General features: G+C 33.6%; 9 protein-coding genes, 1 long non-coding RNA gene and 1 pseudogene across 13 annotated transcripts in view; 9 read left to right on the top strand and 2 right to left on the bottom strand.

Moving 5' to 3' along the window:
* The first annotated feature begins 3,071 nt into the window (after window positions 1–3,071).
* LOC112099818 (putative disease resistance protein RGA4) lies at window positions 3,072–11,109 on the top strand. Its single transcript, XM_024187299.1, has 5 exons — window positions 3,072–7,469; window positions 7,582–7,648; window positions 8,695–8,951; window positions 9,871–10,683; window positions 11,089–11,109. The coding sequence occupies exon 1, from the start codon at window positions 3,072–3,074 to the stop codon at window positions 7,446–7,448; it is 4,377 nt and encodes a 1,458-aa protein (XP_024043067.1). The 3' UTR covers window positions 7,449–7,469; window positions 7,582–7,648; window positions 8,695–8,951; window positions 9,871–10,683; window positions 11,089–11,109.
* Window positions 11,110–11,149: 40 nt separating this feature from the next.
* Window positions 11,150–13,225, top strand: LOC112100123. The gene is made up of 3 exons (XR_002906441.1): window positions 11,150–11,281; window positions 12,136–12,601; window positions 12,690–13,225. It is a non-coding gene; the product is annotated as an uncharacterized LOC112100123 (long non-coding RNA).
* A 1,094-nt stretch (window positions 13,226–14,319) lies between these two features.
* LOC18047679 (60S ribosomal protein L5) lies at window positions 14,320–17,396 on the top strand. The gene is made up of 9 exons (XM_024189190.1): window positions 14,320–14,421; window positions 14,676–14,745; window positions 14,838–14,929; window positions 15,271–15,397; window positions 15,503–15,582; window positions 15,692–15,808; window positions 16,070–16,204; window positions 16,335–16,504; window positions 17,073–17,396. Exons 1-9 carry the CDS (start codon window positions 14,419–14,421, stop codon window positions 17,167–17,169), a joined length of 891 nt encoding a protein of 296 aa, XP_024044958.1. The 5' UTR covers window positions 14,320–14,418; the 3' UTR covers window positions 17,170–17,396.
* A 3,014-nt stretch (window positions 17,397–20,410) lies between these two features.
* Window positions 20,411–21,118, top strand: LOC18047680. Its single transcript, XM_006442129.2, has 2 exons — window positions 20,411–20,646; window positions 20,758–21,118. Exons 1-2 carry the CDS (start codon window positions 20,489–20,491, stop codon window positions 20,990–20,992), a joined length of 393 nt encoding a protein of 130 aa, XP_006442192.1. The 5' UTR covers window positions 20,411–20,488; the 3' UTR covers window positions 20,993–21,118.
* Window positions 21,119–21,820: 702 nt separating this feature from the next.
* Window positions 21,821–25,482, bottom strand: LOC18047681 (pentatricopeptide repeat-containing protein At3g53170). Its single transcript, XM_006442130.2, has 5 exons — window positions 25,326–25,482; window positions 24,520–24,935; window positions 22,987–24,082; window positions 22,501–22,680; window positions 21,821–22,219 (listed from the first exon to the last, which is right to left on the bottom strand). Exons 2-4 carry the CDS (start codon window positions 24,814–24,816, stop codon window positions 22,658–22,660), a joined length of 1,416 nt encoding a protein of 471 aa, XP_006442193.1. The 5' UTR covers window positions 24,817–24,935; window positions 25,326–25,482; the 3' UTR covers window positions 21,821–22,219; window positions 22,501–22,657.
* Window positions 25,483–26,444: 962 nt separating this feature from the next.
* LOC18047682 lies at window positions 26,445–31,044 on the top strand. 4 transcript variants are annotated; one of them, XM_006442132.2, is made up of 8 exons: window positions 26,445–26,555; window positions 27,076–27,145; window positions 27,489–27,648; window positions 28,112–28,193; window positions 28,775–28,991; window positions 29,231–29,295; window positions 29,967–30,231; window positions 30,641–31,044. In XM_006442132.2, the coding sequence occupies exons 1-7, from the start codon at window positions 26,463–26,465 to the stop codon at window positions 30,219–30,221; spliced, it is 942 nt and encodes a 313-aa protein (XP_006442195.1). In that variant the 5' UTR covers window positions 26,445–26,462; the 3' UTR covers window positions 30,222–30,231; window positions 30,641–31,044. The 4 variants fall into 4 exon arrangements, with proteins under 4 accessions (XP_006442195.1, XP_024044560.1, XP_024044559.1 ...); XM_024188792.1 differs by having other exon boundaries at window positions 30,022–30,231; XM_024188791.1 differs by lacking the exon at window positions 30,641–31,044 and having other exon boundaries at window positions 30,022–30,481.
* Window positions 31,045–32,901: 1,857 nt separating this feature from the next.
* Window positions 32,902–38,619, top strand: LOC18047683 (mitogen-activated protein kinase homolog MMK1). The gene is made up of 6 exons (XM_006442133.2): window positions 32,902–33,295; window positions 33,987–34,116; window positions 35,566–35,703; window positions 36,530–36,862; window positions 37,610–37,790; window positions 38,173–38,619. The coding sequence occupies exons 1-6, from the start codon at window positions 33,057–33,059 to the stop codon at window positions 38,346–38,348; spliced, it is 1,197 nt and encodes a 398-aa protein (XP_006442196.1). The 5' UTR covers window positions 32,902–33,056; the 3' UTR covers window positions 38,349–38,619.
* Window positions 38,620–39,734: 1,115 nt separating this feature from the next.
* On the bottom strand, window positions 39,735–44,666 carry LOC18047277 (protein FAM133). The gene is made up of 5 exons (XM_006442134.2): window positions 44,352–44,666; window positions 43,216–43,317; window positions 41,882–42,023; window positions 41,737–41,783; window positions 39,735–40,121 (listed from the first exon to the last, which is right to left on the bottom strand). Exons 1-5 carry the CDS (start codon window positions 44,436–44,438, stop codon window positions 39,900–39,902), a joined length of 600 nt encoding a protein of 199 aa, XP_006442197.1. The 5' UTR covers window positions 44,439–44,666; the 3' UTR covers window positions 39,735–39,899.
* Window positions 44,667–48,472: 3,806 nt separating this feature from the next.
* LOC18047278 (disease resistance-like protein DSC1) lies at window positions 48,473–56,747 on the top strand. Its single transcript, XM_006442135.2, has 5 exons — window positions 48,473–48,963; window positions 49,388–50,483; window positions 54,436–54,747; window positions 54,863–56,080; window positions 56,160–56,747. Exons 1-5 carry the CDS (start codon window positions 48,473–48,475, stop codon window positions 56,745–56,747), a joined length of 3,705 nt encoding a protein of 1,234 aa, XP_006442198.2.
* Window positions 56,748–59,200: 2,453 nt separating this feature from the next.
* LOC18047281 lies at window positions 59,201–60,390 on the top strand (annotated as a pseudogene).
* Window positions 60,391–64,275: 3,885 nt separating this feature from the next.
* Window positions 64,276–69,847, top strand: part of LOC18047282 (ankyrin repeat-containing protein NPR4) — an 8,144-nt gene continuing 2,572 nt past the window's right edge. Inside the window, exons 1-5 of the mRNA XM_024187300.1 lie at window positions 64,276–64,948; window positions 65,431–65,984; window positions 67,053–67,139; window positions 67,245–67,331; window positions 67,841–68,428. Of these exons, the coding sequence (XP_024043068.1) occupies window positions 64,276–64,948; window positions 65,431–65,984; window positions 67,053–67,139; window positions 67,245–67,331; window positions 67,841–68,428 (1,989 nt within the window). The remainder of the gene's footprint in view (window positions 64,949–65,430; window positions 65,985–67,052; window positions 67,140–67,244; window positions 67,332–67,840; window positions 68,429–69,847) is intronic.

The raw sequence follows: 69,847 nt of genomic DNA on the forward strand, positions 1-69,847 counted from the left end.
CACTTCTCCCGCCCCAACTTGAACTATATTAAATTAATAATTTCATTTAATGCATATGATAATATTTTTTTTAAAATTCATTAAGGCCCAATGAAAATATAAATTAATAATTAATTAAATATAAAAATTAATAACTACTAAAATATAAATTTATAACATTAAATAATGTTGTTTTTCTTACAACTTCAATCATCTAAATTAAACTCTTTGCAAATATATGCATATAGAGTTGTTTGCTTTTTTTTTTTATATATATTCCTAAATTGAATTCAATCTCCTCTCTTAATTTTTTTTTTTTTTTGGTAGAGCATGCACCACATTTAGTGTATATATAACTTTTTTTTTCATGTTTTAGAAAGTAGTTATTTAAGATTATTATTGCTTGAAAGACCTCTTTTGTAGAAACATTTGGTAAAACACAATTATCATATGAATCGTAATTGTCATCAGTAGAGTTATCCAATATCCTTTTAATAATCTGGTTGAATCAGTGAGTGATTCCATCACTACATCTATGCTATTATGTATAGTAGTTATCGGAGGAGATATTGTTGACATGAGGAAGTATGATATGTGTTTATATATAAGTAAAAATATTGATAAAACTCTTCCTAAAAACAAAATAACAAAATTCTGTTTCTAAATTAATAAATATTCATTGATCAATAAATTAATAAATTATTAAAATTTATAAATAAATAAATTCTCTAAAATAATATTTTTTTCTTAGACCTAGCAAGTAGCAATATTATTTTATAGAGGTTTTATTTTAGTAATAACAATACTATAATAATAATTATTATTATTATCATTATATATAATAATTAGTTATAATATTTACTATTATGATAGTTATCATTATATTTTTATTATAATTGTTAATTATCACTATCATTATTATTAGTTCTTTTACTATTTATTATTATCGTTATCGTAGTAGTAAGATATTATGTCGCTATTATTATTACTATTAATTTTTTAAAAAGGGCAAATTTCAAATTTTAAAAACTATGAGAAGAATTTCATTATTTCCATTAGTTTCATTCTCATATATATAGATACACACACATAAAGAAATACGATCAATTATTCACATTTTCCTATTCCACAAATAAATACTGTAAATTATTTTTTTTTTAAAAAAAATATGAAAACGGTGTGGGTCCTAGCATAAGCCTTCTAACCAACCTGCTCCCTGTCGAAAAAAAAGAAAAGGACATTCAACCTCCCAACGTTTAGGAAAAGGGACAAAAAACCCCTCAACGTTTTAAAAATGACTTATAACCCCCTTTCCGTTAATAAACACCGTTTGTTTTAACAGTAAATTTATTTTTAATTTTTAATTACTATTATACGCTTATAATAAATATAAATTAATATATTGATTTGAGACATGTCACAATTAATATTTTTTTAAAACTAAAAATTGAGATATAATTACATTTTTGCTAAAATTATTTAGTATAAATTATACATTTCTAATGATTAAACCTTTCATATGTGATTATTACCAATAAAACGAAATTTGATTAAACCCTTTTTCTTTGAGGAATCAAAACCATATTATTATTGTTAGAAATGTATAATTTATAGTAAATAATTTTGACAAAAAAATAATTGTATCTCAATTTTAAGCTTTTAAAAAATTATTAATTGTGATATATCTTAAATTAATATATTACTTTTTTATTATAAAAGTATAATAGTAATTAAAAATTAAAAATAAATTTATTATTAAAACAAGCGGTGTTTATTAACGAAAAGAAAATTATAAGTTTTTTTTAAAATATAAAAAAAAATTTTATTCTTTTTCTTAAACGTTGGGGTTGAATGTCCTTTTTCCTCGAAATAAAGAAAAGAAAGAAAAAGTCAACTTTTAGGAAAATGTTTTTATTAAGAAAAAAACAAAACAGAACGTAGAAATAGGAGCAAGCAGGCCGCAGGTCAAAACCTTGGGGGTACCACCATACAACTTCTAACCTCCCTGCGGGCTTGTCCTTTACTGGGGCGGTGACATGTCACATGAAAAATAAAATTATCTTTTTGTATTTTTGTATTATTCTTTTTCTCCGCTCGTTCATAAGTAGTGGATGTGAAAGAAAATTTTATAAAGGACTGCCGCACTATTTCAGCATGCCGTATTGAATAACAATAAATCTCATAAGCGAAATTAATGAAGAATCTTATGATCCTATTTATTTTAGAATCTGCTTTTCTGTTATATGTCTTCTTTTTTGCCCCCCCGCCCCTCCCCTCTTTTTTTTTGCCAGTCCCAACGATTTTGAAATATTAACTGATTCCCACTGGTGGAGATAACGTTCATTAATGGTATTAGATTCGGAGCAGACTGCAGACTCAATAACCCTTTTTTTTTTAAAAAAAAAATCTGGAGATTAACAACTTTATTAATTATTCTTCGTACATAAATTTTTAGACTGGATAAGATTTATTTCAATGGAATCAGCTTTTCATTGAAGAAAATAAAGATTGACGGACGAGGGGGCGGAGGCCAACCAATTTTTGGCATCGGGTTCAACAACTTTATTCTTTATGCAGAAACTTTTAGCCGTCTGATTAATTTTATCATACATAGATATTCGGTCGTTGGATTAGATCTATTTCCATTGCGTCAGACATAATTTAGCTTTTAATTAATGAGAATAGAGAGTGTGACGCCGGGACCACCAATTTTCTTTCCTGACTTTTGTCTAAAAATTATTGTGAAGTGCTTATCTTAACCGTTGACCTGAATCTAATCAGAGGGCTAAAAATTTGTGACTAGGGAAACAAACAGGCACCCAAAGTTCCATTTAAGATCAATCAGAAAGAGAGTGACTGAGCATAATCACAGAGAGAAAAACCTTGCTGATTTTCTCTACTTAATTTTCCTTAATACCTTTCCTTGTAAACCCCCCCCCCCCCCCCCCCCCCCCCCCCCCCCAAAAAAAAATAACAACCAAAAATAAAAAAGACACGCAAAAACAAGCACATTTTTCTGTAGAAATTTTCTGCCAACATTTTTTCATAGTCATTTTCTGTCAATTCTTGTCGTCCTTCCCAAAAAAAAAAAAATGTCGATCGTTGGAGAAACCATTCTAACTGTCACCATTGAGATGTTGGTTGAAAAGTTGATATCAGATGTGATTCAGCTGTTCGCACGCCAAGAACAGATCCAAGCCGCTCTTAAGGATTGGAAGAAGAAACTGGGGATGATCAGGGCGGTGCTCGACGACGCCGTTGAGCAGCAGACAACGAAGCAGTCAGTGAAGACGTGGCTGGGCGGACTTGAGAGCTTAGCTTATGACGTGGAAGACAAATTGGATGAGTTTGCAGCTGAGGCTTTGCGGAGGAAGTTCGTTTTCGAACCCGCCGATCTCGTTCAACCTCGTGCAGGTTACTTGCGGAAGCTCATTCCTACCTGCTGCACTAAATTCAGTCCGCAAAATGTGAGGTTCGATTCCAAGATGGCGGCGAGGATAGAGGAGATTACTAGCAGATTCCAGGACATCGTAGCGCAGAAAGACCTGCTGGATTTGAAAGAAAATTCAGGACGAAAGTCCAACAAATTAAGCAGTCGTCCAGAGACCACCAGTTTGGTGATTGAAGCCGAAGTACAGGGCAGAGAAGAAGAGAAGAAAGCAATAGTGGAGCTGTTATTGAAAGATGATTTAAGTTCTGCTGGTAGATTCTCCGTTATTCCTATTGTAGGCATGGGAGGGCTGGGAAAGACAGCTCTGGCCCAACTTGTCTACAATGACCCAACGGTGGAAAGCCATTTTGACTTCAAAGCTTGGGTATGTGTCTCAGAAGATTTCGATGCTGTCAGAGTGACAAGAGCCATTCTCAAGTCGATTCATGCGAAGCCTGACGCTGATGATAATCTGAATTTTCTTCAAGTTAAACTCAGGGATGGACTTTCGGGAAAGAAATTTTTTCTTGTTCTGGACGATATGTGGAATGAGAATTACAGTGACTGGACCAACCTAAGACTTCCATTTGTAGCCGGCGCAGCGGGAAACAAGATTATTGTTACAACTCGCAGTCAAAATATAGCTTCCATGATGGGGACTGGTTCTACTGGTTTCAAATTGAAGAAGCTGACAAATCAAGACTGCCTGCGTGTGTTTGCTCAACACTCCTTGGGGACAACAGGTTTCAGCCAGCACCAACAGTTGCAAGAAATCGGTGAGGAAATAGCGAAGAAGTGCTGTGGTTTGCCTCTCGCTGCGAAAACTCTCGGCGGCCTCTTGCGCGGCAAAAACAGCCCTCATGACTGGCTAAAGGTGCTGAATAACAAGATCTGGGATCTATCTGAGGAAGGAGATGATATTATGCGAGCTCTTAAAGTAAGTTACCATTATCTTCCTGCACATTTAAAGCGATGCTTCACGCATTGTTTCTTGTTTCCAAAGGACTATGAATTTGATGAGTGGGAGATAGTCTTGCTCTGGATGGCTGAGAGTTTGTTGCCACCAGATACGAGTGAGGCGAAGATGGAGGAGTCAGGCCACTATTATTTTCAAGAGCTGCTGGCAAGGTCGTTCTTCGAACAATCAACCGCGGATACATCAAAATTTGTCATGCATGACCTCCTTAATGATCTTGCACAATGGGCTGCAGGACAAACGTATTTTAGAATGGAGGATACGTTGGATGGTAATAAGCGACAGATGTTTTCCAAAAATCTTCGTCATTTTTCGTACAACCTCGGCAAGGACAATTATATTAAAAGGTTTGAGTTCCTCCCTGTTGCTGAAAATTTACGAACCTTTTTATTGATGAAGTTGACGTATGGCCATTATTTTGTGTCTGAAAATATTGTCCATATGTTGCTAAAGCTACCACGTTTAAGGGTTTTATCTTTCCGTGGGTGTTGCATCTTCGAGATACCAAATTCAATTGGTGATTTGAAGCTTTTACAGCAGCTTGACCTATCGGAAACTAGAATTGAAACCTTGCCTGAATCTGTAAATAAACTTTTTCATTTACATACACTTCTCTTACGAAAGTGTTATCGCATGAAAAAGTTGTGTGCGGATATGGGAAATTTAACCAAGCTGCGTCATCTCAATAATTCAGATGTAGATTTTTTAGAGGAAATGCCTCTAGGAATTGGTAAGTTGACTTGTCTCCAAACACTATGTAATTTTGCTGTTGGGGAAAACACTGGCTCTCGACTAGGAGAGTTGAAGCCTTTGGACAGTCTTTCGGGTCAGCTTAAAATATCAAGATTGGAGAACTTAAGAGATGTTGGTGACGCTGAGGCTGAGTTAAGCAGCAAAGGGAATCTTAATCTGTTAGTTCTGGAATGGGGAAGCTATAGTGGCAATTCAAGGGAGCCGGACATTGAAACACGCGTGCTTGACCTGCTGATACCTCATAAAAATTTGGAAGAGCTCACTGTCAGAGGGTATGGTGGTACCACATTTCCAATTTGGTTAGGTGATTCAATGTTCTCAAACTTGGTGCTCCTTAGATTTGAAAATTGCAACATGTGCACGTCCTTGCCATCAATCGGACAGCTACCAGCTCTAAAACATCTTTTTATAAGTCAAATAGGTGGAGTGAAGAGTGTGGGCATAGAGTTCTACGGAAACAATTGCTCAGTGTTTTTTCCATCTCTGGAGACTCTTTCTTTTGAGGGTATGCAAGAATGGGAAGAATGGATTCCCTATGGATTTGGTCAAGAGGTTGAAGCTTTTCCTTGGCTCCGAGAGCTCTCTATTGTAAGATGTTCTAAGTTAGTCGGAAGATTGCCAGAATGTCTTCCTTCATTGGAGAGGCTTGTCATTCAAGAATGTGAACAATTGCTAGTGATGGTTCCAAGCATTTCAACTCTCTGCAAATTTGAAATTGGATGTAAAAAAGTGGTGTGGAGAAGAAGTGCAATGGTTCTCAGCCCACAGAATTCACAGGTTACAAATGATATGTCAAATCGAGTGTTCCTAAGAGGGATACTCCAGGAAGAGTTACCAAATTTAGAAGAAGTGTCAATTAAAAACAACGAAGAGCTAACATGCTTATGGCGGGCAGGACATGGATTACTGCAAGACATTGGTTCCCTTCACCAATTGAAGATTGCGCGTTGTCCCCAACTTGTTTCCTTGGTGGAGGAGGAAGAAAAAGGCCAACAACAGCAAGGGTTGCCATGCAGACTTCAGGTTCTGGAATTAAGCAGCTGCCCAAGACTGGTGAAGCTACCACAAGCATTACTCAGCTTTAGTTCACTTCGGGACTTGAAGATCTCAGACTGTGATTCAATGGAAGCTTTACCGGATGCGTTGATGCACAAAGGTAAAGCACCGCTTGAAAAGTTAATCATTTCTGGTTGTCATACTCTGTCATACATCGCCAGGGCCCAGCTACCTCCTAGTCTTAAGAAGCTGTGGGTCTACTATTGCAACAGTCTTAGGACTTTGGTAGATGAAGATCAAATTTTAGACATCAATAGTTGCGGTGGGTACACCTCTGTTCTTGAGCAGTTACAGATTATTCATTGTCCATCTCTGACATCCTTATGGTCAAAAAGCGAACTACCCGCCACGCTTGAAAATATTTATGTTGATCGTTGCTCGAAGCTTGCTTTCTTGTCACTGAGAGGCAATCTATCTAAGGCTCTTAAGCACCTTTATATTGTTAGTTGCTCAAACCTGGAGTCAATAGCAGAAGGGTTGGACGACAACACATCTCTTGAAACTATGGAAATTTTTATTTGTCAAAATCTGAAAGTTTTACCCGATAACTTGCACAAGGCCCGCCATCTTCGACTATTGAGGATAAATGAATGTCCAAATCTTGTTTCCTTTCCAGAAGAAGGGCTGGCGCCTTTTAGTAAACTGACTATGCTTGAGATATTTAATTGTGAGAAACTGAAGGCCCTCCCCAACGGCCTGCGCAATCTCACATCTCTTCAATACTTATTAATACAAGATTGTCCAAGCATAGGATCTTTCACTGCGAATTGCTTTCCCACCAACCTTACTTCAGTTCGTATTGACTATGAGAAGATTTATAAATCATTGATATTGGAGCGTGGCCTGGGATTGCACAGATTCACCTCTCTTAGACAACTCACGCTATTTGGAGGAGAATGTTGCAGCGTGGTGTCATTTCCACTGGAGAAAGATACAGGAAAGGCACTCCCTGCCTCTCTAAAGCATCTGTCAATTTGGAATTTTCCTAATTTGGAACGCATATCCTCAATTGAAAACCTCACTTCACTTGAATCTCTTCAGCTCTGTTGTTGTCCAAAGCTCCAGGAGTTTCCAGACAATGGCCTGCCTACCTCACTTTTGAGACTAGAAATCTATGGATGTCCGTTGATTGAAGAAAGGTTCGAGAAGGATAAAGGACAATATTGGTCCTTGATAGCCGAAATACCTTGTGTCCGGATAGATTGCCATTATGTGATAGATCCCAAAGCACAGAGACAACTGTATCCTGTTTAAATTCACGAAATCCAATCCCAGGTATGTGTAGTTAATAAATATCCAACCAATTACAATTACGTTTTAATTATATTTCTCTCTTTTTAAAAAATTAAATCTCATGGATTCTTCTTCTTCTTGATGTTCTGATCAGGATCCAAACAGCTGATTACACAATTCCCCACTCATCTGCTCGTTTCTTTCTATATCAGCTTATCAAGGTAATTTTTTATTTTTCTCTTTTCATGGTGAGAAATACTTTTATTTATTATTCTTATTTTGTTTCTTTTCTTGACAATTGACATAGCTGAGCTACATCTAAGTCCTTTTCCTTTCTGATGCTGACCACTAATGGTTGGAAGTCAACTATTGCATAGTAAGATGATTTGAAACTTCTTTTAAAACTTCTCTGTCATCTAGCTTAGAGAACTTGACTGTCCACCAAGAGTCTGGAGTCACCAGTTGCATCTCAAGTTGTTTTGGTATTTTGTTATTTTTAATGAGGAAATACTTTGCTAGAACTTTCAGATTGAACATTGCAGGTAGGATTATTATTCAAGTCGTGACCTTCGAGAACTTGTTGCAGTTGAGTTTTTTTTTTTTGGGGGGGGGGGGGGGGGGGGGTAATGACAAAAATTATTAATGTTTAGGAACAACTCTTTAGGGGAGAAGCATATATATCTGGCTGGCAATTTTGGCATATTCAACTCTTGATAGTAGAATGGATGTATGAAGGGTTGACTTCAGTGACCGCAATTAATTATGTCATTGTACGGTTAAATGGATTGCATTATGGAAAGCAGAGATGCCTTAGAAAATGACATGGCCTTTGTCATGCTTAATCTGTGCCTTTGCAGCTATTGTATTATCTTGGTTAACCTGTGCTTTTTTAATTCTTGTACTATGATGCCTGGTCCTAAGCGATATTGATGGAAATGACATCCAGCTTGAAGTTTATGTAAATCTTTCAAAATAAATTCTGAATACCCTTGGACTTGGTGTGTACAAAGTCAAAGAATCCATTTAGCTGGTCCTACAAGTTTTAGACTTTGCAGGGAGGCATCAGATTTATAAATATGTAACAAAAAAGGTGTAAATACATAAAAAGACATTAAAAAAAAAAGTGTATAGAATTATTAGCTATGCTGAGATAAATTCCCGGTAATTACCTTTCTAGTATTACTTTTTTTCTTGTTGTTTCTTTGAGATATTTCAAGAAATATACAATAGATGCAAACATATAACTTCTTGAAATTTGTAATTATAGGATTCTGTTGACTGGTTGGTTCTATACCTCTTTGTGGGAATGGGCGAAACATCTTCATACCTTTACCAAGATCAGTTAGTGCTGAGGTTTTGGCTATTACTGGAGCTGGCGCGCGACTGCATAATCAAGATGCATCAAACCTTCCACTGTTGTATGATTTTGAAGAATTAGAGGGAGAATTGGATTTTCGTACTCGTCTTGTGGCAGTTACCTTAGATCCTGCTGTTTTGGGAACAAGCTCCATAACTCTTGGCGAGGTAGATTTTTTTTTGTTTTTCAGAATTATGTTAATTGATGTGTCTATGTCATTTATTCTGAAATAAGTATTTTAAACCATGAGCTTTGTGGAGTGGGTTAGCTATAACTGCTTGTAGGTGATAACGCAATTGTTTATTTCATTACAGGTAGATATCCTTGCAATTTCTTTTCTGTGGTGTAAGGTATTCAATATAAAGGACCTGTTGCTAGATTAATTGAGCTTGCCAAAAAGTTGAGGAATAAACCTATCCATTTTTGTCAAATTCAGATACAAATGCAGTTTTAATTGTCCAATGAAAATGTGTCAACATTAGTGCAACCAGTTTTACAATCCTTGCGTTGACCTTTTGACCGCAGGGGACATGCTTTCTGATCCTCTTTCTGAGTTAGTGACCAGAAATATTGTACCTGAAGGGGCTACTTGCTTGATTTCTTGGACCAACCTGTTGTTGAATATCATGGTGGGTCGAAGCTGATAAAAAATCTTCTTCTACACAGGATGGAATATTTCCAGCTAGCAGTGCCCTGCAGTAGTACTGCTCTTCTTGTGTTGTTTTCAACTTTAATGTCATACCAGGTTCATCGTATTTATGGAGTAAATTCTAGAAGTTCAACAAATTTTGCTTTGCAAAATATATAACTTATTAATCAGTCCTGTTATGATGATTTGACACTGACTAAACATATTCTGTTGGAAATTTATTTGTACTTTTCTTGGTTGAATTATTTGCTGGCTCCACGCGATTAATACTACTTAGTGGTGCTCCTTGGGTTTTAATCATCCATGGAACTATTAATATGTAAAGGATGAATTGATTGTTTTGGCCTGTATTTTTATGATTGATCGACGGAAAGGTCTTCACATATTAAATTCAACCTCATAAGTGTAAGACTGACTGATTCTGTGCAAATTTTCAGGAAAAGAAACTAGACTTTATGGAAGCAATGTAGCTGAAAGGGATAGAGCTTTATTGTCAATTGGAACTGATCCTGCCTCTATAAATCCAAATGGATTGCTTGATGAATCTTAAATAGGAAGACCATGTAGACTAGCAAGCACTCTTGCTTTACTTGGCCAAGTTTTCCTACAAATATTGTCAGTGCAATTGGCGTTGAGAATAGTGATGATAGTGTTTTAGAATTCTGGAATATTACTAGAATCAGGGAGGGTTGTTCTGGTGCCAGGTGTGATGTTTGTGCAGAAACTAAGGTGCCTGCTCGTGCCTTCTTTACTGTGTCTTCAGTTGGAGCTTCACAATCCCCTTTTTGTATTCTCAATGCAGAAGAAAGGTTTGCAAAGTTTGTTGTGCAGGAATAGGATCTCTACTGTTTTCAAATTATAAATCAAGGGGCGTAAAATGGCTTCTCAAGTCAGGGTGGACCAAGCCATGGCAGCCAAGTTGATGTATTTACCAGTCGTTCACTATCACTGGATGGCATAATCTGTAAACAATGCTGCCATGAGATTGTGCTTGATGCATGTTGGGCTATGTTAGGGTCTTGACTAGCTTGGGAAGAAGTGCTGTTGCAGAAAATGCAGCTTATAATGCTTGGAACGAGGTTGTTGGATCTTTCTTAAAGGATAATCTTTCTGAAAGGATTCAGTCTTATAATAATGAGCAAGCTGTCAAAGTCCTTCACCAATTATATGGTGATTCATTTTGTATCAGTGAAATCCAATAAATGAAGGAATCACTTGCTGAATTTCCATTTGCTATCTTTTTGCACTTGGTATGTTCTTGGTTTGTACCATCATATTATGTTTTCCCTTTGCCTCTTTAGGTTAAACTTATTTTCCTGGTTAGAATCTGTAGAAATATATTTTAGCATTTATGCTTTATGATATATTACCAGAACATTCCTCCCACTTTTCCATGGAAATCCTTGTCTGGTTTAATTTTCAGATGAGATATTTTTGTGGACCCTGAGTGGGTTCCATATGCTAATTATCTTTAAGGTAAGGTGATGGAGGATGCCTTGAGAAGCTAAAAACCTATTACAAGGAAAAGCTCTTGCATTGTTTTGTGCAATCTGTGTGCTACCAAGTCACGTCTCTAGTAATTTCAAAGTTTGCTTGATTGGAATTTTTTTATCTTGGTATGATTGTTTATTTTAGATTCCTTGTTGCTACTGTAGGTTGGAACAGCAAAATATTCAACCCCAGTTTTGTCACTGCGTGCTCCATTAAATTCTGGATTAAGGCAGTCATATTGGAGAGCTCCTCCTAATACTACTACTGTTGAATTTGTTTTTGTTCTTGGTATTCTGATGTCAGTGGGGTTATCTTGCTTGTTAGTACTTGTGGCTATTCTCTGGCTACACTCCAATGGTAAGTACAATAAATATCCTTCTTGTTCAATAAATTTGGTCATAAGCCACGTGACCTTAGTAATGAAGCCCAATAACATTCAACTTGTGAATATTCATAAGCAAACACTGAATCAACATATAACCTCAGCAAAAGTTCTCCATGCTATGGCAATGGAAGGCATCTTTTTACATGATTGAAAGAGTCCCCGTGTCGTGCCATTGCCAAAGAAAATAAAATAGCCTGGGCATGTAGTTTCGTGTAGGGTATTTTCTGATAATCAACTTTCCCTTATATTAATTGCTGATGTTAAACCAAGTAAGAAAAATTTTGTTGCTCATCATTTATGTATATTTTGGTAAATTGTAATTTTAAATCCTCAACCAACTTCCCTTTGTGGGTAATAAGGTAGTCCACTCTTTGATATTTATGATTGTAGATCACGTTTCTATTGGATTGCCTTTTATCATTCTGAAGCCAAGATTGATGTTAACAGTGATCACATCAAATGTGGTGAAGATCTGAAATCAAATTTGAAATTGAGGGGAAAGAAAGAAAAGGAACCACAATAATTAAACAGAACTATGAAAATTTAGGTCAGATTAGTTCAGTTTCAATTCTAAGAAGTTTTAATCTGGAGGAACAATTTTCAAATCTCCAATTTAGAATTGCTAGAGAAACTGTAGCTTTCACATTAGTAAAAATGAAGAAACAATTGGAACTATCTGGCCCTTTCTTTATTGAATGTGTGTGTCCAAGGTGCTGTGTCATTTAGTCAATTTTTGCAATTTTCTTCCCTGTAGTGCTCTCTACTTACTGATTTGCTACCAAGCTCATATATTTCTTAGGCCTGTTGCTTCCTATTGCCATTGCAGGTGCAAATCTGGGCCAGCAATAAAATACACTGGGAAGAAAAGTCATCCATGGGAAAATGGGATGTCCAATCCCTGATTACAGCTTCTTCATATTTGTAGTCGAGAAAAGTCGGCTAGCGTTGATAAATTACCTAGGCATGTAAAATTTACTTTTAAGAATCCTGTTAGGTGCTGCATTATTTGGGTCACATTACGTCTTCAGGGACCTGGATCGGCTTCAGTTAATTTAGGGATGGACTTCAGTCTTTTGTCTGTTGATGAAGACGAAAACCCCTTTGCACTATTAGATTGACGTGTTTCATTTGGAGGAGCAGTTGAAGTGAACCATGTATTCATGCCAAAAGAATTGGGGCTTACACCAAAAAAAAAAAAAAAAGAAGAACTGGGGCTTACCTCATCACAGAGCTCTGAGTAGCTAAATATTGGAAACTGGTTGGATAGAGCTCCCCAAATGAGTAGATTCAAGGTATTAATTGCTTTCACTCTTTGTTCATTCATAATTCCAGTTTTCTGCTGGATGCTTTACATCTGATAAACCTCCTTTTTCTCTCCAGGTCCCAAGTGAGGCCGAGATATTGACGGACTACGATCTCGTCTTGGAACAGTATCTACCACCCTCGTCGCCTTTGTTTGCCGAATTCTGTGTAGATGCTTTCAGCGCAATAAAACCTGGGGTTGCACATTCACCTTCCTCAGATTCAGATATCTGGGACGAATCAGTAACATTTTTATAAGACGGTACATCTCTGAAGCTGTGTTGTACTTACCAAGTACCCGCACTCCAGGTACCACATAACATGGTAACTATTGCAGAATATTGACTACCGCAGGCTAGAGCCGGAACGCCAATGTACTTTGATTTTCTACGACCAATACAGTCCTGCCGAGTTTCATTCAAGCTTCTTGGAGATGTTACAGCATTTGCAGTTGAACCTTCAGAACAAGATGATTCAGGATTGAGAGCTCCACTTGTGGCTGCAGGTTTGTCTTTGTCAAACAGAATCAAGTTATATTATTATTGCGATCCTCATGAGCTCGGGAAATGGACAAGCCTTTCGGCTGTTGATCGTTATTTATACACGAAACAAAGAGTTTTGGGTTTGATTTTGATTTTGATTTGTATTTGTTGTCATTTTATTGAATTTTTTGGTTGTATAAAAATCAGAATGTAAAAGTATTAAATTCACTGATGCGGCAGTATCTGTGTTGTTGAGACTTGAGAGATAAGAACTCAGAGTAAACGTGTAATGTCATTTTTATGCCTAAACTCAGGCCGTCGACCGTTTCGTTGAACATTAAAAGCTAAAAGCTAAAAAGACTTTTTAAGATTGAAATGCATGATTTTATGATTTTTATTTCGTACCCTTTGCTCAATGAAAGAACGGATTAGATTCTATTGTATCAAACTACAGGACTTGAGGGATGATGCAAGGGAATAAAATCAAAAAAAGAAAAGAAGAAGAAATAGAAAAAGAAAAGCAAGGAAAAAATAATAAAAAAATAAGTAAATAAAAATGAAATAGAAAAATAATAATAGTGTATAAAATGAATGAGGATGAAATTTTTGGGTAAGAATGATGCATGTATTATGCGTATTGACGATGGATTTAAAAAGATTGTTGTTGCGACCATGTTACGCATAACCTTCAAACAAACACCAATGGGAACTTGGAAGGTGATTGCCACCGCCTTCTTGTAAAGCAATGCTATGAAGAATAATAATTGTTATTTAAAACCTTATTCAGATTCAAGAAAATTTTATTTCAACCTTAGAAATATTAAATTCACTATTCATTTTAGGAGCGCCCGTTTATTTTAACCGGTAGATCCCTAAAAGTGATATAATTAATAATTTTAAATTTAAGACTTGAATCTAACTTTATTTTGGTAAAATAATATATAGGAAAAAAATCATATTTCATCTATAAGGATGAATTCTCATTTCTATCATTTATATTATTATATATCAAATAATCATAAAAAAATTAATTTCTCTAGAACAATATTAATGAAACTTTCTATTAATTTGTTTAATAATAATAATAATAAAACCCGGTACAGTTCATTAATCCAGAGTGATATGCACCAAAAGACCAAAATACCCTTAACTGAGAGAAACCCTAGCGCCCACTAGGCAAACAAATCTTAGCCGTCGATCTAATAATCCTCGCTTAGGTCTTTTCATGGTTCTAGGGTTTATATATCAATCTTCTTTATGTTCATGCACTCCTTAGCCGTCTCTCCTTCCCTCTCCTTTTCTCTTACAATTCGAAAGTTCGAGCAATGGTAAGATACACCTCTGTTTGCTTAGCAAGAAAATGTGGGAAAGTAGTAGTAGAAAGAGTTGACATTTTTGGGTTATTTTTGTTATTGTGCTAAAATAAGTGGAAACTTTTGTTCTAACTATACGATTTATAGGAAAATACATTGATGGGTTTGTGCTTTTCTTCATTAAAAAGATCCAGTTTTGTTCAGCAAGTGAAATTAGTTTCTCTGCACTATTATTTGTTTTGAGTCACAATACGATTTCGTGTTTGTAGGCCTTTGTCAAGGCTCAGAAATCCAAGGCTTACTTCAAGCGGTTCCAGGTTAAGTACAAGAGAAGAAGAGGTAATTTTTGTACCTTTTCTTTTTGTTAATTAAATCTGCTTTTTTGTTTATATATTTATTGCTTTATTTAATTTTGTGTGGTTTTTCTGTAGAGGGAAAGACTGATTACAGAGCTAGAATTCGCCTGATTAATCAGGACAAGAATAAGTACAACACACCCAAGTACCGATTTGTTGTCCGATTCGTATCCTTCAATTGCTTTTTGTCACTCTGTGATCATGATAACAGGTAGTCATAGTTTATTCTATTTGTCTATTGTTTACCTTTGGTATTTCAGTGCATTTGGAATGGTCTGAAGTGCTTTTAAATTGTAAAGAATGTTGTTGTTTTTGTAGGGAAATCACTTGAAATGCATTTTAAATATTGCCTTTTTTTCCCATTTACCTAGAATTAGTCTGTAAATGCTTGCACACAGTATCGGTTATCCTATTTTGTCCAGAATGGTATCAGGAATATGTTATTGAGTGATGCTTTAATGAGTCAGCGTAATTTCTATTCATGTTCCATCCTTTACCATGGGATTAGACAAACAAGGACATCATTGCACAGATAGTGTCAGCCAACATTGTTGGTGATTCTGTCCTTGCTGCTGCTTATGCCCATGAGCTTCCTCGTTATGGACTTGAAGTAGGTCTTACAAACTATGCTGCAGGTATATTAAAACTTTTGGTTTTCTTCTGTGTCCTATTATGTCCTAGTCTTTGGCTATATCATAGAAGTGTAATTCTTAATTGCTTTGTATTAAAAATGTGGTCAGCTTATTGCACTGGGCTTCTTTTGGCTCGTCGTGTCTTGAAGATGCTTGAAATGGATGATGAGTATGAGGGCAATGTTGAGGTACATTTTAAGTGTCTTAGCCTGATTTGAGTAAGAAGAAACATTCTTAGAAACTACTGTTAACTTTTGAGGAGATTAGATTTCTAGAGTTAATACTTCTAATTGTTAGGCTACTGGAGAGGATTACTCTGTCGAACCAGCTGATACAAGGAGGCCATTCCGTGCTCTCCTTGATGTTGGGCTCATCAAAACAACAACTGGAAACCGTGTGTTTGGTGCTCTGAAGGTATCATAAACTGTGCATTCAATCAGATTATATACCATTCTTTGTGATCTTGGTTTCATATAATTTATTGTTGTAAAACCTCTTAGGTGATTAGTTTAACAAACAAATGCTTACCTTTCAATTGTGTAGTAATAGAATCTTTTGGCTGGTTTTAGAACTTTTTAGGCATATTTTCTTGGTAAAAGTTTTCACTTTCCTGTCCATAGTTTTGGTCGCTGTGCATTGTTGTTTACACCTTTTTTTTTTAATCTATAATTACAGGGAGCATTAGATGGTGGATTGGACATTCCTCATAGTGACAAGAGGTTTGCTGGTTTTTCAAAGGACGGCAAGCAGCTGGATGCTGAGGTTCACCGCAAGTATATCTATGGTGGACATGTTGCTGCTTACATGAGTGTATGGCCGAATTTTTCATTCATTATCTTTAATTTACTAGTTTATGATATTTGATAACCTTCAGTGATATCTTTGGATCTATCTCTCAGCGCTGAAGTGATATATTAACTTTTGTCTTTGTGGCTGTTAGACATTGATGGAAGATGAGCCAGAGAAGTATCAATCTCACTTCACTGAGTACATCAAGAAAGGAATTGATGCTGATGGCTTGGAGGCACTGTACAAGAAGGTTCATGCTGCCATTCGTGCAGATCCTACAACGAAGAAATCTGAGAAGCCAGCTCCCAAAGAACATAAGAGGTAATATATATATATATATATATATATATGATGACATTCTTTATTGTTTGCTTTTTTTATGCATGCTTAACTCCTTTATAGATATATACATAAATATGAACGTTTCCATATGCATTTGCCTTTTTATGCTGGATTTATATGCCCATCCTTCGATGATTTTTTACAGTCATAGTTGTCAGAATGCCTTGGGAATGTTGTTTGCATTGCATTATTGACCAGCCAAAGAAATGTGAAGAATTGAACTAATTTTTGTAATGTATGGAGTGAATAAAAACGAGTACCTAACCTCCTCTTAGGAATGTAGAGAATTGAACTAATTTTTCTGTAATGTACAGAGTGAATAAAATGAGAACCCATTCAAGTATCCAACCTCATCTTTTGTACATGTTTTCAGTAGAAGTTATTGATGTTTTCTTTGAGATTGAATGGTACTTATTTTTTGACTAGATGGGTTAGTCCACGTCACTTGTTAAGGGGAAATATTTGGAAATGCTAATGATTTTTTTATTTCAAGCTGTCTTTGTGTCTTTCCTTGATGTTAATGTAGTTATTTATGTTTGCATCTCAGGTATAATTTGAAGAAGCTTACTTACGAGGAAAGGAAGGCGAAGCTGGTTGAAAGGCTGAATGCCCTTAACTCGGCAGTTGATGAGGATGACGAATGAAAGCATCATAACTAGATATGAATTCGAAATGTGGCGAATCTGCAGTACACATTTGTTGCAGTTCCTAGAACCTAAAAATGTTTCTTTGCCCAGTTTTTATTTTTATTTTATTTTATTTTATTTTTATCTTCTGTTTTGGCAATTTTGCAGCTTGGATTTCTCATTAGATAACAAGGTTTTGAGATTTTTAGCTTTGTTGAAATGCAATTTCAATTTTGACTTAATGTTAAATTGGCCAGCTCCTCTGTTCCCAATACAATTAATTTCTATTCTTGATGCCAAAAGGATGATTATTATTTGGGGTCCGCCTATGTTGCAACAGTTGCAACATACAATAATTTTTGTCATTTTGTGTTAGATTACACCACACTACCTTATATTTTCTACAAAATTCAATAGCCACTAAACGTAACAAACTTTTACATATAAGTCCATTTTTAGAATAAAATGACATTTGAAAAGAATTTTAATTTATTATTATTATTATTATTATTATTATTATTATTTCTATTAAATTTTATTATTTTTATTTATTTTAATTATTATTATTTATGATTTTTACTGTCATTATTATTATTAAAATTTATTTCTTTTATTATTTTAATTGTTATTATACTGTAAGTAATTCATTAATATTAATATTTATCTTGTTATGATTAAAATTATTGTTATTAAAATATATTAACTTTATTATTTTAATTATTATTAATTATTGTTGTTATTACTATTATTATTAAAACTTATTAATAATTTTTATTATTATCATTATTAATATTATTATTTCAGTTAATTTTGTTGTTATTGTTAAATTTTTTAATTTTTTGTTTTAATTAACATTATTGTCATAATTATAATTTTTAGTTTTATTATTATTATTGTTTAATTATAATATATACAAATAATATTAGGGACACAATTAATAAATGACATTTTAATAACTTGTAATAGTCTATTTCAATTATAAAATAAAGTAAACACATCAATGAGAATGTTGTTCATTCCGATTCCAATTCCTATAGCTCAAGTAAATAACTTATTTTAATTCAAATTCTTTATTACAATTCTAGCTCATTTCAATTCTTATTTAATAAACGTACCATTAGAATGTGTTTAGAACATAATATTGTATATTGTTATAATATTGTTCACATTAATTTATTACTTACCTATGTTTGGAAGTTTTAAAAATTAGATTGTAGTCAATTATATAATTTACTATAGTGTGCTAACTTTTGTCTTAATTGAAACATTAAATATATTTAAATTATATTTTTATTTTTACTATAATAATTATAATATTAAAAATAAATTATATTATAATATTATTTTATTATATCATATTATATTTATATATTAATAATTAATATAAAAATAATAATTAATATATAATTATTAATAAATTTAAATAATGAGAGTAGATCTAGAAATGATAGTAATAATTAATAAATTACGAAATATTTATGAATTTGTGGAATAAATAAACGAGTATTAAATCATGCATTGTAATTGCCTAATATCAATAATAAAAGTCCTCTTAAATTTCATACTTATTCCTTATTCATATCATTTAACAACTAATCTAATAAATAAAATAATAATAATTATATTTTTTCCTGGCATTTCAAAACATAAGAGGGATTGCAATGAAAAAAACCAAAATAAATACACCCTGCCGTTGGATTTGCTTTTACCATTCTTGCCCTTGGATCCAATGGTTAAATTACAAAATGACAAAAAGTAGTGGTATGTTGCAACTGTTGCAACATAGGCGGCTCCTATTATTTGTCTCATTAGGACTTTAGAAAATATATAAATTACTTGTCTAATCTCATCATAGTTCTAAATATTGTAAAATTTGATGTTTAACGAAGGTACATCTACTTTTGTTAGTTTAAATTTTGATACAACTGATGTACCGATGGGTGACCTATACATCATTTTGATGATGGAATATCGTCACGCTTCTTCAATCATTAATTGTTGATTTCATCCAAAAAAGAGAAAAAAAAAAAAGAATCATTAATTGTTGAATTCGTTAAAAAAATTGTTGATTAATTATAACCGTAACGTACCTTCAATGTGAAAGTTTGCAAATTTGGTGGTACATATTTTAGTTATTCTCAAATAATTTATTGAAAATATTTATTTTAGTTGTCAAATTATGTTGATTAGATTGTTCTTTCAATCCAATTACACTCGTCACAAAATAAGTAATTATTAAACATAATTTGAGAGCAGATTATCACTTATTTGATGATCCTCTACAATCTAAATTATGCACCCACTTTTTGATGCAGAAGGCGACAATCATATGATGTTTGATGGTTAGAAAATTAACATTCTAGGTCAAAAGTATAATTATCCTACCTATTAGAAAAGTTATCTATATATGTCTGCATACATATAATCATTTTGTAGTGAAGGTTTCCTTAATTTTTTAAAGTAAATTCTTTTACAATCTAAATAGTTGAACTTAGAAATAAATTTATTTATTTATTATGGTGTAGTTTGAATATCTACTATCTAGGTTTAAAACAAGTCAGATTACTTTTAAAAAATTAATATTTATAATACGTATAGAAATACTTAAATCATCGACCTTAAGAATAAAACCAATAGGTTCTCACGGTGATCTCAAGAATAAACTCTTGTTTGGGATTGAGATGCCGTAATTTTTTTAAGTTACAATTGTTGGGGAAAAAATTATAATTATAAGATAAAAGTTAATAGTATGTAGTAAATATAATTTTTAAATAATAATTCTAACAAAATTATTAAAAATATAATTGATTTTTCATCATACAAATAAAAAATTATATCAATAAAATTTTTAAAATATAACAATTAATATTTACTAAATATTTTATAATTATTTAACCTCAACTCTAAATAGGTTCTAAAACTAAAAGGTTAGTTGTCCACACTAGCAGACTAAAAGGCGGTTTGTAAAAAGCAACCCAGAATCATATTTTATCACACCTTAGCATTTAACAAAGTCCATGATCCATCCCAATGCAGCTAAATTAGAGAAAAGCATCGAAAGAGAAAAATAGTGAGATATGAAATCGAATCAAAGGGTCCACAAAATTTGTAACCTTATCCACAAACAACCAATGAATTTCCAATTCCACTTCCTTTTACATCTAAACCTTCGAACACTAGCCACATACAATTTCATTCACTCACCAACACAAAACACAAACACAACCACAAACAAATTGACTAAAAAAATAAAATTAAACGAAATGGTCTTCAAAATTTTGTTAGAATTCAACTCAAGAAAAACACCCCAAAGCGAGATAGAGTCATCATCATCATTATGGCCCATTCACTAACCACTGCTCCTCCCACAACTTCAACACCCATCTCAACCAAATCTAACAAAAAACTAAACGCCCCTTCTGTTTGTTTCCATAGAGTTTGGGCTTGCGATCAGCATTATGAGCAGGCCCCGGATGATAAACTCATACACCGCAGGTTTGTTATTATGTTCATATGTTTCTTGAGTTAGTGTATATATGTTAGTGCATTGCATATTGTTACTCAGCATTATGAATTGTGTGGGATGGGTCCATTTTCATGGTATAGGAATGTGGCATTAGGCTTGGCCGGGGCAGTGCTGGGCTTGAACGTCACTGGTGATCGGAATGCAAATGCGGCAGCGCGGAGGCCTCCGCCGCCTCAGCCGGAGGAGAAGAAGGACCCAAATGTGAGTGGCGTGCAAGCAAAGGTATTAGCTAGCAAGAAGAGGAAGGAGGCCATGAAGCAAGCTGTGGCCAAGCTTAGAGAGAAAGGAAAGCCCGTAAATGGGCCTTCTGAATAGTGTCTCTCTCTCTCTCTCTCTCGATGAGACTTGTCACTTATTCGTTTTCATTTTATTTTGTGCAAAGTTTTTTGTATGCAATGACTTGAAGAGTCAATATGGATTCCTTTATATTGGTATTGGGAAGAAATATATCAAGAGTTGCATCTATTTTATATAAATTATAATAATAATAATATAGCTTTTGAATTGTTTTAGTGTGCACGTAGATGGTGTAATATCTCTGTGCTTCAACTGGCATTGTAAACATGTCGCTTTGGTTGCTCGAATTCATGATGTTTCCACTTTGGCACATCAATTGAGAATGGGAGATTGCTATTTGCCCCTTATATGAAATTTCTTTTCAGCAACGACTTTGTAATTTTCTTAAATACTTTTGTTTTACCTTTTGACATTTGGCATAAGTAAACATCCATTCATCCGTAAGCTAATGATTTTTTTTTTTTTTGAGTTGTTTTAATTTTTATATTATTGCAATTATGTATTAATACCGACCATAACGGAAAATTTTGCAAATGGCGAATGAAAGGTAGTGGATGATAGTTTAATTAATCACCAAACTCATATCTGCCACGGTGCAATAATTGCATCACTTGAAAGCCTTTCTTGGACGTTTCATACACTTCAGATTTTGCTCACGGCAATGACCATGGGCCAGAGGCCCACTAAATCCAAGCCCAGCCCAAACTAAGAACAGCGCAATTGTTTGGCCCGTAAAGATAGGTCCAGTTGATTTTCTGACGTAGATGAAAGTTTGGACGAGACTAGAAAGCTCCATTTGCTGATTAAAGATCAACATTTCTCTTTAGTTAAAATCTAACAGCCGTATGTAAATTCTGAATACAAAATCTCTGAATATGACCGAAGAGTACCAAGACCTGTTTACATGCACTAAAGCAAACTCTGCAATACATTGTTTTACAAAATCTTCATGTCCATTCCCTTTACATTGCATTGCTTAACAAAATCTCCGTGTCCATCCCCTTTATATTGCTCCAGCTTTCAAGTTATTCGCAAAGATGGTATACAGAAGTTCCAACAAAAAAAGTGTTTATGCTGACGTACATATGCATAATGCATGGCGGGATTGCACTGGGGTAATACAATTTTGGTGCGTGGCAGAGCAGAAGTTGCTGGTATGGCTCTCACTCGAGCTTCTTGAGCTTGAAACGACCATGGGAATCTAGACACACTGAAGGTTGTCTGCTTCTGAGAACAACATAGATGCTGCAAATGAACAGGAAAACGTAGTGAAAACAAAGATGCAGAAAAGATAACAAAACTTTCATTTCCTTTACTTTTCTTATCCACTATACTTTTTCTAGGAAAATTGAATCAAACAGAATGTTAATGACTATAATCCATGCTCTCAAAATCGCGGGAGTATGTAACATTTATCCAAAATTGCCGACTTATGGATTCTACATGACCTAGGCTTTTCATAGTCTAAAGCACAATCCAAAGAATGATGTATGCAGATAACTTGAGAAATTGAATGCAGCGGTTACCTTTGGCAGAAGACATTAAACACAACCAAATGCCAATGAATCTTTCTGAGTACTCACAAACACCCAAGCCAGCAGAAGGTTTTCCCTAATTCTGATCATCGTTGATGTTTTGATTTCCAATTTTAAAGGTTGCTTTTCTTGCTTGTAATTGATCATACTAGCACTGAATCAGCTTTTTACCTGAGTGAAGACAATAACATGATAAGCTTCATAGTTCATATCATAAGTTCAAAACTCAAGTTCGTTAAAAAAGTCTAAGTTCCACAAATATTTGTGATTTAACACCCAATGAGTTCCAAGCCATAAAATCTCTTTAATCAGAACTCTCCAAGTGCACAACCAATGATGTCAAAAATCATTGGCTATTGGCACTAATATAATGTTGCAACAGTAAAAATAGTCAGCAGAGAAAACCCAGTCTTGTGAAAAATTCTCACATACCAGCAAATCAACACTAGCATGAGATGAAGAAGGTACTCCGAATACCTGAATTTTCCTTCATAGCAATCATTTTATTTTCCAGATTTTGAGCAGCCTCAGTCATTCCCAGTGCATTGTAGGCTTGGATCATCGTGGCAAACGTGATATTATCAGGCACACAATGTCTTTCTTTCATTGTCAAAAACAACTCACCCATCTTCTCTACATCACCAGCCTGACCATAGGCACTGATGATGCAGTTGAAAAATGGAGTATCCAGTATTACATCCGAATTCTCTACCTGCCTCAAAATTGAATCAACCTTCATAATAAGCCCAGCTTTACTGTAAGCACTAACTAGAGAGCAGTATGTAATGGAGTTAGGTTTCATTCCCCTATGTTTCATTTTCTTGAAGTATTCCTCCATTTTCTCAATGTGTCCGGCCTTCCCAAATGTCTCGATAACTATATTATAAGTAACAACTGTAGGGAAGAAGAATCTTTTCTGCATGAAATCCATAACAGACCTCATCTTATCATACATTCCTGCTCTTCCATATGACTTAGTTAGGATATTTAATGTCTGAATGTCTGCCTTCACTCCCATAAGATTAAATTCGTTGTACCATTTCTCCATTTTCTCAATGTTCCCACTATTCCCATAAGCTGAAATCATTGAATTTAATGTGAAAATATCAGGATGGCAGCCGCCACTTTCAACCATAGCAGAAAACGAGCTCTCCATCTCTTCAAACTTTTTAGCCTTGCCATATCCATCAATAATTGTATTATATGTAACTGCGCTACATTCAATTCCTAGATAAGACATCTCAGCAAGAATTTTTTCAATCAGATCAAATCGATGGAACTTCGTGCAAGATTTGATAAGAATAGAATATGTATATACATCAGGTTTGCAGGCTGAGACTGATTTCATATCATTTATGGTTGAAAACGCCTCATCAAGAAGGCCACTATGGCCATAAGCACTCACAAGAGCTGTATAAACATCAACACTCGGTTTCAGCCCATCAGACAACATGACCTCAAACAGCAAACTTGCCTGATCAGGTTGCTTGCACTTGCCAAGCATTACTATAAGCTTTGTAAATGTTTGACCTCTTGCTTGATACCACTGCTGCTGACGCAGAAGTCCAAAAATCTATGATAGGGAATAGGTTTTTATTTCAGAAGAAAGAACAAAATAGTTGAAGTACAACCAAAGTAGCAACTATGTATCAATACACATAAAACTCAACAAGACATGTAAAGTTATGCATACAAACTGATGTGGCAACTAGTATGACAATAATTTATGGATATTACTCAATGAGCAATGATCTAGTGTGCAAGTTGCCCATATTATATTCTGCAACACTATTGCATAACTTTGTCTGGTTTAATCCCCAACGTCAACATTATCCACACTGAGTTTTAAAATTGTGCTACCTGTACAGTTGTGCACGTATAATTAATGAAGTAGCTAACTAAATCATAAACATACTTGTCACAACTCCACGTTAAATATGGAGACACATGAAAACCCCATAACCCAGTAAAACTAAAAAAACTATAAAAAGAAAAAGAAAAAAATCAAACCTTGAGAGCAAGTTGCCATTTCTTTTGTTTGATAGCCTCATCAAGAGCTTCTAAAACTGGTTTAGGCCACAAATTTTTGTACTTCTTCGAGCTCACTTTCTTTTCGATATTCTTAATGGCAAATTCAGTTCTCAGAATCTTAGACAAGTCCTTCTCTGCCTCTTTCTGGATTCCCAGTTCTTGGATTGGACCAGGGCTCCGCTTTATTGCTTGGATTCGGAAAACGGGTTCCTTGTAGAATTTTGGTGGGTGAGCGGTGGTGGTTGGATGGGTGAAGATTGAAGTGGAGAGGCGCATGTTGGAGGAACTAGAAGGTTTTGATAAATCACCAGCGGCAAAGGTAGCAAACGCCGCCTCAGCATTACAGAAGTTGAGGAGTGGTGATGGGTTGTGCTGGCGGGATTATGTTTCAGAATCTGCATCAAATATTCCAATCAGCACAACAACCTAAAAAACTGAATTCTAGTGAGAATAATACTCGTGACCAAGACAAAAAGTATCTTATTTTACCGGTCCACTTCTAATCTTATTCTTACTCACAATGAATCCACAAGTTTGTGCCAACCCCATATGCACAAATACACATTCATTACCTCTTTTGCACATGTCATTTTATGGCAAGCACATAAGACAGGTACAACAATGTACTTCTAAGAAAGCTAAAGTTTTATTCAAAGACAACTCCAAAAAAGAAACCAAGATAAAATACAAGTCAAAATTTTGGGTAGCAGCAAGCATCCGACAGCAGTATTTCAAAATCTGTAATTAAAAAAGATTTGAATGAAAAAGCCAAAACAGAAACTAACCTTTACAAATGGCAAACGGCCAGCAGCAGGGACGGTAGTAGATGGCGCGAAGAGCAGTGGGTTTGTGAGCCACTGAGCTTCAGCGTTTTCCCTTTAGCATTCGGTTTTTTGGATAAGAAATGAATGATGAACCGAACCAAACACAAACCGTTTTGAATTTTTCTCACTTTTATGCCATGTTAAAATCAATTATTATCCACGAATATTAAAAAAGATAAAAAGTAGAATAATAATTTAATTTATAAATATTAATTATAATCTCATATAATATAAGTTATATTTTTAAATAATAATTTTATGTTATAAAAAATTAATTATTAAAAAATTATGGGTACCTAGAGCAAGTAAAGTTTATTATAGGGTACATAAATAAGGAAGAAATTGATTTATTATTAAGTTAAATAAAAAAAATTTTAAAAATCAAAATTTTTAAGTAACTCGATTTAGTTGATTATAAGAAAAAAAAGATAAAAGAAAGAGTAACAAATGATAAAATTAATGTGACATTTTGATTAATTATTAATATCAAGGTAGTTATTAATATTTAGTATGAAGAGTAAATATTAATAATTAGAGTGATGATACAACCACAAACTCTTGTACAAATTTATTTTGTATAAATTGATATCTTATTAATTCATTAGTTGAATAAAAATATAAAATAATAAAAATAAATCATGTGAGTTAAGATATATTTAATTCAACCAATGAATTAACGTCACATCAATTTGTACAAAATAAATTTATATAAGAGTTTGTGACTATATTATTATTCTAACAATTAATATGGTTTAGAACTAATATCGAGATAACACGAGGCTGTCGTAGGTGGGGAAGTAAAAGAAAATTAAAAAAATTGGTATCGTTGCAGATTGTTTTAAAAATAGGGACTCCTATGATATTTTACTCTATTAGCCTATTAGGCTTATTTCTCATTTTCTTCTCTCTCCTCACTGTCTAAAGGCTCTCGCCGGACTGCTTCTGGCTACAGTTGGTTTTTAATTGAAGTTGAAAAGCTGCTTGTAGCCAGTTCCATAGACCTCAAAATTGAAACTGTTTTCTGAATTCTGAAAACCCCCCCAAAAAAAAAAAAAATTTAAATTTTAAAAATTTAAAAATAAAAATAAGAAATAAACAATGATTGCAAAATGCTCTGTTCAATCCAATGACCCTCACCTTTTTCAGACCCTCAACGGACTTCGCCATATCGCCGAAACGCGCCGTTTCAAGGTAATCAAACCAAATGTCACCTTACTTTTCCCCATTTTTCAGCTTCTCCCAAAATTTAAATGTTTTGCCCAGTGTCAGTTTTATCATTTCATTTGTGTGGCGCTCGTATCTGAATTTTAGTTTTCTATCATTTATTTCAAGTGATGTTGGCTGCTGAATTAGATAGCTTTAATTGCTCAAAAATATTGAAAAATAATTATGTTTTAAGTAAAGCAAGAAATCTTTTTATGGTTAAAGGGTGCGTGTGTGTTTGTTTAGAAGTTCATTTGCAAATTGGCTAAACAGCTTTGGTTGACTATGCAAAAGTGCTTTTTTGGATTAAAATGCAATTACAGTGCTTATTCTCCTTAACTAGTAATTAAGTTGGAGCTTTTTTCTTTTTTAAATAGTAATTTTAAAATGTGGTTTTCGAGTTAGAAAAAAAATTCAATTGCTTTTTGGAGAAACACCAGATAATTAGTATTTTTTATGTGTTTACATGTTTTCAAAATATGTTAATCTGTTGGTGGTGTGGGTGCAGGCATGGCTGTTGGATCAATTTGGGGTTCTTCATGATGGAAAAAAACCTTATCCCGGTGCAATTTCTACATGTAAGTTTTCACATGAGAGATTTGGCATTTGGGGTTAGCTTTTCTAAAGATAATATCATACATAATACGTTAGCTTTCCAGGATTGTTAGTATGTTTGTGGTGGATACTCATTTCATTGGAATGCTTAAGCTTTTAGCTTGCATTCCATCATGTGCTAATAACCATGTGTCTTTCTTGATATGTCTCGGATACTCTGTTTTTGTGCATAATGAGTATCATAAGTGTCGGCACATTTTGTCTGGCTACTTGGATTTGTCCACCTTACAGCTTCGGATTTTTCGGTTGGACTTTCTGACAAGTATGAATGACACGGTGTCTTAAGAATCTTTTACTTGGTGGCAGTAGAAATGCTGGCAACAACCGGCGCAAAAATGGTTGTCATTAGTAATTCTTCACGACGTGCTTCAACAACAATAGACAAACTGAAGAGCCTTGGTTTCGATCCCTCGCTTTTTGCGGGAGCTATCACCAGTGGAGAATTGACTCATCAGTACTTGCTAAGGTTGGTAATAGCATCTTCAGTGATTAAGGACTGAAAAATCATTTATTTCTCAATTTGTAATATGTTAGACTCTGTGATGATTACTATGTAAGTCTATTTAGCAGTTTGCATCTATCAAATTGAGCTACTTAACTTTCTTGTCTCAACTATTAATCTTCTCCATTCGTTTCCATTCTCTTGTTCATTCAGCATTATATGCACTTTGAACCAAGCCATCCCTTATTCAAATGGCAGAATTATCCATAACTAGTGCCTGTCAAAATTCCATTGGTTTGGTTCACTTACTTTCCTTGAACATTCTAACCTTTTCTCATCATCCTCCTATCTTTTTCATTTCCTGTGATGGGTTATTTTTTTTTTTTTTTGCCTCCCTTGAAACTATAATATTGAACATGATTTTCTATGAACCTGTTGCTTTGAGTGGACAAGCACATTTCAAATATTTTGGAATTTATATGAATAGGAGAGATGATGCTTGGTTTGCAGCTCTAGGAAGGTCTTGCATTCACATGACTTGGAGTGACAGAGGTGCTATATCTCTTGAGGTATGAGCTCTCTGACTATTTTGTTTGCTGATATTTATTCCCACTTTTTTTTTCCTCCTCAATTTTGCTTAAAAATAAGTCCTCTATTTTGGAAATACTTAGAACTCTTTCTCTCTTTTTCTGCAATCCTGTAACTTTTTGTGGATACAGGATTTCATGAAATGACATAATTGTGGAGCTTTAACTTAGAAATGATATTCATATAAAGCAAAAACTAATGGGGGCAGAATTTTACGTCTTTAACACTCTGGCAATGCTCTGAGGGTTGAATCTAATTGTCCCAAGGGAACCAACCGATTTTAATTTACTGACTTTTTCTGAGGAATTTTCAGTGTTTAACAACATTATAACGAGAATCACCCAGCAGTGATTGTAATGTTACTTCTTCTCTTGTCATTTGCCCATTCAGATGAGGACAGTTTTTTTCTTGTTTTGATTGACTGCAGCCATGAATATAACTTTTAAGGAGATATGGTTTTGAATAATTTGGTACATAGTTGAGAGGATATTTTATTATGTTGCACCACGTAAAAGTTTATTTTATTTTATTGTAGCTTTTGTTTTCTTTTGGTTGTTTGCAGGGTCTAGGCTTAAAAGTTGTGGAAAATGTTGAAGAAGCTGATTTTATCTTAGCTCATGGTACTGAAGGCATGGGGCTTCCTTCTGGAGATGTACGCCCAATGAGTCTTCAGGATCTCGAGAAAATTTTGGAAATTTGTGCATCTAAGAAAATTCCCATGGTGGTTGCCAATCCAGATTATGTGACTGTCGAAGCTAGGGCTCTGCGTGTCATGCCTGGTAAAGATATTTTAGTTAATGAGATCTTCAGACCACACAATGTGGCACAGGAAAGTACATTATATCTAGGATGACAGATTTGATTCTGTTTGATTTAAAAAACTTTAACCTAGTGTCTGTTGATATTATATACTCATCTCACAAGTTATTGAGTAGGAATTTCTCAATATCTAAGAATTTCACATTTAGGAATTTTATTGGTTTACCATTTGGTTATGAATGTATTTTGATCATACTAGGTACATTGGCATCTAAATTTGAAAAGCTTGGGGGTGAAGTGAGATGGATGGGAAAGCCTGATAAGGTGGTGCAATTACTTTGTTCTCTTTCTAGTAGTGTTATTATCCTTTTCCTGATATTTTTGGACTTTTAGCAGACTGTGTGTGGTAGATGGTGTATGTCTTTAGTCAAACAAACTGACATCCAATAATACGTGTGGCTGTAATGATCATTCTCACATGATATCTTTTGGGTTGCCTTTGGTATAACTTTTGTTTTGCTTTTGGGCCTACCTTCACAGATGTTTATTGCATTATATTACTGAATTTGACAACTTTTAGGAAAACCACTTATTACTCACACACTCTTTTGTTATGTCATTTCAATTAACCAAATATTAGCTATAAGTGCTAAACTCAATACTACTGGCTATTCCCTTCTACTCACCCACACCTCATCAAACACAATTGCACTCCTTTAATTTATTTTTTGTCCAAATATGTCAGTGTATTCCAACTTTATCTCAGATTGTAATACATGAATTTATGATTTGGTTAGTTGTGATGGCAACATCATATGTATTTTGAGATTTTGCAGTATATAGAAGTAGCTAAATGAAATTGGTGACATCATCACTCTGCATTTGCACTTTCGTTTGATTGTTTACATTCTTTTAACTAGGCTGTCTATTGTCCTTATCTTTCTGTGGTCATTTTATGTTCTCTGTATTTTCACTCCTTTTAATTATTTCATCAGATAATATATAAATCGGCTATGGCCATGGTTGGTGTGGATGCTTGTGATTCTATAGCTGTGGGCGACTCTCTTCACCATGATATTAAGGGTGCCAATGCAGCTGGAATCCAGTCCGTATTTATTACTGGAGGGATCCATACAACTGAACTTGGACTTGGCAGTTATGGAGAAGTTGCAGATCTATCTTCTGTTCAAACTCTTGTATCTAAATATGATGCGTATCCATCATATGTGTTGCCATCATTTACGTGGTAGACTTATTTTGGTAAGCTCTCTTCTTGGGTCTCTGCTATTTGCAATAAGATACACATTTAATAACTCACTACGACTCCAATATTTAAGAATGAGAGCTGTTAGCTACTCAGATGGTTTAGCCGGAAAGAGGGGATGAGAGAGTAATTGCATTGGATTAGCTTTTAACAAAACTCCTTTCCCCATCGAAATGAAAAAAATCTGGACCATGAGGTGAGAAAAGGAACAATGAATGTTTGTGATTTCGTCCTGCCTATATAGAGTCTGGCCAAATTCTGTAATTTGCATGTTGTCCATAACAAAGGTGATATTGGATCATTGAGCAGACTGTAGATTTTGCCATCATCAATTCTGTTTATCATCTTTACTTCGTACAATCAGTTTTGAAATTTTTGTTAGCATATTGTCTTTTGAATTTTCAGGGATCTCAAGAATGCAATCATTTTCCTGACAATTTTTCTGGCATCAAATGATAGTTTCTACATTTATGTGTTGTGAGACAAAAGGATGCGATGCACCTTGAGAGCGGTGGTTCATCCTGATTCAAATTATCCTCAGTTGACTTTCTGAACTTCAGATGTTTTTACGGCATTCATCTCATTGTCTTAAACCTTTTATCAACTTTGGTACGGGGTTGAGGCTAAATAAACTCTCTTATCTCATATGAATATGGTAATATCATATAACAATGATCTTCCATCACCTGATGAGTAAACTCATATGGCAGTGGTTAACTGGCCATACATGGCTTCGGATAGTGATTTTTGGTTTGAATCCTGAAGTTCTCATGTTGCCGTTTCAGATTGAGAAGAAAAATAGAAATTTTCCATCGCTATTTTAGTGTCTTATGTCAAATTTCTTCATCAAGTTCTTATTTTTTAAAAGACAAATCTGGAATCGGTTGTTCAATTTAATACATTTGTATGGTATCTATCAAATATCAATCATTGATCTCTTGGGTCAAATAAAAATGCAAAATTTATTTATTGCCGGATTGTGCCATTAATTGATCCATCTTGATGACCTTTACAAAATAAACTACACATTTCTTGCTGTACTCGTTATTATACTAAATAGTAAATAAAATATTAAGCTTGTTTTTTTTTTATTTTTCCAAAGCAGTTTCTTTTGACCATCTTGGTGTAGCTTGGTCAAATTTTCATGATACCATGCCTGCAATGAGAATGTTGAATTTTTTATAAACGATGGAACTTAGCAATTACCTCTCTACAATTTTGGTAAAACTTTGCTACCCATCAAATGAAGGAAATTTTTACAAAAAAAAAAAATCAATTGCGAGGGAAAGTGTCAATCTCTGATTTGCTATGTCAAAAGTCCCAGAGAGAGTACTGGTACAGGAATGAAAATGTTTTTTAATATTAAAAATGAAATTCTTAATTAGATAAAATAAAATTGAGATTTTGGTTACATGTTGACTATTAACAGTTTGGTAGTTGACATAATGCCGGCGAGTGATGGTTAATTGGTAATGGCACAGAAGCAGCTTATTATTACGTGTACGTAATAATAATAGAATTATTCCAAAGTTTCTAGAAGAAAAAAAGATAATAACACATGGATTTCCAATTTTAATAAAATCATAAATAAACACACAGTTTATATATTTTTACACAAGTTCTACAATCAAGTATCTGCATACGAAAAAAGACATACATAATTTAATTAATTAACTATTTTAGTACAAATCAATTAGTAAAGTAGTAAACTTCTCTTTCTCACTATGTACTAAGGTGAGGATTTATATCTCAAAGATTTTCATTTAAATAATTGAACATAAATTTTACCAATTCTAAGTTCAAGTTTTTAAAAAGTACACCATAATAAAATTATTTTAAATATGACTTTAGTGAAATTTTGATTGTAATATTAAAAAAAATTATTTTGTATATATTGGAAATATATTAATTTGAAATAAGCTATTTTCAAAATTATAGTGGTCAAATTGTCGACTTGTATTATTGGCACTTTGGCATTGTACAACAAGCGCTACAATACTGCAACAGTAGAGTTGGTAAAATTTGATTCGATCCGATTGCCCAACAAAAATACGACACGAATAAATGAGTATGAATTATAAAATTTGACACAATTATTAAATGGATCGAGTCCGAGTCGATACGATTTTTATATGTCGTATTAGCATTAAAGTTCTTAATTCATTTACCTTACCAATAATACAATTATATTTTTTTATTTTAAATTAATTTCTAACTCCTTGTTATTAAAACTCAAGTGTTAGATATGATTATCTCTTTTTATTATTTTTAGAAAGATAGATATTTATACAAAATTTTATATAGATTTAGAACTTTAATAGTGTATAGATGTGTGTGTGTACGCCTGCGCAAATATTTGATGTAAATTTTTATGAATAAATAGATATTGAACAAGTTATTAAGTAACCCATTTATTTTTTGTGTCGAGTTTAAATCTTAATATTTTGATATAATTATTAATTGGGTCGGGTTTAGGTTGACCTGAATTTGAGATGGCACGAGAGTGATACGACACAAGCACGATCCGGTGGCCCGTTTTGCTAGTTCTACGTAACAACAGGGATCTATTTGAAAACCATTGCAAGATCTATTCTCATTCATGATTTTATTAAAATAAAGATACCTAAATGTTATTACATCCTGACACGAGAAGAACAAAATCTCAAAATAATGAAATAAATAAATAAATATAAACCAACAGAATTTAGATCTGTTGACCAAAGAAAATCTTCAATCCTTAACACGAGCACGTAGCATATCACTGAGCATGATCCCAGCACTCAAGTAACAAGAAGCCCGGATAAAGAAAGCGAGCGATAAAATGGAAGTTGGGCCCCCGGCGGCGGACACGGAGATGGCGGAGGCGCAGCCCGACCCACAGCAGACGGCAGCTCCAGCAGCTGCAGCTCCAGCGGCAGGGGGGATCGAGAGCATCCCGGCGACTTTGAGCCACGGAGGGAGGTTTATACAATATAACATTTTTGGTAACATTTTTGAGGTTACTGCTAAGTATAAGCCACCGATCATGCCCATCGGGAAAGGTGCATACGGCATCGTTTGGTAACTAGCTCTGTCCTATCATCTTTTAATTTGATGTATTTGTATGTGGGTTTGTGTAGATATTTGTGATTTTGAAGCAAGTTTGTGGCTTTATAGATGTATGTGCTTGTGAAGAAGCCGAGCTAGAGAGAGAGGATTCTAGGTGAGAGAATCCTTGAAATGATGCTTAAGGTTAAAGAGGAAATAAGGGAATTGGATTTTATTTGAAAGTTGTTATGTCGTTATAGTAAAGGTTTGTTGGATTTTCAGTTTTGAACCCGGTGAATGTGCAAGTGACGGTGAGAGATTTCTGGGTATTGAAAATGGTGAGCTAGTAAATAGGACACAATATGGGTGATCGAGGGTAGACGGAAATAGAATTGAATTTGAATTTTGCAGGAAGAGGATAAAAACTTATTAGCTATGTCTTGTTAGCTTCTTTTCGTTGTTAATCATTTGCAATAAGTGATTAATATATTTTCCCTTTAGTAAGTGGCAGAGCATTTCTTCTGAAGGAAAAAGGAGATCAAATCTAATTTGTGTATGGTGATTGATAAAAGCATACCTGCCAGTCTAAGAGGAATTTATTAGAAATGCTTTTGTATGTCGAGGGGTGTGTGAATAGTTTTTATCCACATCCACTCTAGTTTGACAACTTCTCTTTTCGGTTTATACAAGAAATGTACTGATAACAATTTTGGCTGTTTCTTAGTTCGGCACTAAACTCGGAGACGAATGAGCACGTGGCGATAAAAAAGATAGCTAATGCATTCGATAACAAAATTGATGCAAAGAGGACGCTTCGTGAGATCAAGTTGCTTCGACACATGGATCATGAAAACGTCAGTGAGTGATAATTACTGATTCTTGCTTTTTTTTTTTCCAGCAACACGAGCAGCGTGTTAGATTAATGTCTGTTGTTTAGTTTGATCTTCTGTGGGAAAGTTGGAATTTTGGTGGAATCGTTTGTGTTTCTGTCTATATCCTTGTTCTAATCTTTTACTGAATTAAAGTATTTCCTTTTTATTAATAGTATTCTTAATTAAAGTACTTGAGATGGTTTATTTGATCAATTTTTCTGTCATTGATTGCTAACAATGCTGAACATTATGTCTTTTTTTTGGGGGGGGGGGGGGGTGCAGTGAAGCAGATAACAGAAGAAGAAACCCATTACACACTATGTGTAATTACTAAAGATGCATTTCTTGCTTGCTTCACTCTAGTTGTTGGTGATTGCATCATTATTGTGATAGGACTGTGTGATGCAGAATAGCAGAAAGAGAACTTAAATATTACTCTCAAATTCATATTTTCACTATAAAGCATTAAGGAAAGCACACAATACTTTTGACAATGAACACTGCTCTATGCGGATTAACCATTTATTTGATTTCTAATTTATTTATTGGTACTCCCTAGGGAGCTTCATCCCAAAATTTGTGAATAAAAAAGGCTGCATGCACTGCAAAATGATAAAAGGTATAAAAGGCTGAATGCGAGTATAGTCAGATAGTTTCGGACTGAATGTGAGTATAATCAGATAGTTTCAGTCGTCTTGTTATTTTATTTTTAAAGTTGTTTGAGAAAGAATGGTTCACAGATCATAAGCTATTGAGCATCTCGTCACATCAAAATTTAGGCTTTTTAGAAGCTTTGAGTTATGATACTGAGAATGTGATGTGGTTATTTTGTTCAAAGAAATAATTTGGACAGTTAATAAGTTATTCAGTATTCTCTTTTCTTTCCTTCAAACGGAACTTGGAATTGATGAGCGTCGCACTTTGAATATTTGACCTGATCTGCATTTATTTGCCCAAGTTGTTAGAACAACCATTTTATGGATTTCATATTTTGTAGCTCTCATGGGCTAGTTTGTGGGATGACATTTGATGTGCGTGGGAGGATTTGTTGATAATATTTTCTTTCAAGATGAATGGTGGAAGAAGGTTGACTTACCTAGATGATTTGTCTTGGAGCAATCTTTGATGAGTGGTTCTCTGTATTCCTATGCCATTGCTAATATTTGTTAGAGTTATTAGTTTTTTATATCTAATGCTTGTTGGGCCTAGTGTTGACTACCATACTATTGTATTGTTTGGTGTTTTAGCCTTTGTATACTACATGGAATGATAAAGGCATATTTTTATATCTAGTGTATTTATTTGATGTAATAGCTTTAGTATTTTCCTGGTGTATTTGTTTCTAACTCAGCTGTTTCTTTTTTTCTTTTTTTTTAGGTGAAAGAAAAGTTTATTTGTCTTTAACTAAAGCCAATTGCATTTCTTATGCAGGTTGTTGCAATCAGGGATATAATACCGCCACCACAAAGGGAATCATTTAATGATGTTTATATTGCATATGAGCTCATGGATACTGACCTGCATCAGATAATTCGTTCCAATCAAGCATTATCAGAGGAGCACTGTCAGGTTTGAATTTAAATATTCAGATTTATTGCATAATCTTGTAAAATGGCTCTACTAAGGGCCAGTTTGGTAATATTGTAGCTTCTTAAATAATTGCTGTTTGTTCTGCTCTGAAATAATTAGCTGTGAAGAGAATCGGTTTAATATTTGGTAAAATTTGTTTTTAAAAGTGCTATGAGTTTTAAAAGCAGTCATATGTGTTTGCTAAATCTTATTTTTAAGTTGTTCTAAGAATGCAAATAAGTGAAATGAACATTATGTTGAATAAAATTTATTTACACATTTATAAACATGCATGTGTACTATTTCCTATTGTTTATATATAATAATTGACAACTAAAATAATTTATGTTTTATTTTGTTATCTCAATATAATTGATAATGATAATAATCTCTTTAAATTTAATGATTTTATTTCCTAATTGAATAAGGATAATTTTGGATTATAATATATGTGAGGATATATATGGAATTGTATTAAATACATAACTGATTCTTAAAATCGATTTGAAAAACCACTCCTTCCTTACTTTCCAACATCTGTTGTAGGATGAGGTGATATTTCCAAACATGATTCTTAAAATATTTATCAAACACCAAAATTAGCTTTTAGCTTTTCGAAATCACTTTTGAGCCTCATTCAACCATTACATGTTTTCCCCTCTCAATAAGAGAACTCATGATTTTTCTTTCTGGTTTTTGCTGTTTTTGACATATCTATATATTTCTTGTTGCTTCTAGTTTGCTCCTTGATAGTTGTTTTCATTTATTAGGTTACCATCTCCATCAGCCTCATAACTAAATTAATCACTTTATTTTCTTTTTGCAGTATTTCCTGTATCAGATCCTCCGTGGACTTAAATACATACATTCTGCAAATGTTCTTCACAGGGATTTGAAACCTAGCAATCTCCTCCTGAATGCCAACTGTGACTTAAAAATATGTGATTTTGGCCTGGCTCGTGTCACCTCTGAAACTGATTTTATGACAGAATATGTAGTTACTAGATGGTATCGTGCGCCTGAGCTTCTTTTGAACTCTTCAGATTATACCGCAGCTATTGATGTTTGGTCAGTTGGTTGTATTTTTATGGAATTGATGGATCGCAAGCCATTGTTTCCTGGAAGAGATCATGTGCATCAGCTACGCTTGCTTATTGAGGTATCTAATCATCAACTTTTTGTATTCTAAATCCAAGATTGTGTGGATGGATATATTGACTTCCAAGAAATTGGATATATTTATTGAGAATGTTACATGAAATTGATAACGATTAAAAAAGGTAAATTAGTTCTGAATCAAAAGGTTCAAGTCTACTGGTAGGATTTGCATTTTTTTTTTTCTCAAGTCCGAAGACAAGCATGGAAATAGAGACAAAAGAACCCCCGTATTACAGAAATTTTAGGAACTTTCTAAATTGAGATATTTGTATTTCAAAATTGTGTAAATAGTGGAGGGGTGGATGTAGCGAGGTGGATCAAGGCAGTGGATTGTGAATCCACTATGTGCAGGATGAAAAATATTGAAGTTTTGGCCACCGATAGTTGGTATACTTTTGTGCAATGAAATGTTAAAACAGATCAAATGTACAACATTTCAGACCTCTTATATCTGTTTACCTATACTTGATATATTATGTGTGATATATCAGCAATTTTAACCATTAAAATTCATGGATGTCTTTATTTATCTGGAATCTCGTTTTCAGTTTTTAGTGTAAAGAATATTATTTCTTTATTTCCCTTCTCTTATCTTGCTTGGTTCTTCAATTTTGTTACAAGTTTGTTGCACATATGAATTCATGCCTAAATGTATAGGTGTAAAATCATGAAGTCCTTGCCAAGTAATTTATATTATTTATACATGTCTGAATTTTAGTATGATTAAGGTCACACTACATCCTTGCAGCTGATTGGTACTCCATCAGAGGCTGAATTGGGGTTCTTGAATGAAAATGCCAAGAAATACATTTGCCAACTTCCTCGTTATCAACGGCAGTCTTTCACTGAAAAGTTTCCAAATGTCCACCCTTCAGCTATTGATCTTGTTGAAAAGATGTTAACATTTGATCCGCGACAAAGGATTACTGGTGAGTTAATTATGCGTACAATTTGGTGTTGTGTCAATAACCTTAGTGAATGAATGCTACACTTGCATGTGGAGTAGCATGTATAAATTAGGATTTCTAAGCAATTAATAATTATGTCCTTGCACAACTTCATGGCCATATTTGATTGAAGTTTCTTGAAAACCATGTGTTGATCCTGTATCTTCCGATTAATATGTGTTGAGCTTTCATATTAATGGTTGCATCACAAAATTGTAAAGCAGCATGTGTTTCTTGGTTGAACTTTTAAGTCACTTAATTCTGCAATCTTCTGGTCATTTTGTGCATCATGCTGCAGTTCTTTTGATTAATTAATTTGCTCTTCGATCTCTAATCTGCTATTGATATATTTTTTTAACTGCAGTCGAAGATGCACTTGCACATCCCTACCTGGGGTCATTGCATGACATCAGTGATGAGCCTGTCTGCATGAGCCCCTTCAGCTTTGACTTCGAGCAGCATGCGCTGACCGAAGGACAGATGAAGGAGTTAATCTATCAGGAGGCTCTTGCATTCAACCCTGAGTATCGGCAGCAGTAATAACTTGTGAGCTGATTATTTAATGTGGCTTTGATAGTGTTGTTTCTCTGTTTTATGTTTCGGTGAATTGAGTTCTTCATGTAAATACATGTTACATCCAAAAAAGGGGATGGCTATTGAGTTGCAATATTTTATCATGATGGGCAGAATTCAAGGACCAGAGTATTTGTAATGGTGTTTGTATTGGCTGTCTTTATTGTTGTCCTAATGAAAACAGTCAGCGTCTGATGATCAGATTTCATTCGTCTCTTTCAGCGATTCTGTATCTATCTGTCCTGCTGTCGCAAAACAATTAATGATGCATTTATTAAACGGAAATTAAAATGGGTTGAGATGAGAATGAGTTGGAATGAGAATGAAAAATAAAAATAAAAATAAGTTGTTTATTTAAAACTGTAGGAATTGGAATCAGAATCGGAATGAGCTATTTGCTTACTTTGTCTTGAAATTAGAATTTGAATGAGTTAGATTATAATAAATTATTAAAAAGTATTTATTAAATTATTGTTATAATTATTATTTTATAGTTTAATTACAGTAATTATTTATTAAAAATTATTATTAATGATAATTATTATTATATTAGGTAATTAATTATAATATGTTAATTAAATATAATAATATATTAATTATTGTGATTATTTATTTAAAAATTACTATTAATTATTATTATTAATTATAATTAATATTAATAGTAACAACTGTTTTTATTAATAATAATAATATAAGGGAGGTTAAAATGATAATTTTAAAATTTAAGTAGAGGTAATATATTTACTTTAAGAAATGAGATTTTCATTTTCATCTTTTTCATAGAAATAAAAACTCTAATAATTATTCTTAATTTTCGGTGAATCGCACTATGTTAATTCTTATTCCATCTCTCATAAAAACAAGTAAACTTATCATTTACTTTCATTCTTGACTAGTTCTCAGTCGGTCATTCCTGATAAGTAAACACACTACAAGTGCGAAACTAAAAATGCTTGCGCCCCAACGACAATGGCATCTGTCATCTACAGTCTGCCTTAGAATCCTTTCCGGTAAAGCATAAGCACGATTTTGCTTATGCTGCCGATCTGGGACATCTCTATTCAGCAGTATCTTGCAGCAATTTAAAGAGTTGAAATTGAAATGAATATCACAAACTGGATTGACATTTTTTACATTACGGCGTAAATGAAACTGCTATCTAAATGAACCATGGAGAAATTTGTTAATACATGAAAACCTGTCGTGAACACCTTAGGGCTTAGAAGGTTACAAAAGGGATTTCTGGCAACAATTTCTCAGCTCACAAGAAATTTCCTTAACATGGTAACAGAAATTTATATGATACAGTTCACTCAAGTCTTTCAGAAAATTTCCAAACTAGCAACTTCAAAGAAAAGCAGAATTTGAAACTCTAATTTGAAAATCAAGGAAAACAGATATCATCACAAGCTCATAATAAAGAAAGAACAAATCAGATCTTTAAGAAACAGGAAAATAACAAATAATCTCCTATTGTATAAAGCCTGAATTAAGACAATATCTTCAATGATGATGCTGTTAACTTTTCGTGCTCTCAAAGAATCTTGAAAGCGGCACAGGACCACCAGCCTCTTCATCATCACTGCCAGAGTGCTTGGTCCTTGACCTGTGCTTCTTTTCCTTCTTTGATTTCTTGGACCTGGACTTTGATTTTCTTGATTCTCTCTCTTCTTCATCACTACTAGAAGATTCTGATGATGAACTTGAGGAACTTGAGTCAGAAGATCTCCGCCTTGAATGCTGCAAAGGAAAGATTTTGAGTCAGAAGATCTAACTATAACTGTAATTTTTGTTAAAAAAATAATAAATATATAGAAAATGAAAAATAAAAAATAAAAAGCCTAAGAATAGAACATTTGGCTAGTGATTACACAATCCAAAGAGAACAGTAAATCCAGGATACTGCATAATTCCATTGAAAAGAAAAGACAGTTATAAGCGAGAAACAAATCCACATATCCAGATGGTACACCAGATTACCAGTAAAACCAACAAAATTTACATATTAAACCATATGTTAAGCAATTCAGATTGACAACAGTGTACCACAATTAAACACCGATACAAAACTCTGTCCTGTCTCTAATCTTTCTCGATGCCTCTAAACTAAAAATAAATCTTCACTTCTCGTCATTTGTAAAATGACACAACTGATTCTGTCCGAATCAAATACTAAATTTTCTCTGCAGTTTATAGCAACCAAAATTGCAGTTAAGAGTTCCCATGGATTCATCAACCCCTCCAAGAATGTCATATACTGACCTGAAGATAAAAAAATATGTTACAAACTAAGAGCTACAATGCAGTTCTTCAAGCACGGGTCCCCTCCTTTAACACTATATGACAAAAAATAGCTTCCAGGAGATTCTTGGAAGTTGATATTTAAACTGCAAGTACCGAAATGGACAGATATGAGTTTCTAAACAGTTTCCAGATCCATGATTTTTCTTCACTCATCTAAACCAGGTAGGGATTTTGTGATAGGGAACTATATCTGATTCTAGCTTTGTATAGGGGTGATTGGGTATACATTTATAGCACAAATAGTCTTAAAATTTTGTTTTCTTAGTGGACAGCTGGTCCACTATCTGTTTTAAATCTTCATCTTTAATACAATTTTGAGTTTTTTTTATTTAAAAAAATCACCAAAATACAAGGCTAGGCAAAAAATCACCAAAATACAAGGCTAGGCCAAACAGGGTTCTTAGCATACTTTATTGGTAAGAGTTCAAATCACTATATTTACATGTGCAAAGTATGTCAATACCTAAATTAAAACTTTGGACTGTATTTCAAACATGAAACAGTCAGATTCATAAGGTTGCCAAACCATATGATGCGAATGAATACAAACTTGAAAAAAGCACAAACTGCACAATACAAGGAGCGAGGGGGGTCAAACTTGAGGAAAGCACAAACCCCACAATACTAGGAGCGATGCATGTTGGTACTCAACTATGGTCCAATTATTTGAAACAGTCTAACTTGCTCAACCTCCCAAAGAGAATATGTTTGTTTCGTATTTTGGACTGCATCAGTGATGCAAAATTTAGTAAATGGATAAGCAATTTTAATCCTCCAAAAAACAGTACCACTAGGCCACTTTAGTCTAGTAATAAATGTAAAAGCTTTTACCAGGAAACTAATTTAGAACAGAAGACTGAAACATGTGTTTCTAGTTTCAAAAAACATCCATGAAGGCAAGAGCATAGAGGGTTGTTCCCTTAGCTTATCGTTAAGGAATTAAAAAAATCCGTGTTATAAGTATTATCATATCAGTCACATATGCAATTTATATGAAACAATGACCAGCAACTAGAATCTACACGCAAGGCTTGTTAGAAATAGTAAGCACCTTTCTCTTTTTGCTGCTGCGTTTCTTTAAGTCTCTATCCTTCCTATCTACAAGAATGCATTCATCAGTAGAGAGGTAAAGAATAAGGGTCAGTAATCATAAGAAATGAGACACATGTTCTTGTCTTAAGATCTTTTACACATACCTTTTTTACGATCAGACTTACTACCAGAGTGATTCCTTCCTTGGGCCAGCTTGCGTGCCCTTTCAGCATCTAATTGGGCTCTGTACTCTCGCATCATTCTATCAGTATCTTTTTCCAGTTCACCTTTTCTCAGTTCATCTTCCTAGCACATCAAGTACAAAGATAAGTGACAAATATGCCATTCATAATAACACAAACGCCAGTAGCTTAGCACACATTCAGAAGGTATGCATCCAGAAAACTTGGAACTGAATAAGAAAATGGTTACAGTAACAATTCTAATGTGAACAGAAAAGAAATATACAGGGCGTCATAAGAGAGTCCAAAGTGCAAGCAAAGGGTAAGCTGGACCTTTGGCCAGCTTTGTCTGAACCATTTGCAAGCAATATTGACTCTAGCTCCAACTTTTTCTTCTCTTATTTTCTTAGCATGTACATCATAATAATGTGAGTTTCTAAGATCAGACAGAAGATTTTGGAATATTTAGGGGGCATCAAGTTAACCTGGTGAAAGGTTAAGTCTCTTATGACCTACTATTTGCATCTTTCATGGTGAGGGATTAAGGGGGCCATTGTATTCTGTAAGCAAAATAACTCAAATTTCAGGGGTTCTCACTTGGAGGGTGTATGTTTGCACTAATCACAACCACACAATAAATCAATACCTTGCTATGTTGAAGAGTTTCAAAATAAATAAATAAATATCAAATTCAAACTTCCTGATTGTTATCATCCAAACTTGGGACTAAATGAATTGTGAAAAATTGGACTTGCAAGGTTAACAAACTACAGTGGGTTTAAATACATTTGACAAATCCTGCAACAGCAACACTCCATCAGTCTAATTCTATGATACTTAGGAACAAGGCAAACACAATCTTAAAGCCGGTGTAGCTACGAACAAACCTAAAAGTCCAGACAACAAAAGACTGCATCATTTTTAAACTCGTAGATGCCAAATTGCACAAAATCATAATCCTAGATATATAACAAGCGAAATTATCTGGAAAATTTCGAAGACAAATCCATTTAAATTCGAGCTTAATCAAATACCTAACCAACTTTTTCAAAAAGAAATTTAGTACTTTACAATCCGAAATCAGAATGCATTATCAAAAATAGAATAAGCTTCTGTATGTCACAGACGAATAGAGGTGCCAAATATATTTCTTTATTTCTATTACTCTAAATAACTTCTCACATTCATGCATGTGGATATGTTTCTTCACATAGGACATAGTCACAGAGAATTATGTTTATCGCATTCACTGAACATTGTAGCAAGATTACACCAACAGTTAATAAAAACAGATATGAATTTGCATTGCAGCTTACCTTTTGTTTCTTTTTAAACTCTTCCCAGGTAACCGTGTGAGAAGTTTTAAGGCTGGCCAAACGAGCAGCATGCCACTCTGGTGAATGAAAAGACCCATCCACCTGCGAGGGCCCCATCAGAAATATTCCAGGAAAAATAGTCATCCAAAATAATATTACAGCATTACTTAAAACAATCGAATTGTCTAATTGACGAAAAGAAAAACCTTTCCTAAGATACCCTAAAATAAAGAATGAATTTAAAAAGTTAACCTCACCATTAGCAATTTTCAGCACTAAGCATCTAAGAACACTAAACGATCATCTGTTCACTCAAATAAATAGAACTTGCTAGCATGCCCTTGATCGTTAAATCAAGAAATAAAAGAGGGCCGTGGGACTGGCAAGCACTTGCAATCAATCATACCAACAGAGAGAAAGAAAACATTTGTGTATAAGTGCAGATCACTTCGCTAATTAATAACGTAGCAGCTAACTCGTCAAAAGCTTGTCAAGAGTAATACACTTGTGCACTTCTTCTTCTAGGAGCTGATTTAGGATCTAAATTTATTCCAAACACAACCTATACAATCTAACAACTAACTTCATCTAATAAACGTATTGAGAAGAAATTGTTCTGTCGTTCAATTTAAAAACTAAGCTCAAAAGTTGCTATCACTACTCTTGTACTGTTGCAAGCACTCGAAGAGGTTTTACCAGTTAAGATAGCAAGCAGCTAACCCAATAAAGGTGTAAAAAATTGACTAGGAGAAACAGTTAATAGCATAAAATTAAAAACTAGTGCACCATACGAAATTCTAATAATCCAAATAAGCTCACTCCTCACTAATCAGTATCTCAAAACCACCAACCAACAAGCCAATTGAATCAGATTTTTCCCGCCAGTAAGCAGAAAAAACAATTACTTAGCTCAACAAACTGTAGGAAACAATGCAAATCACAAGCAACAAGCATGTGCCAGAAATTTAAAATTAGACAGATTATTAAAACAATCCAAATTAAAAACACAAATTTACTAAACCACTAAGCATAAGCAACTAGACTAATCGAGATAATGATAAAAAAATTAAAAAATTAAAAACTCGAAAAATGGGAAAGATTTTGATTTTGAAATACTAGTATGAAAGGGTACGAACCATGCCGTCCTCGATCTCATCAGGGGCAGCCGAGGAAGAACCGAGGCGAGCTCTCTGCATGGCTTTGTACGCTTGGTTTTTGCCCATTTTGAATGATATACCCAGATGAAAAAAAATCCGAGAAAATTTGAGGGGACAATTCAGAAACCCAGAAAGAAAAAAATAGAGGAAAAGTTTTCTTTTCTCTTTTTAATTTTCTAGGATATTAACGGTCGAGAACCCATGAAAAAGGAGAGGAAATATAGGGATTGTACGGAATTTGTTGTTATCGTGAGTGAAAGAGAAAAGAAAGAGACGATGAAATAATAAATAAATATTAAGGGGCGAAAAAGAAAGATGGAAGATATCTAATTTCTTTTGGGTAATTTTCGGGTCGGGTTGATCAAATCTTATTTAAAGAATCCTTTTTAAACCTTTTAAAGTCCATAGAGTTACAGTTTGGATTGCCCATGAAGGCTCAAGGCCCATGAGAAAGTTACTAATCGGGCTCCAGTGTCCATAAAGTTTGATACGAGTTAGGTGTTAAAATAATAGGCATATCCCAGCTAGGGATGGCAAAAATCCCCACGGGGACGGGTACCCTCGGGGATTTTCCCCATTCGGGGAGGGTACGGGGAAAATTTTATACTCAATTTTTTTTTCGGGGAGGGGACGGGGAAAATTTTTTACCCAACTTTTTATTCGGGGAGGGGACGGGGATGAGGTGGAATCCCCGTCCCCTACCCATTTCCCCATTTTAATTTTTAATTTTATTTTTATTTTTAAAATTACTAATAAATAAATAACAAAATTATAAATATTGTTAAAAATAATAAATATCAAAATAGTTGTATGTTGGGAAAGTGGTCACCCCTTACCGGGAATTAGTTGAAGAGTATTAATTGAAGTTTTCACCAATTGTTTATTGCTTTGATTATACTGGTAGTAGTTCTTCTACTAGATCTACAGGGGATTCTTATAAGAAAGCAACCAAATGGATGACAGGTTTTGATGATTATGTAAACAATGGAGATTGTGCATTTGTTGCAGATGAATTAGATTCATATTTGGATGAGAAAGTTATACCTCAGATGGAAGATTTTAATATTTTGAGTTGACGGAAGACAAATGCTAATAGGTATCCTACATTAGCTCGAATTGCTAGAGATATTTTGGCAATTCCAATTACAACAGTTGCTTCTGAATCAGCTTTTAACACTAGTGGTAGAGTTGTGAGCCCATACCATAACAAACTTCATCCAAGCACATTGGAGGCCTTAATGTGCTGTCAAAGTTGGTTACGAGCTTACAATAGCGGTATGAGTTTATTTTAATATGATTAATTTAAAATCGAAAATAAAAAAATGTATTAGACTATTAGTTATTCGGGGACCGGGGACCCTCGGGGATCCCCTGTTATTATTCGGGGAGGGGATGGGGATTCTCTCAAGCAATTCTGACGGGGATGGGGAGGGGACGGGGACATATGCAAAATATCGGGGATGGGTATGGGGAGATTGGTCCCCTCCCCTCCCCTCCCCATTGCCATCCCTAATCCCAGCAATGAAATTTTCACTTCAACAGTTATAAATCCCGGTAAAAAATTTCTAATGTATTTTACATTTATTGTGAAAAAAATATCTCACTTTGATGTAAGTCTCTTAACCATTGAAGTTGTTGCTTCAAAGAATGGAACCTAGAGAATCATCGGAAATCTCCATTTACTCCATAATATTTGACAAATCAATCACTCCTTGATTTCCTCTTCTCCATTAACAATTAGACTTAAATATAAATTTCAACCACCCTGTTTTATCACAAAATAAAGAGAGAGTATTAAAATTAAGAGTTTCTTTATTAAATTTCTGAAGTCTAAAATTTTATTCATTTCAGAACTTTTTTTTAATTTACTTGATTATTTTTTATAATTTATGTATGATTATCAGACATTTACATCTGACTAAAAAAAGTAAAATTTTGTTATTTTTATCTAAATAGAAAAAAAAGTTTGAATGAAAAGTAAATATTATATTCAATATATGTATATATATCTAATTCTTTTTTTTCTGATTTACGAGAGCATAAATGTTAAATAACCATATTTAAGTTTTTTTTAATAAAAACAAACAAGATATTACTTATACTCAGATATTAAAAAGAAAAAATCAAACATGTCTATTAAAAAATAAATAAATATATTATTCAGATATGTATATTCAAACTTATTTGAACTTCAAAATTTATGTTCAAACTTATTTGAACTTTAGAAAAATTCAGACCCATTCGAAGTTCCAAGGAAAAAAAAAAAGGCTACCTAATTAAGAAGTTTTTTTTTTAACACCAAAATTACATTTTTTTGAGGGTAGAATAATATGACGGTGCCTATTAACAAAGCTGCAGATTGTTTCAATCAAATCTTAAGTACGTGTTCTATGTAAAGTTCTTTTGTGTGCATTAATTTTTTGTGTTGTCGAAGAGATTATTCATTGGAGATGCATTCCTCTCGTTTAATTGAAACCCTTCGCCTAATACCCTATCTACATAATACATTGTTCCACACGCCGTAAAAGAGAAACGAAATGGCTTGACTTGAGTCGGTCTACAATATTATGCGTGAAAAAAAAAAAAACAGTTTACAACGTAGTAATTAGAGGATTCCAAACTTTATAAGGTTTGGGATTCCTGAATTGAAAGTGATTGCTCAAGGACCAATGATTGCAGATGTCACCACCAACGCTCCAAATCAGCGTGCTGGACAAAGAAGACAAGAAGCATGATTCCAGCATTTGAAGGCAGGCAAAGCAACGCCCTCAATTGGAATATCAATATTCAATAGTTCCAACACTCTATCTCTTGCAAAGTATATGTGCTGCAACGGGTAGACAGCTGATTCAATTATTCAGATCGTTCGCATCCTCAGACTGATACATCAGTTAATAGCGACTTTATTTTGACCCGCTTCGGGGTTTGGTGGGTCGTCGCCAAGTGCTTTTTCTTCTTCTATACGGAATATTTTCGGTGTGTGGTAGGTAGGTCGACGCCACGTGCTTTTTCTTCTTATATATGGAATATTTTTGTGTACTCTTGTGCCTTTTTTTTTAACTCTTTATTATATATATATATAAATGTTTCAGTTTGGAATTTTTAAGTGCCGGAAAGTGCGGGTAAACTTTAAAACCGCATGGTTTTAAAGACTTAAAATTGTAAGTTTTTAAAGCCGTACGATTTTAAAATTTTCCAATACTTTCACGCATTTTAAAATTTTTGACAAAAAAACTACTATATATATTTATAATAAATAATGCAGGGATGAAGAGTAATGTTCCAAGAGCACAAAAAATCTTATGCTTCTATATTATCAATTTTTTTTTACTTTGCTTTTATTTTATTGATTTCATTAAAACTTTCGGTCTCTCTCTCTCTTTTTCTCTTCTTCTCTCTAAATAACACAAGACATGAGGACCCATCATGCATCATGCACATTTTTTCAAATTTTCTTTTATTGGGTTTTCTTTCGTTATCATTCTGTTTCTTGACTTTGACTTTGACTTCAGCTCTACGTGGAAAATATAGCTACATAAAAGTCAAGTCACTTTCGGCAGTTAAAATTTTAAGTATTTAGAAATTTTATTTATTTGTACAAACTGCCGCTTCAATTAACTGGTGGACATTTTATTACCCTAATCTTAAAATAGATAGTTCGAATATTTAACTATGATGTTGTTTTTCTTTTTCCAAATATTGAAAATAAATCCAACGCGTTGCATTATCTCTTGAAATTATATTCGGCGGTTTCGATAGACTTTAAACCTGCTAGAGATTGAAATTTCCTCTTCAGAACACGTTGTTTATTTGTCAATAGTGCGATGCTCTTTAATTTTTTAACAACACAGTCAAAATGATATATTAAAAATTTGTAAGGAGCCCATAGTTTCAAATTGCATTCTCTCATATATTCAGATGGGGAAAGCTACATGAAATTTGTAAGGAAAATAATCCAAAGAGAGAAGAAAGAAACGGGAAAGTAATAGGAAATTAATTATAATTTATGCGTAATAAAAGCTCAAAGTAGGAAAGTCATATATTTACTTTCACTCAACACTACTCTCTGTTTAATTCAGTCACAAAAATTTCCTTCATACATGGCTTCATCATCTTCTTCTTCTTCTTCCGGCCTTACTGCTCAAAGCAAATATGAGGTCTTCCTCAGTTTCAGAGGGGAGGACACTCGTAATGGCTTTACCAGCCATCTAGCTGCAGCTTTACACCGGAAACAAATACAATTCTTCATTGACGATGAAGAACTTAAGAAAGGTGATGAGATTTCGCCTACCATTTTGAAGGCAATCGAAACATCAGATATTTCGATAATTATCTTCTCAAAAGACTATGCTGCTTCCAAATGGTGCCTCAATGAGCTTGTCAAGATTCTTGATTGCAAGAAAATAAATGGCCAAATTGTGATACCGGTTTTCTACCAAGTGGATCCATCTAATGTGCGAAAACAGAGTGGGAGTTTCGGAGAAGCTTTTGACGAGTATGAAAAGAACTTTCCAAATATGGTTCAAAAATGGAGGGACGCATTGACCCAAGCATCAAATATATCTGGATATCATGAGTCCAGGACTTTCAGGTCACTCTTTTTAACTCTTCCTATTCCTCGTATAATTTGGCATTTTTTCTTTTAATCAATAAAAGAACATTAATGCTTTATAGCCTGAGCTACGCTTATGTTGGATTAGGATATGATCAAATTATGAGAGGATCCTTTCCTGGGCATGTTTGGGATTGCTTTAGTTTCCTAAATAATATTGCCTGAGTTTCCTAAATAATATGCTTTATAAATATTTTGGTAAAATGTTTGGTAATTTTACATTATTAAATAGTCACTTTACAAATAATTTATCATATATATTTGATAAGTTAACCACTACAGCGCATTAGAAAATATAAATAGAAAGTTAAAATTTTTTAAAAATATTATCAATGCTAATTAAAGAAATAAATATACCATTGTTCCGTAATTCATGTCTTATTATCTCATAACAATTTGCCAGGAACGAGGCGGAACTAGTGGAAAACATTGTTGAAGATATTTCCCAGAAATTGGAAGATATGTCAAACTCAACTGATTTAGATAGCTTCGTCGGATTAAATTCACGAATTGAGGAAATGAAATCACTGCTGTGTCTCGAATCTCACGATGTTCGAATCGTAGGAATTTGGGGCATGGGCGGTGTCGGTAAAACAACCATTGCTAGTGTTGTTTTCCATCAAATATCAAGAGACTTTCAAGGCAAGTGCTTCGTGGCGGACGTCAGAGAAGAATCAAATAAAATGGGAGTCATTCACGTTCGAGATGAGGTTATTTCTCGAGTATTAGGAGAAAATCTCAAAATAGGAACCCCCACTATACCCCAGAATATCCGGAAAAGGCTCCAACGGATCAAAGTGTTGATCGTTCTTGATGATGTTCATGATGGATTCGCTCAATTAGAAAATTTAGTTGGAGGGTCTGATAAATTTAGCCCTGGAAGTAGAATCATTATAACTACTAGAGATAAACGAGTACTTGATAAATGTGGAGTGGATAACATATTTGAGGTCAAGGGATTGCAACACAGTAAAGCTCTCGAGCTCTTTTGTAGAAAAGCCTTTAGACAAAACAATCGCTCTCATGATCTTCTTGAGCTCTCACAGGAAGTAGTGTGTTATGCCGATGGCAATCCGTTGGCTCTCGAAGTTTTGGGTTCTTCCCTTCACCAAAAGAGCAAACAGCAATGGGAAGATAAATTGCACAACTTGAAATTGATTTCAGAACCGAGTATTTATAAGGTGTTGAAAATCAGTTATGATGAGCTGAATTCAGGAGAGAAGGAAATATTTCTTGACATCGCATGTTTCTTTAATGGAGAATATATAGACTTCGTGACAAGGATACAAGACGATCCTATGTCCATACGTGATCGACTGAACATTCTCATTGACAAGTCACTCATCACAATATCGTCATATGGGAATCGGCTACGGATGCATGATTTATTGCAAGAGATGGGTCAGATAATCGTTCGCCAAGAATCTGTCAAAGAACCATGCAAACGTAGCAGGCTGTGGGATCACAATGATGTCTATCACGTGCTAAAGAAAAATAAGGTAAGAATCACTGATTTGACTTTTACTATTAATTTTTCTTCTCCAAAGCGAGAAATTTTAGAATACATAAGAGGTACATACAATAAGTAAATAATATTATAACATATGTGTATTTAGTTTGAAAAACTATTATGTAAGTAGTGGTTATATTAAATTCAACTACGCATGGCATGTATGTATCAATTAGTTATAATACAGAGATATTCTAAAATTTTTTCTCCAAAACCAAGTTTTAATTTGCCAAAATTATCCTTAGTCGATGTTACTTACAAGGCCCCTAAATTGCTTTTTGCGCCCATTCACTATAATATCATTTAAAACTTTTGTTGAACAACTTAGGAGCATCGCAAGCAAATTACTTGGTAATAGAAAACACATCTTTCAAAATAAAAAGCCTAGGTTAGTTTTTAGGCAATTAAACGTAATGAGATTATCATTGCAATCAATGAAATTAGATTAACCAATAGGGAATCCAAAAGCTTGTTAATTAGCATGGATTGTACAGTGGTGCATGAATTCGTTTACCTTTCATAATCTCAGCTTTGAGACTAAACTTTTGCATGAACTTTAATTTACTTGCAATAGAATGGTAATCTTAAATTTATTCTTAAAAATGTGAAAATTTTAACTTATTCTCTAAAATATATTAAATTCAACTACTGATTAATATTGGCTTAGGGTCCGTTTGTGATTGTTTTTAAAGGCTTAAAAGTGATTTTAAAAATATAAAAGCAAATTTTAGTGCTTGATAAAAAAAAAATCAAAATCACTTTTGTCAAAATCAGCCCCTCTTACAACTGATTTTGAAAAGTAGGGAATGAGTAACTTTTAGATTCTGATTTTAAGAATCAATTTTATCCTTTAATACAATTTCATAATTATCCTTAAAATTATTACCTAAACCCAAAATTATCGTTATTCAAATTGAAAATAAAATCATATTTTAATAAAATTTTATTATAATTCATCAATATAAATTTATTAATATCAATTTGTTGGTCGATTTATTATTAAATTTGTTTCATTATATTATAAATTTAATTGTCAATTGTTTTAAGAAAAAAATAAAATCAATAGATTATAAATTTTATTTTTAGTAAAAATTATTATAATATATAATTAAAAATATTATATGTACATGTTTTTATATGTATAAGTAAATTTTATCCGACATTATGTATATTTTAGTCGTTTGTTTTCTTTCAGCAGTTTAACAATAAAATTTACCAAACGTCCATAACTGCTTTCAAAATTTACAGTACTTTTGAAAAAAAAGTTTACCTAACACTTAACTGATTTTCTTCACAATTGATTATTTTTACATCTCAGCTAACAACAATTACTTTTGAAGTTACAACATTCCCAAATTGACCCTTAATAAAATACGATAATATCCTTATTAATAAGAATAGTTAAACTTTTTATTGGTCGCATATGTTCTTTATTCCTATTGTTTCTAAAATAAAATGAATTCAAATCTTTATGTACCTCACTTACAAAAGGGTCCAGCTAAGTTGCCTCAGTGGTATGGTATCACTCTTTTTTGTCTTTTTGTGACCTGACGGTTAGATCCAACTAAAGAATTGCAAAAGTAAAAGTAACGGTATGATGTATTTACTTAGGTAATTAACATTGCAGTCCCTCTAATTTTATAAAATGTCAGAAATAATAATATTATTATTATTTTACCCTCCCATCCCATCAATGGTTATCCTCATCTCTACTTCTCATGCAACCCGTGATTCATATTTAGACTTTCATGTTTTTTTTTTCTTTGTATCGTAGTTGTTTTATTTTATTTCTTTTAGTAAATATTTTTATTTATTGGCTAAGTTATTAAATAATACGAATAAGGAAGATATAGGGAATTTTGAGAGCATTTTTTATTATTGATATTGGGTGATTATAATGTATGATTTAGTTGCGCATCCATGAGAGCCACAACCTCTTAAATACAACAAAGCCTATGAACTTTAGAAAGATAAATCCCTTAATTTATTCCACAAGTACATCAATATTTTATAATTCTCTAATTATTACTATTATTTCCATGTCTACTTCTATAATTAATTATCCATAATATTGAGAAAGTATATCACATTAAAATTGAGTATAAAAATGATTAGGAGATATTATTATCTTGTTTTTCGTGTAAATTAGATAAGGTTTTATAAAAATTTTGACAATATCAAAATGAAAAATAAATAAATATTAAATAAATGCTTGGATAGTTGTTTAAATTTCATTATGGAGTTTATAAATAATATTTTCAAAATAATAAATTTCTATATGTAAATCTGAAATTATGTAAAATTATTTATACCTTATTACACGTACAAAGCTGATAAATTATTTATTTAATGTGAAAAAAAATGCATTGTATAATATTTATTCTATTACTTAAATTTAAAATTATAAAGAATGAAACTTAAATTTAAAATTGTAAAGAATGAATTAATAGATTATGGGAGAATACCTTTAAAAAAAAAGATTAAAATTAACTAACATTTTAGGGTTTGGGTTTCATCAATTGGATTTGAGATTAGCAACAACTGGATTTCAGATTGGGGTTTGGTGATTTTACTGAATTTTGTATATTTTATTTTATTTTTTATTAACTATTTGTAAGTAGAAAGAAAATTAATTTAAATTTTTTATATTCCAAATTATATTTTTTTCCCAATAAATGATGACGTAGAATGTGAATATCCCTTTAAGAGTTAATTTTATTTTTCTGTGTAAGCATAAAAATGTTAAGGGTGATATGGTATTTTTGTTGGTCAAAAAGAAATTTATTAAAATATTTAGGTTTATGTTGAAATTTCTTAAAACATTTAGGTGTTATTGAAATTAATCTATATTTTTTTATAGAAGAAATTAATCTATATAAAATATAAAATTTTGACTTTCCATGAGTTAGTTAACTGTAAAAAAAAAAATATATATATAATATTACATTTTTGGCTGCTAAAATTTATGAAACGATAATTATATTTTAGAATAAATTAAAGTTTCTATATTTCTAGAGATAAATTAAAAATTGTCATTCTAATTATGGAATAAATTGAAGTTTACCCTAAATTTTTAGATAAAAATAAAATAAAAATAGCTAAAAACTAAAAAGTAGAAGAGAGGAGGATGATCACCAATGAATTCAAATAACCCAACACTTAGGCTATGTTTAGAAGACCAGATTAGACTCAATTAACTTTTAGGATTAGATTCGATTGGCTTATACTAGATTATATAATCTTCTCTCCTATTAGGTATAGAGTTAGAAAAGACTATGTAAATTTTAATCTAATGACACTAAAATAACTATTTAAATAATATATTTATTTTAAAAAAAGTTAAATTAAATATTTAATATTATTGTAAATAAATAATTGAATTCTTTTTTATGTTTGATATCACATACTAGTGAAAATAAATTATTGAATAAAATTTTGATATTATTAGCAAATTTAGATTAAAATAGTTAATCCTATTTAAACCCATGTGAAAATGAGGATTAATAATCCCATGAATGTTAGACTAAAATTTAGACTAATTTATTAGTCATGACAGTCAAACATCACTCTGGATTGTATTTTTTTTTTATCCTTTAAATTAGTCTAATTCCACCTTTTATCCAATGTCCAAACATAGTTGTATGTATGTACGTGTGGGGGCCTTCATTTTTTTTTTTTCATGTTAAAACACTTTTAAACCGTGAGGTTTAATATAGTCAGTTATTAAGCCTATTAAACCACACGACTTTATTGTGTATTGAAAATTAACTCTATTAAGTCGTACGGCTTAACAACGTGTCTGCATTAAAATAAAATAAGGGCATCCGCATCTAAGAATGATTATATATATATACACACACACACGATTAGGAAGCTCTTAATCAAATTTTCAAAAGTTTTGGTAAATTTTATGCTTACTCACTCTTTGCTTATGTTGTTAGGGGACCGATAAAATTGAAGGCATATTCCTTGATCTGTCCAAGATAAATGATATTCATCTAAATTCTCAAACCTTTGCAAAAATGTCCAATCTCAGATTGCTTAAATTCTATATGCCCAAGCCTAATGATGTTCAAATTATAAGCTCTAAAGTGCATCTTGATCAAGGTTTGGAATATTTTCCTGAGGATATGAGGTATCTTCATTGGCACGGATATCCTTTGAAAACACTACCATTTGATGTTGAATTGGAGAACCTTGTTGAGCTCAATTTGCCTTACAGTAAAATTGAGCAAATTTGGGAAGGAAAAAAGGTATGGTGTTCTAGTACCAAAACATTAATTACTTTTTTCTTCTTTAAATAATATAAAATTAATTGTGAAATTCAGTGGTACTAATTTAATATAATCTGTTTATTTTTTGTTACAGAAAGCTTTCAAGTTAAAATCTATTGATCTTGGCCATTCCCAATATCTTACTAGAATGCCAGACCTGTCGGAAACTCCAAATCTTGAGAGAATAAACTTTTTGAATTGTACGAACTTAGCTTGTGTTCCCTCATCAATCCAAAATTTCAACCATCTCACTGAGCTGTGTTTTAGGGGCTGCAAAAGTCTTAGGTCATTTCCAAGCAACCTTCATTTTGTTTGTCCAATAAGTATTGATTTCTCCTCCTGTGTTAATCTCACAGAGTTCCCACAGATTTCTGGGAATATAAAGACGCTATACTTATTCGAGACGGCAATAGAAGAAGTTCCCTCATCAATAGAATGCCTAACTAATCTTACACTCTTAACTATAAGTAGATGCACAAGGCTGAAAAGGGTTTCAACTAGCATCTGTAAATTGAAATCTCTGATTTGGCTTTCTGTTCACGGGTGCTTAAACCTCGGGAGTTTCCCAGAAAGCTTGGAGAAGATGGAACATTTAAATCAAATCAATTTAGGCAGGGCTAAAATTACAGAGCAGCGACCATCTTCATTTGAAAATGTAGAAGGGCTTGGAACGCAGGGCTTAGAGGGCTGTTCTGAACCAGATAATATTGGCAATTTAAAATTTCATGAGTACGTGGGTGCACATGGATCTGCCACTAGTCAACTACCACCCTTATTATCAGGTTTGGGGTCACTGCCTGCATCGTTGTTATCCGGTTTATCTTCATTGAATTGGTTAGATTTAGATAACTGTGGTTTAACGGCTATTCCGCAAGAGATTGGCTGTCTATCGTCATTGGAATGGTTGCATCTAAGTGGAAATAACTTTGAGAGTTTACCGGCAAGTATCAAGCAACTTTCACGGCTGAGAGAACTTTTCTTGAGCGATTGCAATATGCTTCAGTCATTACCAGAGCTCCCACCAAGTTTGGAATTATTAGATGCAAGTAATTGCCAGCGACTACAATCTTTGCCAGAGATTCCATCATGTCTAGAAGAACTAGATGCATCCCTACTTGAAAAGCTATCCAAACACTCCCGTAATGAAGTTGAATTTCACTTTTCGAGGCATCAAATCACTTCGTCCAGTGAGTTCTGGCTTATTAATTGCTCGAAACTGGCTGAAGAAGCAAACAGGAATTTGGCAGATTCACAACTAAGGATTCAGCATATGGCAATTGCATCACTGAGACGACTTTATGAATTGGAAATGGTATATATATGTAATTCTCTCTCTTCTCTCCGATCCTCTCTCCCTCTTCATTACATCCGAAATCATAATTTTTTTACAGGAACGCGGTAGACTCGGGGGTCCCAGCATAATTTTACCAGGGAGCGAGATTCCAGAGTGGTTCAGCAATCAAAGTTCAGGATCTTTATTAACTCTTCAAATGCCGCAACATTGTCGTCAAACTTTAGTTGGGTTTGCTTTCTGTGCTGTTCTCGTGTCATGTGATTCAGAACGGAGTGGGTTTGACGTCGACTTTCGATACAGCTTTGAAACGAAGACTCTCGGTAGAAGGAAACGTGGTCGTCGCTGTTGCTTTGAGGAAGGATGGGTTGGTGGTTATCAGGTGACTAAAACGGATCATGTCGTGCTTGGGTTTAGTCCCTGCGGGAAAGTTGGGTTTCCTGATGATAACCACCACACAACTGTCTCCTTTGAGTTCCTCTCGAGAGTGGACAAGGTGAAATGTTATGGGGTGTGTCCGGTATATGCAAATCCCAACGAGACCAAACCCAACACTTTTACCCTCAATTTTGCTACCCAAGTTTGGAAATTGGATGATATGGCGAGCGCAAGTGGAACTTCTGATGAAGAGGAATTGGAACCGAGTCCCAAGAGAATTTGCAGAGACGACGAAGTCAACACTCCCTAACAAATGAGTCACTCCTTCTCACATACTCTTTTCCCTTAGGTATGTCTAAAATGCTCCAATTGATCTCTATTTCTTTATCCTTTTTATTAATTTTTCCTTAATAATTAATCTCTTCCTCTCAACACCTAAAAAAAGAGAAGATCTTCCCTTGGTGAAATAAATTTGATTTAATTTAATTTGGATTTCTGTTTTAACCCCCATGTCGTTTAAAATTTTTATCCTAGATTGTCGTTGTCAATATTAACCGTATACAAAAGCACTTATCATTTTGCGCTATAAAATATTTTACTTCGTAAGCATTAAGGTGAATTAAATTCTTGAGATGTGAGAAAAGTTCAGATAGTTTAATCTTCTTATTCTTGCTTTCAGTATTGTTTAGATTGCCATATGATTTTTGCAGATGTTTAATACTAATAAATTCTTCAGATGCGGGTGCTTTTATTTTTTTAAATGCAGATATGTTTTTAAGCCATATAATAAGAAAATTAAAAATCGATATGCCTTAAAAAAATATCCGTATGAAAAAAAAAATGAGGTTGTCCGCAATAGAGAAGGACTCATATATTTATTTCGCACGACTGATTTTGACATGACTTATATAATTGATTTTAATCACGCCATTGTAGAATTTTTCGTTATTTAATTGTAAGTCTCCTAACTCCTTCCCCAAATCCAATACCTGCTAAGAGTCGGTTAAGTTGTATTTATTTCTATTCACTCACGGAAAATTTTCCAAGATTCTAATCTCACACACTAGCGGACCCCCGAAAGTTTAATATTCCAGAAACAAAAGAAATTATAACACGACCTCGTTTCAATTTGCAAGTGGAAGCAGTGAAGGCTACAGCAACAATTCGAAGAAGGGAAAACTTTCTGAGGAAGTTCAAAATAAACCAGATGAATTTGCGAAAGCCAGCCTTGCAAATTTGCCTCCAAAGTATTCATCAATCCGATTCCAAGTTATCCAGAAGCCAGCTGCGGTCTCTGACTCCAAAGTTAATGCAAAATCAGAGACAACAAACCAGAGGAAAGCTCTGGACTACAATCACTCCGCCAGAACTACCACAGTGTTGATGAGCAGTAAATCTTAGCATTCTAACCGCCATTTGTATAATTAAATGCTGTGCTAAAGATTGTTTAATTGGACACTAATTTCTGACAAACTGACGATAGGCAAAGTCGGATTAGTTTGGAGGTTATGCATGCATGGCGGAGATATTAAATTAAAGGCTTACGGCTGCTGAGCTTTGTAGGTACAGTAGTTGCTTTCAATTTCTTTGATATGATGTGTTAGCAGCTGTTGTCAATGGCTTCAAACATCATCTTCTTGCCTTAATCATCAAGCAATTTTATTATTTTTGTTATTTCTTCGCTTTAAAGTTTGAAACTTTGAATTGGTTGTAAATGTTTTGATAAAAATTAACGCCGTTTGATCAATCAAGGAGAACGGAGGGAAATCATCAGCATTTGTTGCATAATCACGCACAACAGTCCCGAGTCCCGCTTTGCCAGCACACTGCAGCATCTATGTTCAACTTGAACTAAGGTGGCGGCAATCAGATGTAATTCAAATCCTTCGTTATGACCATAAGTTATTAGAACCTTTTTCGATATGACCGTCAACAGCAAAGTGAGACTTCTCCCCATGGGACTCTTGTGACCACACAGCTAATGGCTTGTCAAACTCATTTGAGAGCAGAGCTTGGTTACTAGAACCCCACACTGCCCAGCCCCAAATCACAAATACTAGCACGCAACGATAGTGACCACAAAGATTCACCTGACCAACTGCTGCAAACTCCTTAAAAAAGAGAATGTTTCCAAAAAGCCACAGTCAAAACTCGCAATGAAAGCCACATCAGAATCAAGAGGAAGCGGAAGAGACTTGTTTATGTACCAGGAGATTTGCAGTTGGTAACAAATCTGAAACAGCTCGCCTAAGAAATACTTCAACCCTTGGAGGAATCTGAAGTTGCCAAGGAAAACACCACATATTGTATTGTTAATCTTTGTAGCTGACCAATCGAGAGAGAAAGAAAGAGATGATGGCTCTGTTAGCAGCTAGTTTAGTGGGGTTATTGTTAGTTAGTGACACAGATTATTAATTCTATTTATATTTAAATTTTAAAATTTCTTAATCCCGATCAAATTTTATTATTAAGTCTTTGTCAGCTTATAATAATTAATTAAACGAAATGACATTATTCTAAATGCCCGGCCAAAATAAAAATCAAAGCCTTTTTATGGAGTTTAGCGGCATATTGTTATTCCATTGTTTGAAACACAGTCGTCTAATTACTGTTAAAAAAAATGACTCGTTTTTATTTTATGGTTTATTGAAAGTTCCTCCATGAAAACAAGAAAAGGAAACTTAGGAAACTAGAAAGTCATAGGAAAATCAATTGGTAGAAAATAGACTTACATTCTGATACCAAATTTCAGAAATTTGCTTCATGGCTTCAACGCCATCTTCTTCTTGCAAATATGATGTCTTCCTCAGTTTCAGAGGGGAGGATACTCGTTGTAATTTTACTAGTCATCTCTACGCTGCTTTTTGTCAGAAGAAGATCAAAACATATATTGATGATGAAGAGATTAGCAGGGGAGAAAAGATTTCACCTGCCATTTCGAAGGCAATCCAAGGCTCAAAGGTTTCGATAATCATTTTCTCGAAGGACTATGCTTCTTCAGATTGGTGCCTGAATGAACTTGTCAAGATTCTTGACTGCAAGAAAATAAATGGTCAAATTGTTATTCCAGTTTTCTATCACGTAGATCCATCGGATGTACGGAAGCAAAATGGAAGTTTTCGGGATCCGTTTGTTGAGCATGAAAAACAGTTCAAGAACATGCCAGAAAAGATTCAGAAATGGAGGGCTGCGTTGACCGAAGAATCCAATCTGTCTGGATGGGATTCCATGACAATCAGGTATCTGTTAACCATTCATGTATTCTGTTAAAGAAAAATTTGTATGTGTCTCGTTGTTCTGTTTCTGTCAGTATAATTTAAATTTAACTACGTTCTGTCCATCTTCGCACCTGCTAGGTCTGAGGCACAACTCGTAAACAAAATTGTGGGTGATGTTTTGAAGAAATTGAAATCATCAGTAAAAAAGAACCAACACCCCTTTAATCAATTTTCTGCATTCATTCAGGTTATATTGTCTTATAGGTTTTTATTATATAGTTCTTTTCTCCAATCCGTTCAGTCTTGTAAGTCAAGAAATTGGGATGAGAAGAGCAAACAAGCTTCCTTCAATAAGAAGGAACATGATGATGAGAGTCTCTCTAGAGATGAAGTGGAAATGGTCATACGAAAGTTGACACTTTTTTGCAGCTCTGAAGATGAGGAGCTTCCACAGAAGCTGGGTTCTGCTGAGCTTTCGTGGTTGTTTGAGGAGAAAGAGCCAAGCTTGGAGGAGGTCAGGAGGTGAAAGAAGCTTTTGATGTGTTTGATGAGAACAAAGATGGCTTAATTGATGCCATGGAGTTGCAGAGAGTGCTCTGTATTTTGGGCTTGAAAAAGGGATTTAAGCTGGAGAATTGCAAGAAAATGATCAAAACTTTTGATAAAAATGGAGATGGAAGGATAGATTTTAAGGAATTTGTAAAGTTTATGGAGAAGAGCTTTGTTGAATCATAACTCATTTCTGAAAAATAAATAAAAGTACAGAACTTGATATAATATTTTCAACATATTCTTTTTTTTTTCCCCTCTGTTGTTGTGATATGAATATCTATGTAATTTTCTTTGCATCTTTCTCAAATCCACATTAAATCTTCACCAGTAGTCTGCACAACATCTCATTTGACTGGCGTAGAACTCATAAACTTCTCAGCCTCATCAAGCAGACCGGCCTTCAAATACTTGCACTAGACCCAAGTGGCCACAAGCAGGGAGAACCCCAACAAAAGTTACATGGTTAGAACATTCGTCTCTGCAACCAACATACCTGTCCCGAAACATAGTCTGAGAGTCCATACATATGATTAATAAATGGATCCCCCTAAGTTACGTTTAACGAAACATACAGCCGATGACATGATTAGTTGACCAATAATTATATGCCAGGTAAACATAATAATAATAAAATAGAACTGATTTAAGCGGTTGGAAGTCGGTCATCAAAAGAAGTCAACGCAGGCAACACCCTTCTACAGGCGGTTCTCTGCCGTCAACTTTTCTGGTTTCTCCGACGACTCAATCCTTCCCATTAAGTTAGAATCCCAATTTTGCAGGCTCAAATCTTTCCTGGCTACTGCCAAACCCAAAACCCACATCAATGATAATCATCATCATCACACTGAAAAACACACACAATCTCTTCATCATCATCATTAAAATCCAACTTCAAAGTTAGAGTTTTTTTTATTCCAAATAAAACCCATATGGGAAACTCGGCTTGGAGACTGCAAAATCAGTTTCTAGTTGTGATTCCTCTCCTCCTTTGCCATTTTCTTTGAGTCCAAATAGAACCCAGATTAAAAAATTGATTTTAAAGAAATTCCAGGTGTGGGTCTGTTTTTGCTTCTGTTCATATTGTCGTTGTTTCCTCGAAATCGAAGTTGAAGTCGAAATCCAACTCATTTTCTTCGTCGTTGAGTTCTCCGAGTTCATGGATGGATTCACCTTCTTCTCCGCCGTCTCCACCTCAGAGAAAGGGCTGTTTTTTATGTTCTCCAAAGAGTGCTTCGAAGAAAAAGAGCAAGAAAAGTCTAATTCTTGGTGATGATCTTGATTTGCTTGTAAAGAACGATGAGTTCTTGTCGGATTTGAAATTTTTTTTGTGTTAAAGAGCAGGAAAAGATGCTGCAGAAGGCAATAAGGGAGCAAGAAAATGTTAGTGGAGACTGAAGAAGAAGAGAAGATTGTCAAATGGGCACACCAATTCAGCCGGTTTCCCATCCTTTACAGCTTTTGGACAAATTAAACACTAGCCATTGAATTAGATTTTAGCACTTTCAACGGACAAAATTTTTCATATTGTACATTACGTTAAACGTAACTTAAGGATTGCCTTAATAAATTATCATTATTGTGTACGTGATGTGAATTCCTACAGACTGTACGAAATTGTTGGATATTGTCTCAATTGTTGGGATTCGGGGCATGGGGATATAAGCAAAACTACCTTGCTACAGCTATTTTCATCAATTTTGCTGAATGTTGACATATTTGACTTGAATATGGGAAAACATTTATGACAAACCGGACAAGTTAGTAATTGCATGGTAAAAGTGTGAATATCAAATGGTAAACTTGTACTCATGCAATTAAATGCTAAACAGTGAGGCCGGTAACCATTGTCGGCAATTGTACGTACAAAATTGTTGAAAAAGCCTTCATGGGTTTAATGCATGCAATGAGAGTGGCTATCTCCACGTGATAGCAATTTATGCTCCTTTTGTCAAGATTTGCTTAACAAAATGGCGGCTTGTCTCAGCGGATTTTGAATCGCAATTGTTGGAGGTCAAAGCCATGAGATGCATATAAATAGAGCTTCATTCTTGAGAGTGAAGATATTACAAATTTTGAGAGTTGAAAGTATTTGCAAGTGAATTCTTCCAGAGTTTATATCTAACATTTTTTTGAGTCTCAAGAGGATCCATTTGAGTGTATTGGGTTTTTAAATTTTGAGAGTAATTCTTAATTTTATTACTCCTATTTCATAGTAAAATTATAAAATTATCATTTAGTTTTTATCTGTAGATATAGGCTTTAAATCAAATGACATAAATTATTGTGTCATTTTTTTTATTTTACATTTGTTTATCACTATATTTGTACTTCTCAACAAGTTGCAGTCACTATAATATTGATAGTTGCTCAACCCACACTTCCACAACACATAAAGTAAATGTTTCATGAAAAATATTAGGAGGGAGAAAAGGATATAATGTTAATGATGGATTGGAATATCACAAGGCTTTTGGGTAAGTGTGAGGCAATATATTACGTTGGGATTTAATGTCCCGTTACGTAGGAGGAAAACTTATATCGGTCAGTGATGAAGTGGGGGGGGGGGGTGGGGGGTAGCTTATGATGCTCAATTTTTTTTATGCGTGAGATGTTATTAAGTCATATGGTTTAATAAAGTTAATGCATATACGCTATTAATATTAAACCATATGGCTTTATAGTGAATTTAACACTGACTTTATTAATCCATATGGCTTAATAACATTTTTGTATGAAAAAAATGAGGATGCTTACACATGAGAATTTATATATATATATATATATATATAGGAAAATGATCTATTGGCATTTAAACACATGGAAGAATTCTGACTTTGAATGAATAGTATTAAAGTTATGGATGAACTAGACACTGCCACATGTCACTAACGTTTACCATAATATGAACACTATCATCCACTGTCGTTTATAACGGCCTTCAACAAAGAAAATAAACGACCTTCAACAAAGAAAATAAAATTATCTTGAACAGAATATTTTTAATTTAGGATTATGAATTGACTCTATAATGCTGCTTCTTTGGAAGGATATTGATACGCCATTAACATCGTGCCTGCCTAATAAATCCGGGTTTTCGGTTTTCATTTTGATTTAATCCATCAAATCAAATTACAGTATATAATTTTTTTTTCCAAAGGTTAGTGATTCCGTATTACTATTAGGGAAAGTGGGGGATAAATTGCTTTTAAGTAAACAGTTGAAAAAAGAAATTAATAGTAAAAGTTTAAAGGCATCTAAAATACAATAATTTATATTTAAATTTGTATATATGGTCTTTTCATATTAATAAATAAGCAATGCTTTTCTATTTTCAGTGTTGATCTTTTTAAGTCACTCGTTTCAATATTTCATTTATTTCCTTTTCAAGCTAACAATTAATGTATATGAATGTGCGGATTATTTTTTTTATGTGTAATGATGACTAAAGATAAAAGTTGTCTCTGTTACCTAGCTCACTCCATCTTGATGCTAATATTCTACTGTCTTAATTACAGGATTTCGAAAAGACAAAGAATAAGAAAAAGAAAAAGAAGAAAAGTAAGAGAAACATTCCCTCGGTACAGAGGAAAGGAAAAAGAATGACTCCGCGAACATTTAGCTTATATTAAAACCCGTACCACTTAACCTAAAGTTTACTAACTCATTTATGAATCAATCCTTAAGAGTAACCCTCGTTGTCATACTAATTATTAACAAAACCTTTTTATCAAAAGCTTAATCACTGCTCCAAACTAAAAGAAGTTAAGCAAATTTTAAAGGTTAGAATTTATGATTGGAATAAAGAAAAAAGTCTGAACACACTAAACACATTAGATACAGGTTTAGCCATTGCCAAGTTTCTTCGGGTGTTTTTCACGTTCACTAGAATTCTTCTACTTACCTTCTTTCGGATGTGATACGTGCAATTAGGGTACAGAGGATTTAAAGTATTGATTCAGAGAATGGAAGTAAACTTCACTCTATGCACACTCAGATTGATTCATTATATAAAGTGGCAAATTGTCTGTCCACAACGTAGGAAGCCATTTCTTAACTTATTTCCAAAAGATGAGAGAGGCTAGTAGTAAGGCTCTTAGATCAGCACTGATCAATTACAATGTCAGTCCATTCCTCCTTTCTGAGATTGAAAACCAAGACATGTCAGAAACTTTCAAAACAATAACTAGCCTTTCTGGGAATACGTTGCTGCACATAGCAGCTGCGGGCTTTATTCACGATCGTGAAAATATGGCGACAACATTGGCGAGAAAGTATCCCTTCTTGATCACCATGCAAAACTCCAAAGGCGATACTCCGCTTCACGTTGCTGCTAGAGCTGGGATGTTACAAACGGCGAAAATCCTCGTCGATTGTGCGAAAAGAATGACATCATCATCTCAAATAGATGTAAAATTTCTGATGGAGATGAAAAACGTTAGGGGAAACACAGCTCTGCACGAGGCTCTTAATGCCTTGCAGGATGCTAAGAAAGACAAAAATAAACCCAAGGAAGATGGAGTAACTTCACTAGATTCTCTTGCTCGATGCCTAGTGTCAGAAGATCCAAATGCGTCCTACTTAATGAACGTTGACTGTAAATCTCCTCTGTATCTGGCGGTTGAGTCTAAAAACGAGGATATCCTGGAATACATCCTGGAAGCTCTACCAGTGAATGACGATTGCGCCACTAAGTTAGAGGGAAAATCCCCTGTGAAGGTTGCCATTGAGCTACAAAAACTAGGTAAGTAGTATTTTCCAGCAGGCAATATATGCATGCATGCATCTTTTATTTGAATTCCTAGAATATTCATAAAAAATAATTATAGTTTATTGAAAATTCTCGTGTGGGGATAGCTTCATTTTATTTAGAAAGATGCGAAAGAACGCTGAATGCCGACAGAGCACTGTCAGAACTATTGATACATCTAGCCTGAGTTACCGTGTTAATTGATTATTTTTCAGTCAACACAATAGCGTTGGCCAGATGTCCTGTTATTTTTGTTAGCACTCTGTGAAATTTTTCTGTTTAGTTATCATTGCTCTTTTAATTATATTTTTTTGTTTGAAGTATGATTTTACGTATATATTACAATTTGGGATCTATGGACTCAATGATCTACTGAGAATGGCTAAGAAATCTGTCTCAATTAGAGATGCTGCATTTTATTAGTTCTTAATTTGTATGTGTAAATAAAACTTTTAATTTTGTTTCCTTCAATTCAGGTTTGTTGAAAATGATGCACGAGAAGCAACCAGCTCTATTACTTATAAAAGATGAACAAAAGAATACTCCGATGCATTGGGCAGCATCCGTAGATCATCTTGAAGGAGTTCGTTTCCTCTACGAAATCAATCCTGATAGTGTCCTTCAACGGAATGAGGAGGGCTTTTATCCTTTCCATCTTGCAAGTGAAAATGGCGGTGTCCTAGTAATGGGAGAGTTTTTTGAAAAAAAGAAAATGCCCCAGCCAACAGATTTGTTCAATAAGAAAGGGCAGAACATTCTTCATGTCGCGGCCATGAAGGGGAAATTTGATTCCGCGAGGCGCATACTCAAAGCTAGGGATATCGATAGGCTAATTAACGAGATGGATAACGATGGAAATACACCATTGCATTTGGCAGCTTTGTGCGGTCGTCATTTGGCCGTGGCCTCTCTCATATTGGATGGACGAGCAAAGTCAGACATTATTAACCGTAATGGCAAAACAGCCTACGATATAGTTGAGAAATTATCTGCTGAAATAAATCCAGAGTTTTCCGGAGAAGACGACGATGTAAATTGTGTTCCTTCCTTTTTCTTCCATTTTTCTTTTCTTTCTTCTTTTTTCTTTTGGAGAAATTTATATACATACATACATACATATATATATATATATATATATATAGTTTTATAGTTCGGGATCTTAAAGTGTAGGAAAAGTATGAGAAAGTTTTAAAACCATAAGGTTTAATAATATTATGAAACAAAACTTTAAAATTGCATGGTTTTAAAATTTTTCTGAACTTTCCCGCACTTTATATATATATATATATATATAACCAAATTTCCCCCTACTATAATTGATATATACCATTTATCCCTTTCTATTTTTATAATAGCCAATAACCTCCATGACAACATTAATTTACAATATTACTTCTATTTTCAAATACACTTTTCTCTATGTTTATTATAAATTAAATAAATCATATGAGTAGAAACTGAATAAAAAAATAAGAAATATATGTTTTGATGTGAACAAAAAAATTATAATAAAATTTTTCTTGTATGTTTTTATTTTGTAAACATTTTCTTCTAATTAATATCTTATAATATTTTAAAATTAAATGTAAAAATACAATAAAAATATTTTATTATTTATTTTATAATAATTTTTATTTAACATTCAAGTTTTCTTATAACAGTTTTTTATCATTTTATAATAATTTTCTTATATATTTATTATAACAAAATGTTCATAAAATAAAAAGTACAAGAAAAATATTTTATTGTTAATTTTTTTCACATCAAAACATATATTTCTTATTTTTAATACTTAATTTTTTATTTTAATTTCCATTCATGTGATTTATTTAGTCTGTAATAAATTTGAATAAAAATGTATTTGAAAATAAGAGTAATATTGTAAACTTATGCTGTCAGGGGGTTATCAGTTATTATAAAAAAAGTAGGGGGTAAATGATAAATAGTGATTATAGTAGGGGGAAAATTGGTAATCTCCATATATATATATATATATATATGTGTGTGTGTGTGTGTGTATGTATGTATAGACCTCTACCTATATTTTTCAGCCTTTTTTTAGCAAATAGTGTTTGTTTTATTGATATTGCTCTTTCAGGCTAAGCTCCAGATCAGAGTTGACAATTATAAAACAACTGATAAAAATACAAAGGATTCAGAATCAAAACCAAATGTATATGATACGGTATGAAATTCCTAGACAGCTATATACAGGAACTTAACCTCTACGTATACATTTCTGCCTTTTTTTTAGCAAATAGTAATTGTTTATTGATATTGCTCTTGTCAGGTTGAGTTCCATATCAAAGTTGAGAATTATAAAACAACTGATAAAAGTACGAAGGATTCGGAGTCAAAACCAAATGTATATGATACGGTATGAAATTCCTAGACAGCTACATACAGGATAAATGTCAGTGACTAACATTTTTTTTGTAAATATTCTGCTAATTTTAAGTATTAACTTTTTAAAATATTATTTTATTAACATTTTAAAATATTATTTTTACACTTGACAAATATTTTCTTTTAAATCGAAAATGCTTACTAAACAAATTAATTATTCTATTTATATATACACACACACCATTTGTTATATGTTCGATCTGTTTAAATTTTTATGTGTATATATATATATCTTTAGGTCTAAAATTAAAATTTGGCATTCAAATTTGAGAAGTGTTTACAACGTTTTAAATATTTTGCAACGTTATAAAAATCAGTTTACAAAATTGTAAACAAAATTAATATATTTATATATATATAAATATTATCGGGTATGCGACTGCACATGTGGTGAGCTGTCGTACGTATTGTACAGATTTTCAATTTAAATAACAAAAAGTAAAATAACTTAGTTATTGTAATTCTCCTTGGTCCATGCAGATGATGACGTTATCGCTCTTATTTATAGTGTATCACTACCATCAACTTCGTTCCCCTGCCTTCCTTCGAAATCTTTTGAGGTTAATTGAAAATCTATACAAGACAAGCAAACAAAGTTCCGTCAATAGAAACGATCTTAGCAACAGGATAACCAACCTCATTGTCGTGGCAACACTTATTGCCGGTGCTTCCTTTGCTGCTTCAGTCCAAATGGGCAGCAGCAGTGGCAGCGAAACGGCTACTACTAATACTACCGCTAGTATTAGTATCCACGGTGCCGGCGCTATTCCCTTTGCACTGGCTCGTAGCAATGGTCACGACGGCGATGATGGGTCTCAAAAGAAGAAACAAGATGTACGACCATCGTTAAAAGCTTTCACAGTTTTCAACACTATAGCTATGTACACATCCATCACGGCTGCAATCGTACTGTGCTGGGCGCAACTACTTGATACGAACCTGGCATCCATAGACGTTTGGACTGCATCTCTGTTGATAATGATAGCACTTTACGCGTCATGCATTGCCTTTTTCGCCAGCATATACATGTTAAACGATACCGGCGAAGCATTTGTTATTGCCATTACGGTGATTCAAGGGGTCTTTCTTTTGCTTCTACTGCTTCGTTCATTTCAGTTGCTTGTCCCCTTTAGATTTAAGAAGCTTTTTATCTTGCTCAGCTACTTCTTTCACGTGTGGATTTTTTACTTTCTCCACTGGATCTGGAGTTCACTTAAAAAATCCGCTTGCTGTGCTCGCTGCCTCTAGGGCAAGCCGCCAAAAGAGTAGCGTTCTGTCTTTAATTACTCCTTATAAGATAGTCGATCGCAGTACTTGTCAGCTACGTAATTCTGTCTTTTTTACGTATTTAAAGGACTGAATAAATTGGAGTGTCGTCATGTTTGTATTTAACCATTTTTATTTTCCTTATTGTAATGCTATTACTCAAAGAATGTAATAAAGAATCTGTTTGCATTAATAATTGTCATGCGTGTTTATTTCTTTTATTTTTAGTTTTTTTAATATCGTTTTCTACAGTTTTATATTTATTTTTGAAAATGAGCCTTGTTGGTTGGGCATATCACTGATAATGAAAGAGAAAACACAAAAAATCAGGGGATATAATGACCCTTACTCTTTAGAAGAGACTTAAAAAAAAAAAAAAGAGTAAAATCGCAGATCAATCAAATTAGTACAATGATAACCCATATAGAAAAACAGATTTAGCTACTTTACATATAATGTAAGGTACAGTCTTATGCTTAAGTGGGATCCATAAATCAGTTTGTGAGAGGTTGTACCTTACATTACATGGAAGGTAGCAGCTCCCCCAGAAAAACTCATGAAATATCTCAATTAAACCAAAAACTGAGAAAGCCAGTAGCTTCTTTGGAAAGAGTGCTCTGAATATCGACTGGCACAGTTTTCAACAAAATAAGCTTTGAATATGCAGCTTGAGTACTATTACATAATTTTTTGATTAATGTGTTATAAGCATTTGTATGGTTGGAATCAGTTTGGTAGTTGAAATGCGTTGTGGGTTGATGAGTTCTCATCATGTTTAAATATTGTTTCTCTAAGATTGTCCAAGCACAGTAAAAATAAAGAAGCACAAAAGAAATGAAGTGATATTGCAAGGAGAAAAAAAGAAAGAAGAAGAAGAAATTAAGGAGCTGTGAGGAGTGGAATTTATTTTGAGTGCAAGTGATTAAGTGTTTTCTAGCTTGTAATATTTGAATGAAGTACGATATTTGTTTAAGGACTTTATTTCCAACACAGTGTACTGGTGCTAAGCAGCTTAAGGAGACGAGCATGCTACCGCGAAATCACCAAGAGTCCAAGCATTGATTCCACCAAAAAGTTTCAGCCAAAAAAGCTGAGACGACACAAAGGAAAAATGGGTGAGGCCGTTGACTGAATTTTGGTCCGAGTTCCTTCTTAGGGTTTTTATGTTCTACATCCATCTAGGTGATCAGAATTTCCAATTAAGTTCTCACTCTATTATGA

The sequence above is a fragment of the Citrus clementina genome, unplaced genomic scaffold (genome assembly GCF_000493195.1).
Source record: "Citrus clementina cultivar Clemenules unplaced genomic scaffold, Citrus_clementina_v1.0 scaffold_3, whole genome shotgun sequence".
NCBI lineage: Eukaryota > Viridiplantae > Streptophyta > Magnoliopsida > Sapindales > Rutaceae > Citrus > Citrus x clementina.

Excerpts from the sequence above, each read along its gene's own strand:
- LOC18047278 (XM_006442135.2), top strand. The coding sequence starts at position 48,473 with ATGGCTTCATCATCTTCTTCTTCTTCTTCCGGCCTTACTGCTCAAAGC. Across the intron at positions 50,484-54,435 it reads ACGTGCTAAAGAAAAATAAG|GGGACCGATAAAATTGAAGG; the intron begins GTAAGAATCACT and ends TTATGTTGTTAG. Across the intron at positions 56,081-56,159 it reads GACTTTATGAATTGGAAATG|GAACGCGGTAGACTCGGGGG; the intron begins GTATATATATGT and ends ATTTTTTTACAG.
- LOC18047277 (XM_006442134.2), bottom strand. The coding sequence starts at position 44,438 with ATGGGCAAAAACCAAGCGTACAAAGCCATGCAGAGAGCTCGCCTCGGT. Across the intron at positions 41,784-41,881 it reads TAAGTCTGATCGTAAAAAAG|ATAGGAAGGATAGAGACTTA; the intron begins GTATGTGTAAAA and ends GCATTCTTGTAG. Across the intron at positions 40,122-41,736 it reads GCAGCAGCAAAAAGAGAAAG|CATTCAAGGCGGAGATCTTC; the intron begins GTGCTTACTATT and ends TTTCCTTTGCAG.
- LOC18047682 (XM_024188791.1), top strand. The coding sequence starts at position 26,463 with ATGATTGCAAAATGCTCTGTTCAATCCAATGACCCTCACCTTTTTCAG. Across the intron at positions 27,146-27,488 it reads TCCCGGTGCAATTTCTACAT|TAGAAATGCTGGCAACAACC; the intron begins GTAAGTTTTCAC and ends ACTTGGTGGCAG. Across the intron at positions 28,194-28,774 it reads GAGGTGCTATATCTCTTGAG|GGTCTAGGCTTAAAAGTTGT; the intron begins GTATGAGCTCTC and ends GGTTGTTTGCAG.
- LOC112099818 (XM_024187299.1), top strand. The coding sequence starts at position 3,072 with ATGTCGATCGTTGGAGAAACCATTCTAACTGTCACCATTGAGATGTTG.
- LOC18047680 (XM_006442129.2), top strand. The coding sequence starts at position 20,489 with ATGGCCCATTCACTAACCACTGCTCCTCCCACAACTTCAACACCCATC. Across the intron at positions 20,647-20,757 it reads GATAAACTCATACACCGCAG|GAATGTGGCATTAGGCTTGG; the intron begins GTTTGTTATTAT and ends TTCATGGTATAG.
- LOC18047683 (XM_006442133.2), top strand. The coding sequence starts at position 33,057 with ATGGAAGTTGGGCCCCCGGCGGCGGACACGGAGATGGCGGAGGCGCAG. Across the intron at positions 35,704-36,529 it reads TATCAGAGGAGCACTGTCAG|TATTTCCTGTATCAGATCCT; the intron begins GTTTGAATTTAA and ends TTCTTTTTGCAG. Across the intron at positions 37,791-38,172 it reads TCCGCGACAAAGGATTACTG|TCGAAGATGCACTTGCACAT; the intron begins GTGAGTTAATTA and ends TTTTAACTGCAG.
- LOC18047681 (XM_006442130.2), bottom strand. The coding sequence starts at position 24,816 with ATGCGCCTCTCCACTTCAATCTTCACCCATCCAACCACCACCGCTCAC. Across the intron at positions 24,083-24,519 it reads AATGGCAACTTGCTCTCAAG|ATTTTTGGACTTCTGCGTCA; the intron begins GTTTGATTTTTT and ends TCCCTATCATAG. Across the intron at positions 22,681-22,986 it reads TGCTATGAAGGAAAATTCAG|GTAAAAAGCTGATTCAGTGC; the intron begins GTATTCGGAGTA and ends GTCTTCACTCAG.
- LOC18047679 (XM_024189190.1), top strand. Across the intron at positions 15,583-15,691 it reads AGTATGAGGGCAATGTTGAG|GCTACTGGAGAGGATTACTC; the intron begins GTACATTTTAAG and ends TCTAATTGTTAG. Across the intron at positions 16,205-16,334 it reads ATGTTGCTGCTTACATGAGT|ACATTGATGGAAGATGAGCC; the intron begins GTATGGCCGAAT and ends TGTGGCTGTTAG.